Source organism: Sabethes cyaneus, chromosome 3 (genome assembly GCF_943734655.1).
Source record: "Sabethes cyaneus chromosome 3, idSabCyanKW18_F2, whole genome shotgun sequence".
NCBI classification, from domain to species: Eukaryota; Metazoa; Arthropoda; class Insecta; order Diptera; family Culicidae; genus Sabethes; species Sabethes cyaneus.
In genome coordinates, this window is record NC_071355.1 from 82,875,607 (window position 1) to 82,932,961 (window position 57,355).

General features: G+C 40.3%; 4 protein-coding genes across 4 annotated transcripts; 1 reads left to right on the forward strand and 3 right to left on the reverse strand.

The window, feature by feature from the left end:
• Positions 1 to 15,541: 15,541 nt before the first annotated feature.
• On the reverse strand, positions 15,542 to 17,697 carry LOC128742939 (MAU2 chromatid cohesion factor homolog). The gene is made up of 4 exons (XM_053839438.1): positions 17,233 to 17,697; positions 16,651 to 17,176; positions 16,127 to 16,589; positions 15,542 to 16,045 (listed from the first exon to the last, which is right to left on the reverse strand). The coding sequence occupies exons 1-4, from the start codon at positions 17,635 to 17,637 to the stop codon at positions 15,589 to 15,591; spliced, it is 1,851 nt and encodes a 616-aa protein (XP_053695413.1). The 5' UTR covers positions 17,638 to 17,697; the 3' UTR covers positions 15,542 to 15,588.
• Positions 17,698 to 18,321: 624 nt separating this feature from the next.
• On the forward strand, positions 18,322 to 21,524 carry LOC128742196 (zinc finger protein with KRAB and SCAN domains 8-like). Its single transcript, XM_053838465.1, has 4 exons — positions 18,322 to 19,543; positions 19,618 to 20,094; positions 20,147 to 20,381; positions 20,668 to 21,524. Exons 1-4 carry the CDS (start codon positions 18,371 to 18,373, stop codon positions 20,835 to 20,837), a joined length of 2,055 nt encoding a protein of 684 aa, XP_053694440.1. The 5' UTR covers positions 18,322 to 18,370; the 3' UTR covers positions 20,838 to 21,524.
• An 888-nt stretch (positions 21,525 to 22,412) lies between these two features.
• Positions 22,413 to 33,038, reverse strand: LOC128744550 (regulator of nonsense transcripts 1 homolog). Its single transcript, XM_053841631.1, has 5 exons — positions 32,940 to 33,038; positions 32,524 to 32,829; positions 26,613 to 27,010; positions 24,286 to 26,549; positions 22,413 to 24,197 (listed from the first exon to the last, which is right to left on the reverse strand). Exons 2-5 carry the CDS (start codon positions 32,716 to 32,718, stop codon positions 23,665 to 23,667), a joined length of 3,390 nt encoding a protein of 1,129 aa, XP_053697606.1. The 5' UTR covers positions 32,719 to 32,829; positions 32,940 to 33,038; the 3' UTR covers positions 22,413 to 23,664.
• Positions 33,039 to 41,768: 8,730 nt separating this feature from the next.
• On the reverse strand, positions 41,769 to 45,822 carry LOC128739797 (uncharacterized). The gene is made up of 4 exons (XM_053835299.1): positions 45,526 to 45,822; positions 42,533 to 42,883; positions 42,278 to 42,431; positions 41,769 to 42,214 (listed from the first exon to the last, which is right to left on the reverse strand). The coding sequence occupies exons 1-4, from the start codon at positions 45,820 to 45,822 to the stop codon at positions 41,769 to 41,771; spliced, it is 1,248 nt and encodes a 415-aa protein (XP_053691274.1).
• Positions 45,823 to 57,355: the final 11,533 nt, after the last annotated feature.

Here is a 57,355-nt window from a genome sequence, read left to right on the forward strand (position 1 = left end):
AACTATCAAGTCGGCGAAATTCCAAAGAGAAGCAAACAATAATCATAACATAACGATAACAATTGCTTTAAATGTAAACTTTTGTTCGCGAACAAATGCATGCTTTTATTTTTATGATACTGAACAATTAGCTTAACTAAAAAACTAGAAAATCACGTTAAGCAACACTAAGGATGATTAATCTTTGTATTTTGTATTGACTATATGCAATAATATTTATCTTCGTGTAATGATTTTATTTTATATCAATTAACACAATTAGACAAATTTGATATCAAATAAAATCATGTCGAAAACAACGGAAAAGTTCTGCGTCTGCCTGCACGTTGTATAGATACAAGAAAACCACAATGGAATACAAACTCGTGTCCTACAACGCGGGGCCAAGCATCGTGATATTTACTATTTCACGCTGCTCTGCACGTTGCAAAAGCCAACTGGAGCATGTCCCAATCCACGAGTTGTGTTCCGTGTGTTTTCACGATAGTTGTACTGTTCATTTTTACGTATCTTTCTGTGTAATCCTGACTAATCTTTATTATGCAGTATAACACTGTTAGCTACATGCATTTTTCTGTGCAAATATTGCTGTACAAGCACGTCCCGAAAACCAAAGGAAACGGTAAATCGATGCGTCTGTTGTGCTATTGATAACGCTTATCACCATGTGACAGCCGACAGAACAGACACCTTCTATTGCGGTACACGTGGTTCGAAATGATCCATCAATAAGCATTGTACGCCATTTATCATATTATTCACCTAATGGTTGCATCGTAACGTGAACACAGGTTCCTGCCAACCTCATTTTCTATGACCATTTTCAATATGCTTTCATCGCGACCAGGCTAATAACCTATGTGATAGCGTACCCAGAGGAAAGAGTAGACTTTAGATGAAAATATAGCATCAGAGAGACGCCAAAGCAGAGCGTCAGAGCGGCAGGATATTGGGCTCGTTGTCGGTATTGTTCATTCCAATTCCAACGAAGAGTCGAATACTCGTGTCGGTGGCGAGTAAAATAAGTGTAATTTGACTTTTGTCTTGCTCCTCTAACATCTTAGAGCCCGGGAGGCTCGTGCTGCATTAAGAAGTAGTCTCCATTGTCGGTCCTTGGCTACTCGTCGTCAACTTGTTGAGCGTTTCGAAACTCACAAGTCAGTTTCAACCTGGTCGTGTCATCTTGCATGTTGGAGTCTTCTATTCTGGTCTCATACGGGATCTTTGAATTGAGATTCACTGCACGGCAATCGTCCGACATTTTTGCGACGTTACCGGGTCAATGTAGCCTTTTGCCAAGTTGCGGTGGAAATCCCTTCAAGTAGTGCTTGCAGCTTGTGGTTCATTGCACGCTTAAGGTTTGCCAAAAATAGGCTCTGATTTCTCTGGAGCATCTCCCTACCATATATTTAGTATCCTCTTAACCTCTCTTTTTGGTCTGTTGTTTATTGCCACCGCCGTCCCAAGGTTACTAGTCGATACTTCGCCAAATTCTGCCTCGTACCAATGCTTAGTTTTTATAGTTTGTGCACGCTCAGCATATAGGGTACGGGAGGGTATTTCCAGCCTGTTTCTAAATTCAGTATATTTTCCTTTTCTTTCGCTGAATGAATACTCTGCCGTTATACAACTTTAAAATGTTACAATATCCTCAAAAATGTAACTAATCAGCTGTTCTTCCACTAGAACTGGGCCTAGGCCGAAAAATAGAAGCAATCGGCTCACGCGATCCTCCATTCTGCCCACCACTACAAAACTCGACTCGGACGCTCCACCGCTCTGGTGAAACTTGACCTTGCTGCCACGAATCCTTCACAACTTCTCGGCTTTACGACAGATCTTCTACAGTGCCCCGATGTTTCGGGGTTCGAACTATTCGAGCTGCATCTCCATGCCGAATGTACCGAGTCGAATTTTCTTGATTTTTCTAGTAACTTTGTTTCGGTAGGGGGTACTTTACTAAGGCCTTGCTACCGAGTCTTGTTATGGGGCTGTCATCTTAGCTTTTGTGCCGTGATAACATGTTTCTTAATTCCCCCGCTCCGACTTAGACGCTGTCGTGAGCTTAGGAGCGGCTCAGGAGTGCAGGTGCCGATTTCCCTGTCGTCAAACGACCATAGTTTTCACCGGGATTACCCGATCCCCACGAAGATTGCCTGTATCCTGGCTGGCACCACGAAAAGGTAGGAATAGGAGTTGTTGGATAGGCAGCTGAGGACTACTGTAGGGTACATTTTATAGTACGCAACATCCAGCCGTTTACCAACCTACTTCCATGCTGATGAAGGAAAGAGCCGCAAAACATCGTAGAGAAAGCGAAATCCAGATAACAGAAGATCGTAAAAGAAAGCACACATTAAGTCCTATGCATATCAATTTTACATTGGAATTGCATAATGATTAGAGTATGTCAAAGCGAAAAGTGCAATAAGTTGTTTTGCAGTCGTGCTTGTCGCCATATACAACTTATGGCTGTGAATTATAAGGCAGTATAGATAATTGTAATATTTAGTTATACCTCAATCGTATATTGAGGAGTATTAAGTTGCGTGTTCCAAAAACTGTTGTATAGAATGCAAGATAGAATTACAATGGATCCTTGTAGGTAGCTTTTGCTCATGCTTACCGCTAGATGGACACTAAAACCCCACGTGGCATATTTAGAGTAAACTTTAAGGCTGATACAGATTACACGTCATAATTTCTTGCCGTTCCGTTGCTGTTGACGGTTGATAACGGTTAATCTGAACCGGTCTTTTTGGGTGGACCAATCAGATTGCAAGGCAGTTTGACAGTCGGCCATAGACGTTCGTCGAGTGTGTTTGACAGAACATGTCTATGCTGGAGCCATCTGTGAAATTTTTTAGCCTATTCCAATGATCCATTGCTTGTCAAATAATAATAATAATAATAAATTAGAATGATGCTCCGCAATGACTCTTTTGACTAACGACGTTGCATCATTCAACACCGGATGAATGGCTGTATGAAAGTTTTAAACGACCTTACCTTCCAAACTCACAATAGCTGCGTATGTAGCGGAGAAAGTTTAAAGTTACTAATAGCTTGATTGACATATAGGATCCGACAACGGAACTATCATCAACTTATGCGCGTGGAACAAAAAGACAAGGGATGTTTTTGTGGGTGTACGACACCGCACCGAAATCTGGATTGTGTGCCACTTTACACTGCTGAGATATGGGGCGTATCTACAGAGAACACGCGGAAACTTCAGAACCGCGCTAAAGATACATAGGGTATATTGCTACATCATCGTAATTGCCTATTCCCGTCCTATCCGACACAAATTATTAAAAATATCAGCCACAGAAGACAATGTCGACTAATTGTTTTAATTTCCGTCATTCATAAATGAAAATAACTCACGCAAGGTATTGCCGTTATTCTGCAGCCAGGAAAACTTGCCTGACCTGCAGAAATTTTGTAGAATAACATTTGTCCTACACAAATCAATGCGCGTCAGCTTTGTAAACATTGTTGTGATTTTTACTTCAGACGATGAAAAATTGTAATAGACGGATTTTAAAACGGTACGTCGAATTTTAGAAATAAAGTCAGTTGCGTAATTTCAATAACATGCTTTAATAGTCGCTTTTCAGTGATTTCAAAGTTCACGGATCGGAAGGTAAGTGTGTTTTAGTCAAATCAGCACAAGATCTTTTGGAGTATTCATTAAATCCATCCAACAAATGATAAAATTAGAATGGCTTTATTTATTACGACGGGAATTAGAGTAAACCCCTAAGTCGGGACTTTACCTCGAGTATGCCGGACGATACGTACCTACTGCATAACTCTGCATGTACCCCAATACTAGCACCAGGGACAGAAGGGCGCAGGAAACGTCGTAAGGGACTTTATTTTGGATTTTTTTTTTTGGTATAATATTTACGATTAAGTTTATGATAGAAAGAAAAAAAACGGTTTACGATTAACAGTAGGTATATTTTGCTACAGTCTACAGTTTTGGCACTACATTCGGGCGGAATTTGCTTTTTTGTTCAACAGAGTATCGCCGTCTGCTGTTCCCTAGTGATAGGACTGTTGCCGGGCTTGAGGTATGACCCTATTTTAACTCTAACAGTCTCTCCCGGTCGCATAAACAATAGTGGGTTATAGTTAACGGGTATTCTAGGTGATGGACGAATTTATATATCTCGAGTCATTGATGACGTCGAATAATAACTGCAGCGTATTCGGGAGACGTGCTTACTACGGAACCCACATGATCTTAAAGTCTGGTAAGCTTCACCCCCGTACCAAATGTAATAAGACCGGTAGTCCTCTACGTGTCCGAAATGTGGACAATGCTCGACGGAGACTTGAAAGCACTGGCCGTTTTTGAACGTCGTGTGCTTAGGACCATCTTAGGAAAGGTGAGTGAAGGAGAATGATAAACTATGAGTTGGTGCAGCTCTTTCGCGAACGCAGAATATTGCTAAAGCTCGAAGGGTACAATGGACAAGACATGTTGTGAGAATGGGCTGGTACCAGATGCAGAGGTGCGCAGCGAACTCGTAGGTTCGATCAAGCTAGATCTAGAAAGTATGGGACATTCCAGAAATTGGAGACAGACAGCCATGAACCGAGTTTGTTGGCGGAACATTGTTATGCAGGGGAAATCCCAAAGGACATCGCACCAGAATAAGTAAGTAAGTAAGTCCCTCCCAATCGAGGTTCGAACATACAACGACTAGCTTGTTAGACCAACGCTGTAGCTCGAAACCAGCTGGAAAGCCATATAAATACGCAACAAATGCGAAATTATAGAAGTTAAATTCATCTCTTACGCTTGTAATTGTGATGAAATCTCTTATTTATTGCATTCCGTTCAAGGTTAATCATTTGATTCGTCTATTATAAATAAATTATATAAAGTGCTTTTCAGTGTTTCTTTTTTCAAGGCTTCTTGACGGAGTCAGTGTGAAGAGTGTATACATTTAGCCACATTGAATAGATTTAATTAAATATTAATAAACTAAAAAATTAAATAATTTATCTTTTCCGATAATTTTGACAGATGATTCACAGCTCGCAACGATATACACATATGGTCATCATTACTCAACTCATCGCTAAATGCTTTTGCTCGCTTTGATCAATCCTCACCGCCATGCGCTGGAATTTGTACGCAATGTGCTAATATTCCTTCCTCACGAAGAGCACACGTGCCATGGAAATTCACGTCCATGTACCGCAAAAAGGCCAGTTCGGATGAATCTTTCTAATAAATGGCTATTTAATTTTCATGAACCGTCATTATCAATTATTTATCAGCACCGACCGGTGTTTACTGTCGACTGGCATAACATACATTCGGAATTCTCAAATCTGGCCTGTTTGTTTAAGAGAACCGGTAATGTAATTTACAAAATATTTTAATATATTAATAAACAAATTGGGATAAATTGTAACCAGTATAACAAAAAGATACAAACGTACACAAGAGATCAACATTGTCTATTGACCAAATTTGGTAAGCAAATTTGCCTCAAGATAAATAGCAAAAAGTAAAGAACAAAATTCTGTGGAATTCCCAAAAGCCGTGACTATAAACTAGATCGCTTACGCGTGGTTTTTTTTAAATAACTAACTTTGTTTACCGAATAGTCGCATGTGTCTGTCCGCTAATAAATTTAATCGATTGCTTCAGCAGTAGTAGCTGACCCAATTATAATGCTCTCGATTGTAACGAAAAAATAAAAATCTATCGCGAAAAGCTGCGCGTGGCCTTAGCAATCTAAGTTCAATAGTAGAAAATTGGATTTGAAGTTTTTCGACCGATTTTCCTTTCTTTATTTTATTCCTTTATCCATTGTAGCATTTATTAAACGTTCTTTCTTATTAAATGACTCTCTTACACAGAAAGTTAATGTTGTTTGCATCAATATTCACAATTTGCTAGAAATATTAACGCGTTTTGAGCGTTCCACCTAGCAACGTATCAGTCACTGTTCCGCTGCTGGTGTCGCTTAGGAGACCCCGCTCAACAGGTTCCGTTTTTTCCGTCCCCGACGATATTCGTAAAATTACAAAGTGGCCCTGTTTTGCTATGCACGAGACGGCGGCACGTGTACGCTATATAGCGAACGATGGACGCTTACATAATTGGAATTTACCGAACCTCTATTTCTGTGGATAGAGATAGAAGTTGATACAGCGACAGACGGTGGCCCACTTTTGCACCGTACTATAAAGAATATCGCACGCTTCAACTACAGGGTGCTGGTGAATTAATTCCTTTTGTTGGATCAAAAATATATCTCGAGGTACTAGCAAGATGTGAGCATGATAGGATCATAGCACTACTGTCGTAATTGTAACGTACACGAAATCCAAATGCCAAATAAGAGCAGAAGATCATGTTCCGGAAACAAAATATGACACTAGTATTTTGCTCGCTTTACTTTAGATCAAATTTCATATAAGTTCAATAAAAATTGCGCTGTACTACTAACTGACTGGTACCAGTCATATTAAACATTTTTCATTCATTTTTACCCCATCTGCCCATCTCACAATTTCCGCCTGGTCGGGTTAAACCGTCACCCTGTAGGTTATCATTTGGCACATCCAACATAGTACTACACGTGTTATGTTCGGTGAAACGTGAGCATCAGTAAGTGGGTGGAGTTTCAGTGCTCATTTGCCCTCAATTCTACCGTGTAGAACGGGTTCACTTGGTTTCCGTGTATTTTTTTATGCATTTCTCATATATCTACTCAATACATAATTTAATTAAATGTCAAAAAACTTAAAAGTATTGTAGGAATGGGTATGATGAAACAAATAACCTTTGCAATATACTATATAACTAACACACAATGACACAATCATCTCGAAAGAAAATTTTTTGCTCTTGTGATTACTGCTCTTAAACCGAGCAGAATTTGAAAAAGTGATATATGGGACATTTGTAGACTTAGGTAATATCTGCAATATTGCAGAAGAAAGTAATGTTTAATCTTTTGTCTTTACGGCGATATAAGGCTGCTCCCAACGGAATTGTAGCCGTATAAAGCCGTAAATACAAAAGATAAAACAAAGCTGGTAAACGGCAGGATAGTGGTCGTTAGCCTCTTATCCAGCAACTTCGATCCCGACCTCCTCGTGGTACCAGCCGGAATACGAGCAACCTTAGTGGAGATCGGGTAACCAACCCACGATGTAAACTAAGGTCGTATACTAACCGGGAAGGAGGTATAGTGAGTCTCGGCACTGTAGAATAGCAGCCCCATCACGAGACTCGGTAGTGTTGCCCCAGTACGTCTACACACCTAAATTAAATTCCAACTAACAACATTCAAGCATATTCGGAGCGAAATATTCGGCATCGACCTAGGCGACGGAACAAGGACGACGAATGGAGACTCGGTACTTGGAACTGCAGATCGCTAAATTTCGCAGGATGCGAGCGGGTGCTGATTGAACAGCTTGAACCCCGCAAACTCGGCATCGTAGCTCTGCAGAGCGGCGGCGCTACCAACGAACTGGGAACGGGCTTTGTAGCGTTGGGCGCACCCCGGTGGCAACTTTGACGTTTGCGAACAAAATAGGTGAAACCAACATAGCTGGATCACTGGATCACTTTTATACGTATCGGATCACTAGTGTGCGTGTAAAAGAACGATTCACACGATAATTCTGCAGCGGCAGACGTAATTTTCGCTACATTATCATTCATTTCTTGTCCTAAAGGCGACGTTAGTTGAAAGTAAATTATTTTTATCGATGAATTGTTATTGAGATTCATGTGAAATTCTTCACTTCTACGTGATTATGTTTTGTTGGCTTGATCGCATCACTTTACTGCCGTGTGAACGCTGCGTATTAAAAGTAAAACGCCTGTAGCGCCACCTCATTTTGTGGCGGTTTCAGGAAACATAATAGATGCCCGGGGGTTGGTTGGGCGGGATTCAGGATCGCGTGATAGGTTGGAAGGCGATCAACGAGAGAATGTGTGTATTGAGGATAAAGGGCCGTTTCTTCAATTATAGCATCGTTAACGTGCACTGCCCGCACGAAGGTAGACCCGACGATGAGAAAGGAGCGTTCTACGCGAGGCTGCAGATGACGTACGACACCTGCTCGTCACGGGACATCAAGATCGTCATCAAGGATATGAACGCCCAGGTCGGTAGGGTAGGACCTCATAGCCTGCACATCGACACAAACGATAACGACCAACGCTGTACAAACTTCGCAGCTTCCCGAGGCCTGGTGATCCGAAGCACCTTTTTCCCGCGCAAGGATATCCACAAAGCCACCTGGAGATCACCTGACCAACGTACAATGATCCAAATTGACCACGTTCTCATAGAGGGCCGGATCTTCTCTAACATCACGAACGTACGCTCCCGATGGGGTGCGAATATTGATTCTGACCATTACCTAGTAGCAGTACATGTGCGCTCAAAGCTGTCCACCGTACACTGGACAGCCGCCCTCCTCGGCTGAACATCAGGCAGCTAGATAACCCGCAAGGTGCCGAGAACTATATGCGAGTACTGAATGAGGCACTGCCTTCTTCCGAGGAGTTAGGTGCTTCAAACCACGGAGACGGTTGGGGCAGAGTACGCTCGGCCATCGGAGAGGAGACCGCGGCACTAGGTATTGAGCCTCGGAGTACACAAAATGATTGGTTTGATGGGGAATGCCAACAAGCGGTGGAGGGGAAAAACTGCTTGGGAAACTGCTTGGAGGACAGAGAGCGTGAACTATTCCGAGCTAATGACACGCGCAAGTTTTACGAGAAGTGAACCAAACTCGGAAGGGCACCGAAACCTGACATGTGTAGGGACGAGGGAGAGAATCTAATTACAAACGAGCGCGAGGTGGTCGACAGGTGGAAGCAGTTCTTCGATGAACACCTCAATGGCGAAGTCACAGAAGGAGGCGGAACGGAAATTAACCTAGGAGCGCTAATGAAAGATAGTAATGACCTAGCACCTGATCTCCAAGAAGTCAAACGAGAAATCGGGCTGCTGAAGACCAATAAAGCCGCTGGGAAGGACCGCCTACCGGCAGAGCTTTATAAACATGGCGGAGAAACGCTAGCAAAGGCTCTATACTGGGTTATTTCGAGGATTTGGGAGGAGGAAAAGCTACCGGAGGAATGGATGGAAGGAGTGGTTTGTCCCATCTACAAAAAGGGTGATCGGCTAGACTGCTGCAACTATCGTGGTATTACGCTGGTAAACGCCGCCTACAAGGTACTCTCCCAGGTCCTGTTACGCCGGCTGTCACCGATAGCACAAGGTTTCGTAGGGAATTATCAGGTGGGTTTCATGGGGGCTCGCGCAACTACAGACCAAATTTTTACTATCCGACAGATCTTGCAGAAATGTCGGGAATACAACGTGCCCACGCATCACATCTTTATTTATTTCAAAGCAGCATACGATACAGTCGATCGAGACAAGCTATGGCAGATAATGCACGAATACGGTTTTCCGGACAAACTGACGCGACTGATCAGAGCTACATTGGATCGAGTGATGTGTTTCGTACGCATCTCTGGGACACTCTCGAGTCCCTTCTAGACGCGGCGAAGATTGAGACAAGGTGATGGTTTATCCTGCATGCTGTTCAACATCGCTCTTGAGGGGGTGATCCGACGAGCGGGCATCGAAACGAGAGGCACGATTTTTACAAAGAGTAGCCAACTTCTAGGCTTTGCAGATGACTTCGATCACAGAGAACAGACAATTATGTTTATATAAAATATTTCGCAAATGGTGTGTAAGTTTTTAAGCAAGACACTAGCGACATCTCTCTTAGTGTGCGCCAGTTGCCCAATACCCGCATTGCCAAATTTATTATATATTCTTGTCATAATCTACATATTCGAAATACTGGCAACTCTAATGTTAGTTACTGTAGCAACCTAGCAGCGGTTGTAGCAACGGATCGATTTTGTTTATGTTATTTGTTGAATACGGCTAAACATTGAAAACAGCGAATTGAACAGCGCAATTAAATATTTTCTGTTATTTTGGCCGTATTGTGAGTTTTTCAACATTGCATCGTTCCATTTCATCGTTACACGTAGCATGACCCCGTCGCGGTGGTACTAAAGTGAACTTTTCATCTTTAAACACCGACCTGCACTACATCAACGATATCCGCCGGTGCGCCGGTTTGGCTGCGATTCATTGCTCTCGAAGGTGGTGGCTGATAAAATCGCGGCTTATTCTCAGCCTGTTTGCCAAAATTGCCAATAGCTGGTGACCGATACAGAAACACAGTTTCTCCGAAGGATTAAACAGGAATTCTACAATAGTTACTATTGTTGCTAAATGTTTACCTTTATTTCAAGTTCGACAGCTTGGGTAAACAATAGGTTAGTTGCTGTAGCAACTGTTAAATACAAGTTAAATGCTTTGGTGAAAATATGACGATAGCTTTGATGTGTATTGACACATATTAACAACCAAAGCTCTTTCTATTAGTGATGTGAGCGCCACGTAGCGGAGGCATTACCACATACATTCAAAATGGTGGCTGAGCTTTTACACACGTTGCGAGGCCAAGATGAATGTCTGTTCTCTGTGCTTCGATATCATTGCCAGGAACTTTGCGACGGCGGAGGCAATCTACGCCAGACTGAAAGCGGAGTCTAGGAGAATTGGGCTAAAAATAATTGTGTCGAAGACCAAATACATGAAAGGAAGAGGCTCAAAGAAAACAAACGCGCGCCTCCCACGGACGGTAACCGTTGACGGCGACTAACTAGAAGTGGTAGAGAAGTTCGTGTATTTGGGATCGCTGGTGACCGCGGACAACAACACTAGTAAGGAGATCCAGCGGCGCATCCAAGCGGGAAATCGGGCCTACTTTGCCCTTCGTAAAACGCTACGATCAGGAAGCATACGCCGCCGCACGAAGCTAACAATGTACAAAACCCTTATTAGACCAGTAGTTTTTTATGGACTTGAAGCCGTGACGCTGCTTACGGAGGACATACGCACCCTTGCCGTGTTCGAGCGGAAAGTGCTGCGGACGATATTTGGCGGAGTACAAACTGAAAGCGGAGAGTGGCGGAGGCGTATGAATCACGAGCTACAGGCACTGCTTGGGGAGATTCCCATCGTACATCTAGCGAAAGTTAGCAGGCTACGGTGGGCCGGACACGTCGTAAGGATGCCGGACGACAGTGCGACGAAAATAGTCCTCTTCAACAACCCCACCGGCACCAGGAACAGGGGGACCCAACGTGCACGATGGCTCGACCAGGTCGAAAGCGATTTGCGACTTCTGAGACGACTAGGAAATTGAAAACTAGGAAACTCGTCGCCCAAGACCGAGTTGAATGGAGACGAGTACTTGAAACAGCACGATCCACCCCGGCTCTATGCTGCTGAAGAAGAAGAAGAAGAAAACATTACTTTCTTCAGCAATATTGTAGACCATTGCTTGTTCTACAAATGCCCCATACATCACTTTTTCAAATTTTGCTTGTCTGAGATGTGTAATCAAAAGAGCAAAATCGAAACGAAAAGTGGTTTTGGGTGTTTAAATTGGTACTTTACAATTAGTTGCATACAACTGTTTACACACTTTCAATTGTAATGTTGTCAGGTGAAATAACTCATAAAACGACTATCAAAAAAAAAAGATTAATGAGCAGAAACGTTAGCAAATTGATGATATTTTAACTGTCATAATTTTAACTCGTTGTTCGTATGTTAGTTAAAAGGCATTTATATTTCAAATTAACCTGTCAAAATAAATTGTGCTATATATGAACTACTAGCTAATTGCCCGATCTCACTCGGGGCTCCTTTATCACTCAATCACTTGTACATCTGTTTTTGTAACGAAAACTCTCAAAATGCAAGAAGCAAAACACTTTTTTTAATTTGAATATGTCTATTCCCTTTGTCAGTTCCTCTCACGTTGTCCCCCAACCACCATTTATTTACCATATATTCCTCCTCGGTGGAACCCCCTCTTTTCTCAAAGTGAGTTGCAAAACTGCCATCGGTTTAAATGCAAGAGAAACGCAAGCCCTTTTACTTATTTGGATATTTCCCCCTTTTGTTAGGGATTTCCCCCTTTTGTCAACTTCCCAGTGCTGATTCCCTAATTTCAATGAGCATGTACATGTGTGCCAAGTTTGATGAACAATTGTCCAGGCATGTCGGAGTTTTAGACTGCCCCCCTGTTATGACCCCCCTCCTTTTAACAACCCCTGAATTTTGATTCCCTTATGCCATGTTCATGTTCCTTGTGTGCTAAGTATGATGAAGAATTGTCTAGGTGTTTCGTAGGTATGACCTCCCCCATTGTTACGGACCCTCCGCCCTCCCTTTTCTTGTCAACCCTTCAGTGCTGATTGCCAAGGAACATGTATGCCAAGTTTGGTGAAGAACCGTTTAGGCAATTCGGAGTTATGGCCTCCCTCCCTGCACAGTGGGGAATCGCTGGCCATCAGTCAAAAAATAAAAGTTCATTTTGACCCGCCATTATATTTTTCTTATATTTCTATACTACTTGAACTGTTAAAATCCAAAGTTTTAGGTCAATACGACAAAATTTGAATTTTCTATGGCTTTTGAAAGTATGTTATCTCAGTATGTTTTACCGTTTTTTTAAACTAACGCAATATTTCAAAATTTGGTGAAAGTCTAACGTTAGCTCGGATTTTAACGGTGTCTAAGGAAAAGTTCTTCGAAAAATAGTACTGAATAAATCCCATTTAGGGTATGTTGCTGCTTCGTCGTAATTGCCTATTCCCGTCCTATCCAACACAAATTATTAAAAATAAGGCTTGTTCGCGACAAAATTTGGACACCCCTGAACACACATAGCTTCGGAAATACATTAACAATGAGTATTACAAGCGGGAGTCGTGACTACTATAATTCCAAGCATTTGTGATCTCTGAGCCTCCGTACAAGTCCTTGGGATATGAAAAGATAACTACTCGAAGATAACTGGGTGGTTGCATGAGATGTGAATATTGCGCGAATAGAATCTGCGAGCACTCATAGGTTTTGAACAGCTGGTGTCTTTGGCGGTGTTCAGGAGAATTGTGTATAAAGACGAAGGATTAGCCTAGCCCATCTCGGCAAGAAACCCGCTGTATTCAGGAGATGAGGTTCTAGCAACAGCAGGAAAAGATATTCCACACAACTTTGTTGAAGACAGGAAAACTCTACAAAAAATTACTTCTCAGAAACTGCAGGACTGCAGGACCCTCTCTTCTCCATAGCCTGGAGAGAAAGCTATCATTAATTCTTATCTATACATACTACCTATAGGTATAGGTATAGGCTATAGTATACTATTCTTGCTCATTTGTGTCACGGTAACTAATTGCTTGACTAATTGGTTCTTCAGGCTCGTGTTACACAGAAACAGTGTAGCCCCGCCCGGTGTCACCAATACACTCTCACATATGATCTGACAGTACCCCATTTTAGTTATACAGTACCACCCCGCTAATCCGACAAATTTATAGCCGGATTAGCGAATTTTGACTCGATAATCCGACAGTCAAACTGACGTCAGCGTGAGTTTGAAATGTGGTTTTGGTTACATCCATACGTAAACAACTCCGGAAATTTTTGAAAATATTTGTCGTAAGTACGCAATAACTATGTTTTATACTCGGTAATGCTCAGTTTCGTCAACAAAATACTTTGAAATTCTTAGTTAGTGTCGAAATAAGTGCAAGCACATCAGTCTATTGAGAATAGCAATGGAAATATTATAGCCATAGCAAATGTGAACGTAGTTAGAAGCAGCACCATGTACCATTTCCATTTAGTTAGAAAGAGTGCCATTCTGACGCCAAACGAAGGTAGTGTTAGATTGAAAGAAGTCAAGTTCAATGCTTTTTAATTCGGAATTTTCCGGATTAGCGAGATCCGGACTATTGAGTCGTCGGATTATTGGGTGTCGTATTAACGGGGGGATACTGTAGAAAAATGGCGATGTGCCGGGGGGTCGCATTTTATGTAACATTATGTTGAGTAAAATGATTTTTAATTATACAGAATATGGAAAGTATAGAGGAAAAAAATCTTTTATATTTTGTCCATCCTCAAAAAACGGTATGACTAACAAAAAGTAGCCACATAGCAACATGTTTGAAATAGAATTCAAACCTATCACCGTACTATGATTCGAAATTGTTATTTATCCAATTCTTCAAATTGATGACAAAAGGCCATGCTTTGCGTTATCTGTTAGCTTAAAACCTTCTTTTCAGATTGGCTGGTGCAAACAGCTAACGGTGTTGATTTAATACAGCTCTGCCAACGTACCGGTTCGAGTCGCTTTATTTTTTATGAGACATAAATATTTATTCTAGAGAAAATTGGTGTAAAAAATATTATTATTGTTAATTCTTTACTAGGGAATTACTGATGTACATTCTCCCTTTGACTAAAATAATTAAACATTATTAATTACAATAACTCTAACAATCGATTTGACTTTTTTTTTTCATTCATCAAAATAAAATTTTGCGAAGTTGAATAAAATTGAAAAAAAAACTCAACTTTTCAAACTTAATAGTTGCCGTTTGATTGAAAATTTCAATCCATCGATGGAATATTTTGAACCAACTGCCTCCGTCGGTTTCGTATGCAAAAAAAGACCACACGTGCTGCGCGGTCACTGACGACACTAACGTTTCAGTAAATAGATAGAGCGCACGCGTTTCGTTATTTCTTGTGCCAATAAATCCTGTCCGATCGTGTTGACGGTCTCGGAAGTATCATCATTAGCGGAATTTTCACCCAGTTTGGTGGGGGAGAACGGAGATTTTTGCTAGAGAATTTTTTTACCGAGCTCGATACGGGTTCCTCATTATAAACTTCCTTTCGAAAATTTGACATTTTTCTATTAAATGTAAATTTTCAGCTAATAGTAGCTTTCCCCCTAGGCTCAATGCATTGTTACGTCAATGATAAAATTTTAAGTAGGACCAAGTCCAACTGGATTGGAAACACTTAAATGTTGCTGCCAGTTTGCAAAAGAAGATGCTTATAATTAGCGCCACGTTTTCAAATATAATTTATCGTAAACACGTAAACTCAATTAGCGAGATTCATCCATCCTCCTGCAACCCGAATATCGAGCCGGAGATTTCCGTAAAATAATACCGGTTCAAGCTAGTTGGATTCATGGAACAGAAATGCAGAATCACTGTTTTTACGGCAATGATACTAGAAACTACAAATTGTATGATAATGATTAAAATTGATTAAATATGTCAAGGCGTACCTATTGTATACCGCCTACAGTAAAAGAACTTTGTAACCAAAAGATAATTATAACTTCGATTTGAGCTACTGCAAATTGTAAATAACAGTTGAATACAAAAGAATAGAAATAGGTGCATACATTTTCCAAGAAATCTCTTTGAATCTTATTAGCACAATATAAATTATTTTTTAAAAACCATACCATACATATTTCACATTGATTAAACCAATTTGGACAACTTTCGGATGAAACAGTCAATTCGCTGACACCGCGATGAAGAGTATATATGTTGCGCATAATTGGAATCAATCGAACCTTAAATTCATCAAGCACACATTTCGAACTTTACTGATAGATTATTTGCTGCCCTGGTTGTCCAGCGACACGAACCACTGTCGCTGTTGATTGGATGGGGGCCATTTCCGGGATATCTTGCGTCAGCATTGGCAACGGTGGGTCACCCTGCAGCCAGTTGATAAGTGTATGTTCCGGAAATTTAGTACACTTGAGCTGATCGGCAATCAAATTTTGCGAAAAATTTAAATGATTATTATAGGCTTCATTTTCCAAAGCCTGTTCCTTGAGCATTCGGTGTAGGTCTTTAAGTATGGCACTTCCCCAAAGTTGCACGTGGATGTCAGGGATTTTCGATGCCAGCTGCATAGCTGGTGTAACCATGTTCATACTTTCTTTAGAGTTACCGATGCTGAGAAAAACGTGACTTAAGAGAACTAGCGAGCAGGAAGTCAGTCGATTCAAATCTTCAGCGTTTGCCATCTTCAAAGTCTCGCGGAGAAAACGTCTGTAATCGAACAGATTTATTATATTGACGGTCAATACACAGAAAATAACGTTACGAAAGAAGAATCATGGATTCACTTACTTTGCCTCGTGGAAGCTGCTCTTATGAAACGCATTCAACCCCTGCACATAGTAGAAACTTCCCATTAGCGCTTGACTGTTAGAGCATTGAGAATTCTCCTGCTGAACTGTTTCCAGAATTTGTCTTAAATCTTGTTCTCGTTTCATACGCAAATAGACAATTGCCAAATTCAAGTTGGCAAAAAGTTTCAAATCTCTTTCGTTAGAATCCGCAATACAACTAAGAAACTGTCGTTCCGCATGGTCAAACAAACTGGCTGACATCGCATACAGTCCAAGCAAACAATGCAATTGAGCCGAATGCTTTTTGAGCAAAAACTTATTATGTGACGAAAGGCAAACGTCTTTAGCTAAAGCAATTTCTTTAATCGCCAACGATTTGTTGCCCATCACAAGCCGGCACATAATGATATGTTCAAGCAGAATAATTTGAAACACTGCAAGAATAGGTTTATTTTCCTGAGCTGAAAACAAACGCAAAGCATTCATAATGATTCATGAACTTTTTTAAAACACGTGACTTACACTTCAACTTTTCAATCTGGGTCAATGCCTTCTCAGTGTACTTCTGCGCCTTGTCCATATAACCGGCCATCATCGAGTGGGAAACTGTCACCAAGTAAACCAGGACATAGAGCTGCTCCTTCGGTAGCCACATAAACATTTCAGTACTATTCTGACCGAAGATTTGTTCATCGGTTGGCCAATTTGGTGCCATTATAGTTTGAATACTCTGCTGCAGCTGTTTCAAACTTGTCTTTACGGTTTTCACCTGCCCTAATTGCAAGTAGTGACAAACCTGCAACACGAAGAAGAATACCTTCAGGTATTCTTTCAGATGAATGTTCTGAATCGAATTATCTATGATTGTCCCTGCTTGGTTCAATATAACCAGAACATCACTGTTTTTCCGTTCGATCATCATTATCATCGCTCGACTAAGCAGAAACAGTGACTTCAAATAAGTAGCATTGGATTCATCGGTAGATTCTACCCCAACGGCCAGCAACTCCGAAGCTAAAGCATATTCTTTGTCGGTGGCGTGTGTTTGCTAGGATAAAGGGAAATCTAACGATCATGTCAAGAAATTGCATTTGCACAACTTACCGCCAACTGGAATAACAGCTTGCAGTGCCAATAAACGTTATGCTGAGACAGTTCAATCGCTTTACGCAAAACCGGCTTTGCCAACGCACTCTGCTCCTGCTGCTGGTAGAGTTGAGCCAACAAACTCGCTGTATCGAATTTCACGTCGTCAAAATTATTAATATTTTCCGAAAGCATCCAGGCCTGCTCCAGGTGATTCCGGGCCAGTTCAATATTTTTTGTATACGCCATAAGAATCTGCCCCAGCTGTAAATGAGTTCGAGCTTCCACTTTCAGGGGCGGCTTGAAGGTAAATAGGGCCTGCAGACACTGAATACACTTCTTGATATTTGGGGGCGTAGCCGTTCGAAAATATTCCGCTAGTCCAAGCAAAGATATGTAGCAGGCATCTTGGGAAGATGTCATGGTTACGAATTTGTAGAACCAGCTCTCGTTTACACAATTATTTGGAAGAAAATTACGAAAATATCACTTTGCGTCGCTTGTTTACGAAAGTTTCCCCGATGTTGACGTTGCTTACACGGTCGGTAACTTTTACCCAAAATATAGTAAAATTTTACAGTTGCGGAGTAAGTTATACACTCCATCAGAAAAATACCCAACAAAACGTGAAAAATCACGAAAAAATAAGCAAAGCACGAAGCAATGTCTATTGTTTTTTTAACTTGGGTTAGTTCCAACCCAACTGTAGTGAATAAACCCTGACCTTGACCCGTAATGAGAAAAATATTGCGATATTGACAGTGTCTGTCAGTAACAGAACTCTGCGACACCAACCACTGAATAAAAAACATTTTCGACGGATTTTTTTCACTTTAACATCTTTAGAATCCTCTCACGGTAAAGCTAAAGGAATCATGTGAAGAGAGAATGTTTCAACCGTTACGTATTCTTTGTCTGCTGCTTCTTATTCAGGAGTTAGTTCTTGAGTCTCTACAAGGTTCTTTTGCAGAGTGTATACTGTCAGTGTCACTTATACTTTCACTTCAAATTATCGATTTTCTGTTTTGCTCGCGGTGCGGATGGAATTTTGCATATAGATTAATTTCAGTGATTTTTAAATTTGCGCAAGAATGGATGTATCTATCTGGCCTTAGTGTTTGCAATATACCATCAAGCCAAAATCAAACGCTACATAATGGATAGTGACTTTGTGTCGATTCCGGGTGATCCTACCAATACGCAGTTTTCAACTGCAACCAACTCCGCTGATCCCGTTGGACCTCAAACAGCGTCATCTGAAAATAGTATTGGAATAGACCATACGTCGTCCAACAATACTGGCAATAGCGGTCCTAGAATCGTCTATCTAGATAGAGTCTGCAGGACTTGTTTAGTAGAAAAGGATAAGGATCAGCTCAAAGATTTATTCGAATGTGAACTGGCCGTGACTGTAATGGGATGCATCAATATTCCAATTGAAGAATCGGATGGACTACCGAGCCATATCTGCTTAGACTGTTTGCACGAAGTAGAACGAATTTGCAACTTTCGGCAACAGTGTGAACGGTCAGATATTGCAATCCGAAATTTAATAGACAAATCCGTTGTGATTAAACAAGACAGTCAAACAAAATATGAAATTCTTAATGTTGTTTTAACTGACGGCAATGGACACATGGAGACATCAGCCGTGGTAGTTCCCATCGAAGAACTGCGGTTTCAGTTGATGAAAGGGGGACGTTCGATAACAGCTGCTTCGGCGGGACTACCTGAGACCATCAGTATTCCATTAACAATGGAAGAACCGCAACAATCTATCGAGCAAAATATTCAAACGGGTCTGGAAGCTAGTTTTTCTGTTGCAGAAAACCCACTGGAACAGGACTTAGTTTGTTCCGGAAGTAAAACCTTCGAAGTGGATCCAAGTGAGTTATTAAATGAGCCTGTACCGAAGTTTTCGCCAAAATCCTCCCAACAAGAAGAATCGGTGGTTTTAGAAAATCTCAGAAAGGAATTATCCGAGTTCATTGGAAGCGTTCCTAAGGACCAAGATTTAGATGATAACGAAGACGATGAGATGATTCATGTGGATTATTTAAAAGACGCTCTAACAGAGGAATATATTCAGAATATGGAAAAACAGTTGGCTCCATCTGTCCCCCGATCAGATGATCACGAACAAAATCGACTCGAGCAAGAAAACCTAGATATGATAAATGACGAAGATCATGATAAAAACCATAAGTTGGAGCCGGCTGCAAAAACTAATCTAAACAATAAAGAAACAGCAGGATTACACTGCAAAGTCTGTGATCAAAAGTTTGAAAATAACCTGGAGCACAAAAAGCATTTAAAAACACATTCGCAGGTTGGTGCTAAAGTCAACTTTTGCTATTTATGTTTTAATCTATTGTTGTAAATTTGTATTATTTTGTTTCTCAGAAACAATTCAATTGTACCCAGTGCCCTCGTGCGTTCGCCGATCAATCAAAGTTGGAAAGCCATGCGTCGCGACATTCCGGAGAAAAGACCCACGCCTGCAACAAATGCGAGGCACGATTCCATGAAAAATCCATGCTCCGAGTTCACATGCGTCGGCACTCGACTGAACGACGCTACAACTGCGAAACGTGTGGAAAACGTTTTATGACGAAAAGCTTGCTGAACACCCACAATAAGATTCATCTGGGCGAGAAGTCACATGTCTGTACAGAGTGCGGTAAAGGGTTTACACTATCGTGGCAATTGAAGGCACATACTCGCATACACACCAACGAAAAGCCTTTCGAATGTCCATACTGTCAGAAGCGATTCAACCAAAATGGAAATCTCATGATTCACATACGGTTGCACACGGGCGAGCGGCCTTTCCGGTGTGACCTTTGTGAAAAAGCCTATCCAAGCCAGGGAGAACTGAGCGTAAGTGTATTTGAAGTTTTAAAATCATTATTTTTAATTTATTTTATTTTAGGGTCATATGCGACAGCACACAGGCGAGAAAAAGGTAAAAAATATGGTATGTACTGTCTGCGGGAAGGCCTTTGCCGGTAAAGGTGACCTGAAAATCCATATGCGTACTCATACGAAAGAAAAACCGTACTCATGTCAGCAGTGTGGCAAAAGTTTCATGCTGCATGTGCATTTGACGGTTCACATGCGGTCACATACGGGGGAAAAGCCCTTCGCATGCACCATGTGCGAGAAAGGTAATTTTACGCGCAAATGTTGTTTTTCTTATATTTTACTTGCCAGGAATACGCAGATATCCGTCGAAACAACAATATGGAGGGTATTACAATCGAAGAGCTTCTATCTAACAATGACGAAAAAGAAAAAACAGTGCTTAATTTTTTGAAAGACACAAAACTTTACAACCAAATGTAATATAATTCTTTTAGTTTTAAGTTAGACACGAATGCCACAACAGTGGTAAAGTGTCTTAAATAAAATATAATAATAAATTATATTTTACTCTCATCCAATTCATTGTAGCCTTTGCAACTAACTTCCAACTGAAAAATCATACTTATGTTCACACCGGAGAGAAAAACTACGTCTGTGATGTATGCAACCGACGGTTTACTAGTTCGGCCAATAGGAACACACACCGGAAGACGCATGACCGAAAAATTTCCAGACAAAAATACATGTTCGTTGGTTGAAGCAGATAATTGGAAGCGTATTTGTTTTATTTTAAATCAGCTTGTTTACTTTTAATCTATGTCAAAAGAGGGTGATATGATTGTACAATCTAATTTGATTTTATTTAGCTTCAGAGATGTTACTTTTATTGTTATGTTATTTTATTACATTGTACCTACTTTACTCGTCAAATTTATCCATTTAATGCATGTATTCGAATCTTTTACAAAAAAAAAACACGTCTAATAATCGTGCTGCTGCTAATCATTAAATAATCTATTCCTGGCATGTAGTTTCATGAAACTAACTCAAGTGAATCGTACTATCTGAACAAATTACGTTCGGAAAAATTAACGTGCTGCGAATATATATGATTTAGATTTAACTAGATAGGTAAAGGCTATCAAACAGTGCTTATGAAACTATATTCAATATCTACTAGATATATAACGATTACCTACAAAGTATTTTTTAACATATAACACTTATCAGTAGCTTAAATGCTTAGAAATGCTTAGAAACGAGTGTGAAAAATCTTATGATTCTAATTTATATCTAGGTCGAGTCACAAATCTTCCGATCATTACGAGGAATGCTCGAACCACAAATTTACTAATATATGTACCTAGGTCGTAGCAATATCTTGCAAAAACTTTACAAATGTATTTGTTGATACGTGTTAGCTGTAATTCGTAACAAGACATCTTTGTCGGATTAAATAAAAATTGTGATTGGAAACAGTACATATTTTTTTTGTTTATGCCACAGTAATTTTCCGAGCAGATCCGCAAAATTGTTGAGATTTGCCAGAACATTGAAGATTCGTCTTTTTGACAGCGTTGGTTGACCGGTGATGGAAATCGAGCCCTGTATGTTGATCGTATTTCGCTTTAACCATTTCTAAAACCCCAGCGAAATGAGTCCCACAGTCCTCTCGGTCTCCGGGGTACGATTGGAGGACCGGTAAATATTTGGTCGGTTGTAGGCCGACCTTCTATGAAGCCGGTATGATAGTTGTTTACTTACTACGGAAAAAATCAGAGATTTGCACTGCCTAAGGTTACCCGCCATGGCTTTCATCCAACCTTTCATGACGATGAGTAACTCTGTTACTCTTAAAGAACTGTTCAGGTTGGTTAAGGTGTTCAGCGCTGCATCCACCTTTCGAACACCGCTCAGTCATCTGTCAAAATACCAATATCTTATCTCTACACATTTCGACTCTCAGCACAAGGCCTTTGGAAAACGAAACTTTGAACTTCTGAAAGAATTTGCGATACAGCTGCCTTCTTCTCCTGGAACAGTCCGATTTTCGGCAACACTGCGTTCTTTTCATCCAACAGATGTTAATACTCCAGATCAAGTCTTTCCCAACCAAAATACGTTTTTGTTGCCTGGATCTTTACCAAGAGTTCTGATCCGAATTACTTCTGATGTCTTTTGTTGCTTTAGTTTTTACTATAGTAAACCAATAAAGCAATGACACTCGACTCGACCTATCAGAGCCCATAATCTGATTGGACATAGAAACGTTTTCTGACGACAAACGACAGTGTAGGTTTCGGATTAATGCAAACACGAAATATGCCAAAAGAACTGGTTTTTATTTCATTTTATTTATTTTTTTTTTGTTGGAAAAGGTACCTCCTGTTAAGCCTACGTTCGCCATCTTTCCGGTTTTACCAACCAAGTGTGATGCCGGTTTTGTACAGAATCTTGTCTATGCTGCCAAGGAAGAGAAAATTTCATGGTGATTTCCATGATACGCAAATACCACGGTTACTTTTCTTATCCAGAGGTTCCATGTTACTCGCAACCGTTTAGCGATCATAGACAGACGTCTGAATGCAACGATAGACAATGTAGTCTTGAGCATGGTACGGTCCTTTCCCACTCATATATAATTTAGTCTACCTTTCTAATTTCAAGTGTTTCTGGGTACTGCATAAAGAAATAACGTTTACCAAACTATTTGTAAGTAGTCATATAAAAAATAAAAACGATTTCGTTTTGATCAATTCTGCGCGCTAACCAGGTATAGTACTCATGCCATTACGCGCGTTACTCGCGAGACTTGCTGTATCCAAAATAAAAACAAAATGAATTGCATGAAAACGAGGAAGAGAAAATGAACAAATAAGTTTTTCAATATAAAATGAAAATAAATTTTCGGAGAACAATGCTCTAAACCGCTCACATTGCAGGAATATCTCTCCCATTGCTGCTAGTAGTTCAGCTATAAAACGTTCCTTCATCGATTGGGCTATTTAACGGCTCACTGCTGCTATCATGCCTATTCGGACAACAATTTTGCCAGTGACGCTGTCACAGAAGGACCCATGCGAAGCCGACGATTGGTTGTTTGGGAGATTTGCGTCCAATTGCAGTAGAGATGTTCAGTTAATGGTTAGTTAGCTATAGTTGTGTTGATCGCACAATTTCTTGCTGTTGCGGCTGCTGCTATGATTTCCAGGGAAAAAATCCTAGTGGCAGCTTGTTTGTTGGTCGCGTTAGAGTCGCTCTTATTCCAAATTCCATCCCGCCTTATTTCCCGTTTTCCGACAAGACGACTTTGACGACGATGACGGCGCGGGGTCAAGCACCAGTAGATTCGCACTAGGGACGGTTTCCTACCTCCCAAAATCCTAATGCACCGCGTTCCATTTGCATGAGGGTTTCAGCTTTTCCTTTTTCGTCCACTTTAACTCTCGTTCAAACTGCGAATTGGTAATTTGGCGAAGATGCGATATTACTGTTGACTGCTGTTTCTGCTGCTGCTGCTTTGATCTGCTTCAAAGATATACCCCCGGGCTACACGCCATCCTGTTCATCCTGTATTCCTTTTTATCAATATGGCTGTGAGAACTGATTCGGAGGCAGCTCAAACACCAGACGATCGGCAGCATTTTCGATAGACTGGCTCGGTCCGAAGGTGGAATCTTGCGATAGAAGCCCGTCCACCTGCGAGCGGTATTCAGCCAAGTAATCTTGGGAGAAATCTGGTTGCTGCGAAAGACTGAAGCCCGGTTGAGACATATTTTGCGACATTCCCTGGGTAAGCGAACCAGACCCAATGGGTCCAGGTGTGTGCTGATTCTGGCTTGATGGCGGCCCAATGGGACGTTGTTTTGGCTTTGTTCCGATTGGACCGGTTCCGGGTTTGATACGACGTGCTTGTTTGGCCGCTTGCATCGCTTGTTGTTGCTGGTAGAAGCGTGGCGGAACGTTGGACATATTCATAAACATGCCGACTGGTACTGGCATGTTGTTGATCGCTGCTTGAGCACGCTCTGGTGAGATATAACTGATTGGATCATGTGTACGGGTAAACATGTCCAGTGGAGGATTCCTAGGACCGTTCATCATGCTGCCAATTGGACCTGTGAAAGCAAACAGATAACGTTGATTTCAAACAATTTAATTTTTGTTAAATAGAATAAAACGTGGTTACGGGAACAATTAACGTACCTGGATTTGCGAAAGAATTTCCGCCAAAGTTAGCGTTGTGGTGGTTTCTCTCGAAGTAGCCGGCCTCCTTGGCATCGTACATAATAGTATTCATGAAATGTGAACCAGGGTTCAATGTGTTGACAATCTTTTTCGGTTTGGTAAATTGAATCATCGATTCCTTAAGGTTATTCAAAGATCCTTCAACCAGTACTTTTTTATCTTTGTAAAAGTTCAATAGATGATTCCATAACTGCTGCTTGGAAAGGACCTTTGGATTGCCGACTATAATGATTCCGTATTTGGCCCGCGTCAAAGCTACATTCAACCTGCGTGGATCATTGAGAAAACCGATTCCCTGGTGTTCATTGGAGCGAACGCATGACATAATAATAATATCCTTTTCTCTGCCTTGGAACGCGTCGACGCTGGCAATTTCGATTTCCTGATATAGCTTGGAATGAAGTGACCCTTGATATTGCATGTACTGAACCAAATAGGCACGCTGACCCTCGTACGGAGTGATGATTCCGATCTGCTCCGGTTTTACACCAGCTTTCAAAAATCTGGTAGTAATCTTCTCTACGTTAGATGCTTCCGTTCGATTTAAGTAGGACGTTCCGGATCCAGCAATTTCTTCCTGTCCCTGCGTTACCAGGAAAAACATCGGAGTGTCCGGCGATGGCCATGGAAAATCAACTTTGAGCTTGCGTTCTTCAGCACAAACACCGTTTTGAAGGCTACCTTCGTAGAAGAAATTCGATGGAAATTGGGACAGTTCGGGGTGCATACGATACTGAACCTCCAGTCGGAATGGACGTATCCCAAGCACTACCAAGCGCTCGAACAAACTCTGCGATAATCCTGCTTTGGCTGCTTTTTTACACATAACAACCGGTCCCAGTTGACAGTGGTCACCCACCAGAATGAGCTGTTTTGCACCGAGAACCACAGGAACCATGCATTCAGGTTCGGTCGATTGCATTGATTCATCGATTAGAATCGAGCTAAATTTTATACGCTGAAGGCGTGGATCACCAGCGCCAACGCAAGTACAACAAATAACATCAGCAGCTTCTAGCAACTCGCGCTCAGCCTGTTTCTTTAGCATTCTGTAACGTTTTTCATCAGAAGAGCTCAGCTCTCCGGTTTCATCTTTCAATTGTTGGAGTTTCTTTAGATCAGTGTTTTGCTCCATGTTGCGAATTTGATTGTGTAATGCAAGAAAACTTACCGGAGAATCGATTGCTTCACGGGACTTTGCGCAAACACGAACCACTTTCAGATTGGTGCGGTGGATTTTTTCCGTTAATTGGTCTACGGCGGTATTACTTGGAGCACATACAAGTATTGGACCTCCATTTAAACGAACCAGCTGGTAAACAATGGTGGCGGATGTAACAGTTTTTCCTGTTCCTGGAGGGCCCTGGATCAAGCTAAGCGGACGTTGTAGGGCATGTTTTACGGCATATACTTGGGAACGATTCAAATCCGGCAGATTGGGCGCACTAAAATGTTTCGGCAAATTATTGATGCGAAAAGTAACGTCATCGGAACCGTCCTGACGACCATGGCCTAGCAATCGTGAATAGATGTAATTCGATACGCTGTTGTCATCCACGGCAAACTTTCGCAGAGCCATCTGCATACGATCGAAGGAAGTTCCCTTCCATATGAAATCAACTGCAAAGTGCAAAGTGCATTCGATCGGAGCCTGGTGGTTATGTTTCAGTTCTAGACCAACGTCCTCGCCATAATTGTCCGGAACCTTGATAACATGCCCAATGCAACTCCACGGCTTATGCAATTCACCAGTGTAGCGCAATCGCAGTTCATCTCCGTGCATCAACTTCATATCTCCGTCGTTCTTGGCAAGAGTGAAATAGGCGATCGTTTTTTTGTTCAAACCAGTGTCCCAGCGTATTTCAATGTTCTCTTGTGTTTGGCTTTCCTTCAGACGTTTGTCATAGTCCGCTTCCAATTTTACCAGCGGACCAAAAATGTTCTGATACTGGTAACCATCGACGTAACGGAACAGAACGGGTGAAGGTTCCTTATCAATGCCAGGTTTCTCTAGGTCCTGAAAAGTGGCATCAACATTCTCTTTCCACAATTCTTCCAACTTGTTGATCTGCGCTGCGGAGACCTGACGTGCTCGCATTTGTTCTTGTTCGGTGGGGACTTTAACTAGCCAAAACAGAAAGCACCGATCGGCGATCAGTGGTTTCCACTGCTCCTGATCCCAGTTCATGTCCTTGATCGAGTTCTGGGCCGCACACGGTTGTCTGTCAATAAAAATTAATAAAATAAAAATCCAATCATATCGGAACACGCAAAGATACACGCACCTGCACAGTAGCACAACAACCGAGTCCGCTTTCGCCGGGATGAAGCCAAGAACAAATACGTTCCGGACACCGCACGAGTAACACTCCAATACGGTTTCGCCAAGCGGGCCATCGCCGTGCAATGTCACTTCCCGATGCTTTGCGCGTACCAAATGGTTGACGATGTGCGACCCGGAGGTACTTCCACGGCCGTTGCAAAACCATTTCTTGCAAATGTTGCACATCACCACCGTGCTGGGTTCGTGAATGCCACAGTAGCGGCAGGCGTGTGTCGGCAAGTCCTGACTCGCAACGACAGCATCGTCTTCGTCCTCCTCGAACTGGAGCTCGCTGATGCCCGAAGTGATGCCGGCGATTTTCGATGCATCCGACCCGAGACGGCGGCCGAATCCGTTGAGCTGTCGCAAAGTATATATATAAAATATCAGAAACCAGTGTGTAACATTATTTCCAGCTGAAATCTGCCAGAAGACATTTTTTATGACTCTACGACTTGACTGAAGTTTTTAACATGTTTAAATTGGTCGAAAAACACGAAATTGATCCAAGGCCCGGAGGGCCAAGTCGCACATACCAATCGATAGCGTTCGACGAACTGAGCAATGCCTGTGTGTGTATGGTGCAGGACCCTTATTTGTTTATTTGTATAAAAAATATCAACGGGCCTACTGGCCCTACTGATACACTTAAACTAGAATCTACGTGCTAGTGCCAGGAAACGAGTTTTCAGTACCTCGCGGCTGACGTTTAAGTCGAAGCAATGTGTGAATCGATTGAAATGGCGTTGCAGACCGATGATTGTGCTAAATGTGCTATAGTTGGTTCGCCGATGCGGTACACGCAGAAATGGACCGTTGCGTAGAACACGACTTTGGGCGTATATGTTGAGGTTCGCGAGTAGACATGGGCAATCCACTCTCGAGGTCAGCATGTCGGCGACTGCCATTGCTCTGATCACGTCGCGACGGGTGTTCAACGGGTCAAGATCGATGAGTCTGCAGCGTTGTTCATAGCAGGGCAGCTGAAAGGGGTCGTTCTACCCTTCTTTTCTATCGCCTGTTTCTCGGAGATGGCTGAACCAATTCATGCGCTTTTGCTTGTTTGAAAGGTATTATGTGGTATTATTCCCTAGTAACTATCTGCGGCTGGAAACATATCTGTCCCATGTTACAAAATACGAAAATGAGGAAATCGCATTCAAAGTTAAAAAATTGATTTTTCTAAAATTATTTAGTTTTGGTGTTAGTATTTGTCCCTCTTTGAGAAAATGTTGGAAAACTCATCATAGACCAAACCTCGTGTTTTTAGTCTTGACCGTGAAATGTAGTAGTTAAAAAGTAATGTAATTACTAAATTACTAAAGTTGTAATTACTAAAGTTAACAAGTAAATGTAGTAGTTAAAATGTAGTTAACAAGCAGTCGTTGTGACTCCTAGCTTTTATCCAATGCTAGAAGGTGTATGGGTCGAACCAAGCTATAATCTGAGATTATAACCGAATTCCGTAAAGATTTTATACGTAAATCGTACATGTACATATTTATAATGCTAAATAGCTACGTATGTGTTTTCAGAAAAACATAGTTACGTTGCTAAAATTAGTTTCAACCCCTTTTTATCGCTCATATTAATCTAGCAGACGCTAATGTAGGGCCGACTGTCTCATCTTTCTATAAGTAACTGAAATACATGACATTGTTGCCTACAAAGCAAAGCAAAGCAAAGCCTAGGTTCTACATTCCGTCATCGAAACTTGACCTTCTGTTTATGTACCTTCTGTTAGAATACAGGACTATTGCAGGGCCAGTTGCTACGATCCTATTGATTCCAACAGCCTCTCCCAGCCGAGATTCGAACATACGACGACTGGCTTATTAGGCCAGCATCATACCTCGAGGCCAACTGGGAGGCGCCTACATGTTACCTACATGCAGGATAAATCTTATCTATACCTATAAAAATGGATTTCTGTCTGTCTGTCTGTCCCTATGTTCCTTATAGAATCGAAAATTACTGAACCGATCGGGGTGAAAATGTGCATGTAGAGGTTTTTGGTGCTAGGAAAGGTTCTCTCGATGGCAAAAGACCCCTCCCCCACTAAGAGGGGGGGGGGCTCCCATACAAATGAAACACAAATTTCTGCATAACTCGAGAACTAATCAAGCAAATGGAACAAAATTTAACATGTGGTTGTTTTTGGAGACAAGAATTTTTGCTATGGTGAATTCAGACCCCTCCCCACTTTGGGAGAGGGGGCTCCTATACAAATGAGATACAAATTTTCTCATAACTCGAAAACTAATTAATCAAATGGAACCATATTTGGCATGTGGGTGTTTTTGTAGGCATGAATTTTTTCTATGTGGTCGTGTAACCAGCACAACTACAGTACTTATTTTAAAATTGAATTGTCTTCTGAAATATGTTTCTATGCAAAGGTATTTAAAACATACTCCAAAAAGTGATCAATTTCACACGAATTTACGGTACCAAATGAGAGCTCTTGCTATCATAAAAATTTTCAGGAAGTTTTATTGAAAACAAGCAAGTAGTTTAAAAGTTATGCTGAAATGCGCGGTATGACAAGGTAATAAATATCGCCTGTTTCTCAGAGATGGCTTAACCGATTTATGCGCTATTGATCTCATTTGAATGGTAATCTAGCCTCATAGATTACTATTGAATTGTTTTTTAGATTGGATGTTTAATTTGGAAGTTATGAGCAATCGTGTACAACACATTACATTTTACAGTAATTTATAATGATTTTAATCAAGATAATTTTTCTAGTTACAATTATTTGGGCATCAAATAGAAGGTTTTAGCACTGCGAATATATCGGCAAAATTTCTAAGGAATTCATTTTACCGGTCAAAAGATACTTCAAAAATTTATAGCTATAAAAATGAATTTCTGAACCGATTGGCATGAAAATTTATATGCAGGGGTTTTTGGGAATGGAAAAAGTTATTATGATGGTTCGAGAACCCTCCCCTCTCTGGAAGGGAGGGCTCCCATACAAATGAAACACAAATTTCTGCATAACTCGAGAACTAATCAAGCAAATGAAACCAAATTTGGCACGTGGGAGTTTTTGGAGGTAAGAAATGTTTAATGGTAGTATGAGACCTCCCCCCTCTAGAAGGGTGGCTCTTATACAAATGAAACACAAATTTCAACCAATCATGAGAATTACCCAGGCCATGTCTAACCGATGGTTTAGCACAATTGTAAAAAACAAATGTTCTGTGAAAATCCGGTCATCAGCTAACCATTTCATCAAAGCACTTTTCAAAAAAAGTGCAAAACTTAACTTATGCTTTGAGTACATACGAAATTTATAATTTAAGTCACTTAACTCAATTTGTCACAGTACGAAGCTGATCCGGCAGCTAGTGATTGATAAAATTTATTCAAGAAATCTTTACAATTTCTCAGAAACTACGCAACGTATTAGAACAATTTTTTTTTTGTTTTGTTGGTAGTAGCTTGCCAAAGACTTTTATAACTTTTCAGGTTTGTAAACGAAACACAGCCTGAGGAAACCGAAAAAGAAGAAAAGATGGCTGAAAAAATACAATTTTGTCTTCTTTTTCTTTTTTCTCTGGCTCTGTTTCGTTTACAAACCTTAAAAGTTATAAAAGTCTTTACCAAGCTACTACCAACAAAACAAACAAAAGTTTGTTCCAATACGTTGTGTAGTTTCTGAGAAAAAGGTACATAAAGTTTGAAACTCGTGGTTTTCCAGGAGCGGCGTTTTATTCCGCAGAAGTTGTTCCACGCCGCACTGGAATGCTTATGTGTATGATCGTTTTTCGGCCACTTCCCGTGGTCGGATCATTACAAATTTAGTATCAAAATAAGCAGAAAAGACTGCAAAATCAAAATCTGAAATAAAAATAATGATCAAAATTTTTGGTCGTTTATGTCCCCATAAGGATTATGATTTTCTGTCACTTACTTTGACTCGATTTACTCAAATCAATAACATCTTACCTAATTGTTACTAACAACTTCCATAAGTATCTCAGCAAACTCGTAAAAAAAGTATCTCTCAAAATTTAAAGGTGCTCCAATTTTGTTTGAATTTTGTAAACTTCTCTGGTCATTTTCAGAAAATTTTAGCTCCGCAAATTTTCATTAGGCGTTTGGGTTGCCTGTTTAAAAATCGTTATTTTGACAAACTTTTTTTAATCAAAACTTTTAAATTACTGAACTGATTTTCTTGATTTTGATACCAAACAAAAGGTATTATTATTCATTATCTTTATTATTCGTCAGTAAAATTTATATGAACCAACTATCACAGCGTTGACTAACAGTTGAATTATGCTTCAAAGACCTATCAGTTCTTTCAAACAATAAAAGTAAGATGGTATAACAAAGGTTCCTTTCACCATCAGGTGGATTAAATCGGTTTTTTTCTGGTGAAGGCGATTAAGTTTTTTGCAGATTCATTGTCCAGATTACGACGCAGGACTTATACAGTGGTAACCCGATTTTGTCACGTTTTTTACCCGATTTTGTCACGCTTTTGATTTGTCAAAATGAACTGCTTTTCTGCTTAGATTCCATATGTTATTACTTTTATGATATATAGTGTAGTAGCGTAGCAGTAATTGGACTCTTAGAGAGAAAAAGGAGAGATGGGCTGCATTTTAATACTAGTACTACGGGAGGAAGTGTGCTGGAAAATGCATTATAAAAATATATGCAGCATGTAACAGAGGCTACCCTCGACGTGCGACATTGATCTGACAAGCTAGTTATCGCATATTCGCAACTCGGCTGAGAAAGACTGTTCGTAGTATGAGCCCCGCAGTTGTCCTGTGCTAATAGTTGGCTACGTAATCTGCCGAAAGAAAAATCGGAGACAAAGTTGTGCATGGAACATTTGTAGAACTAGTTATCGTCTTCAATTTCGCTGAGTACAGTTTTGCTGTATCTGTTGTAGTTACGATGCTACAATGCTAGTACGTCATTAGTAACTAAATGAACATTTATGTAGTAATTTAGCTAAGTTTATGTGCGATGCCTGCTACTTGCCCTCGAGGTACGATGCTGGTCTAGTATGCCAGTCGTCGTATGTTCGAATCTTGGCTGGAAGAGGCTGTTCGAGATAAGATAATAAGATCGTTGCACTGGCCCCGCAATTGTCCTGTACTCTAACAACTGACTGCGAAGTCTATTGTATAAACAGAAGGTCAAGTTTCGATAACGAAATGTAGCACCCAGACTTTGCTTTGCTTTATATGTAGAATTATTCTAACCAAACCCATTCTGGATTATCGGAATAAATGTGATAAAAGTGTTGAATTGATGCCATTGTTACCATACTGTTGACGTCTTGAGAATCAACAGGGAAAAATGAATAGGTACCTACATAGTGCTAAAGCCTTAATTTGAACACATATTAAATCTACGGTTCTCATCTCAGTAAAATATTTTTGCTGTATCACCTATGTTGGACAGACGAACGGGACACGCCGTTTTGAAAATATAACAGACTCGTATGAGCACGGATGCTGTATAACTGCTGGTCTCTATTTTCTGTTTTCATTATTCTAAAAATTTTACTATGGTTTTGTAAGCTACTTTGCTGCAGATGAAAACATTCGAGCTATGGAAAATGTCAAAATCTTTTACGTATTTTTGAACCTTTTTTTCCTGTATGGACTCATCACAGCCGGGTGTTTGCTGTATAACATGCACTGCATTTTTTTGCTATAATCGCTATGGAATAAACGATATGCTTATTAAACTTTATACGTGCTTGAATTTTTGAACCTTACAATCAGTAATCACTTTCTGATATTGTTCAAGGTGATAGATATAACGCAGAAGCTAAACTTACTTTTCTCTTCCTAATAAGAGTAAAGAAACGCAAAATGAAACGTGTCTGTTTTACCCACCTGACTACCGGAGCCACTAGCACCTCCCAGATGATCCAGTTGGGATGCTAACGTTTGACTCTGCGACGGGATGGTGAAGTCCCGGAAGTCGAAATCCGTTCCCTGGGTATCCGCACCAATAAGATCGTTTTCCTCGGTGTCCAGGAAAGTCAACGTTTGGGATCCAACCGCACCATCGTAGGTGTCTACACTCATTTCCACCGTGTGGCGCTTGATTCCTGCGATATTTACCTTGATATTTCACTTATGCTTGTATTAGCCACTACTGACGTAGAGGCAATTTCAACACTCACGTCAATTCTATCCCTGGAAGAGAAGAAAAGTTGTTACAGTTCTTTATTGACCGCAATACAACGTTATTCCGATTTACTTCTTTATATCGTGTTAAATGAAGTAAAATTCTATAGGAAACTTACCAGAAATGGGGGGATTTTCGCAAAAATTATAGATTTTATTTTTTTCGCAGCAGCACATTGGAAACGAAAACGCGATGTACGGTTCAGGCAATTTTCTTTTGTCACCACCAGAGCTGCTAGTTTTTTTATAAATATACATAGATTTATATACATTAACCTTCGATAGGTTGGATAGTAATGAAATAATTCCCAATCAATTCATATTTTTGAACAGAAAATTAATACAATCCGAAAATTAATAAACCACAAAAATACGTGTGTAAATGAACCAAATGAACAAAATAAATCTGCATGTAATATCTGATACAAACGATACAAAGCTTGATTTTTGTAATGCTTTCCATTTATTTATATTATTGGCAACTCTTCTTACTACAACCCGCTGTCCGCTCATTTTCTTTTTCTTTCGCTCTAGCATGCAAGGATTGCACCAGGATAAGAGAGAAAGGAGATCGGTCGACTCCAGGTCGACTCAGAATCGACCTTATAGGAAAACAAAAGCTTCATTCGACAAGTAGTTGGCGCCGCGGTGAAAATGATGATATTTTTATTTCCAGTTGTCAAACACATAGAAAACTAAAATCACCCGAAGCGAATTTGAATTTTTTCTTAAAATACGCGCTTTGGAATCAATTAAATGTTATGATTGGGTTAGAAAATAATGTATATACTTACTATAATTTTTATTTGCGTGGATTTTATTTAAAACTATCAAAATTTGCTTACATAATAAATACTAAACAATAAGGACATTGATTCAGCATGCCTTGGATAAAATATTGTTATAATTTTGCTTAAAACCATAAAATTACTTTAAACAATCAAGTAGAACACTCTCATGAATATATCTGGATCTAAATTTTTCGGTCCCGCATCTATAAACATAACCATACACACATAAACTACATCCGGATTCATTTGCAACCACCAGTGCGCTAACTAGTAAATAAGATTTCTAACCCGCTGCAGAAAATTTAACGTTCGCAATATTCATTTCACTGAGATTTAAATAAAAAATGTTTTGATTTGTATATAGGTGAACAAAAGCTTCATTCGACAAGTAGTTGGCGCCGCGGTAAAAATGATGATATTTTTATTTCGAGCTGTCAAAACACATAGAAAACTAAAATCATAAGAAGCGAATTTGTATTTTTTTTAAAAATGCGCGCTTTGGAATCAATCAAATGTTATGGTTGGGTTAGAAAATAACATATATACTTACTATAATTTTTATTTGCCTGCATTTTATTTAAAACCATTTATAATTTTATTACATAATAAAGACTAAACAATAAGGACATTGATTCAACATGCCTTGTATGAAATATTGTTATAATTTTGCTTAAAATCATTGAAATTACCTTAAACAATATATAGAACACTTTCATGAATATATCTGGATCTAAATTTTTCGGTCCGGAACCTATAAACATAACCACACACACCTAAACTAAATCCGGATCTCAATTTACTTGTCCTAAGTACACATTTCATTTGCAACCACCAGTGCGCTAGCTGGTAAATAAGATTTCTAACCCGCTGCAGAAAATTCAATGTTCGCAATATTCATTTTGCTGAGATTTAAATGAAAAATGTTTTGATTTGTATATCCGTCCAGCGAAAATTTGTAACTGATCATCATTTTCCTAGTTCGTACAGCCAAATGTAGGAGTCGCATGGGCTTCATTAGTTTTGCGTTTATTCGCCTATCCGTCCAGCGAAAAATTGTAACTGATCATCATTTTCCTAGTTCGGACAGCCAAATGTAGGAGTCGCATGGGCTTCATTAGTTTTGCGTTTATTCACCTTAGTGTGACTATATACAGAGTGGCGACAATGTCAAAATTGGAAGGATAATTATCTGTCAGTGTCATTCCAATCGAGCAGACGACCTATCCAACGCGTATGCAGGAAAGAGAAAGAAAAACCTTGGAAAACCGCATTGCATACATTTGGGATGACTTGTCGCCACTCTGTATATAGTCACTCTAATTCACCTATAAAGTCGAACATCGAATAAAATAAACGCAAAACTCAAGGCAAAACTAATGAAATGAAGCCCATGCGACTCCTATATTTGGCTTTACGAACTAGGAAAATGATGATCAATTCAATCCACCTTTTCGCGCGCTTAATGGCGGCTAGTGGGTACAGTTTTCGGTAATGTTTATTTGCTTTTGGGAACTCCGCTAACGTATGCTTGAAAGTTCTACAACAACAATTAAGGCTGGAAATATCAACTCGACGTGAGTAAAGTTGTCAAAGGCATGCTAACGTTCTCCGAAAGTTGTACCCACTAGCCGCCATTACGCACGCGAAAAGGTCGATAGGCGAATTCGAGCAAAACTAAGAGCAACCTTTCGCTACCTGGTTGTGATTATTGGAACTACAAAAAAAGTGCAATTCCCAAAATGCTTGCTGGCACCTACACACTCAAAAAAATCAGCACGTCAAGTTTACGTGAAAACATAGGTAATTCTCATCCATCACACTTTTCATGTAACATTCACGTGAATTGTTGGTAACTCGCACTCATACTAACCAGTCTACGTGCGATCCCGGTAAATTTTATCAATTTTCCCATTAACTAGTACATGAAGTTCACGTAAGCTGCTGTACAGAAGTTTACGTGATTTTTCACGTGGATGTGACGTGTCGATTTTTTTGAGTGCATGGAACTCGACTTGAAATGTAATATATTATTGAAATACCAACAGTGGGAATGATGAAAATGGATAATAAAGGTAAGAAAAAGCATTACCTTTCATTTGATATATATTGTTTCTGTTTCGAGAGATTATTGGAGCTTCGCAAGTGTATTTATAGTAGAATCCGCGGACTAACACGCTTTCGGACGAACAGCGTCACACGTAGTACCTTGCAAGTCGTAAGGGCCTGCATAGTGTCGTCGTCCTGAAAGTAAAAAGACGTTAGATTAAAACTTCTCGGTCGGTGGTTTCTACAGTAGGTGGAGGAAGAGGCACATCTTGTGTGTCTAAAAATAGACCAACCCATGTCGCGCTATGGTTAATAAGGGGGGTATTATGTGCAGACCAACCAATTCGGCATTGCTAAGTTTTGCCACTACAGCTACAGGCTAGCATTTAACCTTGCAACCACTTTTCAGAATCGTAAACTAGAATCTTTTTCTAGTTGCCCGTATTGTGTTGTCCGGTTAACCAACGGTATCCGACGATTCCAATGCTGATCATCCACATATCCAAATATCAAACCAAGCAACACAAGCTACATATAATCCCTACATAGCAATAACTTTATCGGGCTCTCTTGTATTTAGATTATCCGCTGCGTTTCGTCTTCGACTCATCAGTATGCGACAGTTCTACTTGGACCGTCCATAGACGCAATGTCTAACACTACTTGTGTACCAAGTAAACGAATGGTTTCCTTGAAGCAATTTCGTTCTGATGAGATCCAATAAGATTGAAACATGGGTTCGACTCCCTCTTGTATTTGGTTTTCCAACTGACAATTCAATTATTTTTACCGCGACTGCGGCCAATTTGATCAACATTGTTGACAATTTTCTTCACATTTCATAATAGTTTTCCGATGCTCCAATGAACGTCTCGTCCATCACCTCCCTTCCTGTTTCCTATAAACAGTACTTTGATGAAAGTCTCGTTATATGAAGACTTTTCTATTTTCACTATCAATTAGTGACTCGAGTGTCTCGCCCCATCGAGCTATTGGTAACCAAAACTGCTAGCCAATACTACTCCGATGGGCGTCTCACTCGGCCACAGCCGGAACCAACGGTTCGCGAATTGACGTCTCGTAACACCGGACTATGTACAAGTATCGGTGATACTGCGGTGTACGTCTTGTCAAATCTCATTGCAGTAAACACGTTAACTGCAACTGCACAGAATCAGTGCAACGTGTCGATACCATTTTTTTCACAAACACAGCAGGCGTTGCGTGAATAACGCAATTAAGCGGGGTACGCTGCTGAAAAGTAGTGGGTAAAAATATAGGACAAGAAATGCTCAAGAAATCGATTTCTTTTACGATTTCTTAAGCAGTACGCACCTCATAAGAAATATTATTTCACGTCCAGATAGCGCAGTTTTACACGCAAGTGAATTAAAACTTTTCCGTACGGAATAATATCCGGCACAATTTTTACCACAAGAAAAAATGACAGGTGGTTGCTTTGTATTGGAGTTGTCAAAATTTCTTCGGTAAATAGCAAGATTTTTTCTTGAGTTGTTTTCTTTTTAGCAGCGTACCCCGCTTTAACCTCAGCGAAAGAAAATTAATTTGAAGAAATTGAAATGTGTTTGATAATACTCCTTGCATATTTTTACTTGTTTTCTTCATATGTATCTTGAAACAAGATGCACAGAAACCCAACAGGATCGCCATTGTGTGGCCTCGCCAGGTAGTGCAGGGAGTACATCAATCACACATCTTACCTCGTTGACGGTCCAGCAGGAAAAGAGGTCGATTCTATGAAGGAATTTCCTAGCATGCTTTAATCCGTAGGATTATCAACGCATGCTGTGATCCGCGGATTGTCGTGTCGGAGTTGCTGTTAACCGATAACCGCGTGTATACAGTATGCACCCCTTTGTTGGCGCATATATTGTTCGCAGGTATTTTCCACCTGCCCACAGACTTCTTTTGTCCAGCGCCTCTGTGGTTCAAAGGTACACGGGTACCAGTGAGCGACACGCCCTGGCAGGTGTTGTGGGTTCAAATCCGGTTATAATCTCTGATTACAGCTTGGTTCGACCCATGCACCTTCCAGCATTGGACAAAAGATAGGAGTCACAACGACAACTTGTTAAGCATAGCTACCTATTACCCCCCCTTCCATTCCACCCTTCCCCCCTTCATTCCCGAAAAATCCTTCTTCATTACTTTCCCTTACCGTCCCTTCATCAATTGCAGAATCACCGTTTCAAAAAAATATCTAACGGAGACGCCAAACGAAGGTAGTGTTCGATTGAAAGAAGTCAAGTTCAATACTTTTTAATTCGGAATTTTCCGGAGTAGCGAGATCCGGACTATTAAGTCGTTGGATTATTGGGTGTCGGATTAGCGGGGGATACTGTACAAAAGTTTGAATCCGTTCAGTTATGTTCGTTCCATTTCAGCTGATCTGCAAAATTAAACAATGTTTACATTTTTACACTCGAACAACAAACAATCATGGATGTTTCCATAGTAACTCCGTCAGGGCGAACTCGACGCTCCTGCAATGAATGTCAAAAGATTGTGCCCACTTGTGCTCAATATCCGCCATTATCACTCGTGGAAAGCTGGATATATATTATTTTCTAACCCAACCATAACATTTGATTTATTCCAAAGCGCGTATTTTAAAAGAAATTCAAATTCGCTTCTGATGATTTTAGTTTTTTATGTGTTTTGACAGCTTGAAATAAAAATATCATCATTTTTACTGTGGCGCCAACTACACTGAACCAAATTGCCCGTACACAAATGTATGATTATTGCTTCAATCGAGCCCCATACGGATTTTCTGTTCTTTAGAGGAGGAATATCATTCTTCATTACAATAGCCAAAACGAAAGGAAAATGTATACTATTCGTTCGTAAACCGGATGATTTTCATTCATAAATGAAATACTAGCAATGAACATATCATATGGTTGACAGTAGGAAAATTATGGATTCATCAAGCAATTTGCGAATTAATTGTCATGCATTGTTCAAAAGCTATCAATATGCAACATGAATGAAAATAATTATTAACAGATAAGGTTCATTTACACCTATGGAATTGTGATCATAAAGAAAGCAGAATATTTTGTTTCACTTTACAGTACTGTAATCATACTGCTATTTTTATTTGTTTCATTTTTTTCGAATATTTTTATTTTTTTACATGTTATTCACCTAAGTAATACAATTTTCTGCGGAACATTATTGTTTTTTTTATGTTTTCTAGTGTGAAAGGAGGGCCATCGAAAACACTCATCATTAATACATAGACGTTATCTAACTTATCCCCTATTATAAAGGCCTGATAATGTTCGCTGTAACACTTAATTTGCCACCTCGTAACTATGGCATAATCTTCCGTATTGTATTTCATAAACTCAATTATTTGGTATAGTTCTACGATGGATTCTTGTGTTACTGACACAAAGGTGCCAGATCGATATTTGATGTTATTGTAAATTATGGATTCACTTGTTTTAATAATTTTCTCTCTGTCAATATTGTCGTTACATACATTATCTATATAAGGTTTTTCACCCAAAGCTATTTCATTGTATATACCGGAGGTAATAGATTGAAAAAATTTTGAATTTACAACGTCGTGAGTAAAATATAAACTTGCTTTAATGCACATTGTTAAGCAAATATTTTTTCTGGAAGAGCTGACATCAAAATATTCTTTGAAATCCCTATGACGGGCTTCTAATCGAAAACAAGACATTTTTTTTAGAGGGCCACTATTTTTAATTATTCTTGGATAGTGCGTTAAAAAGTGATGTTTAGGCTTTAGCTGCTGATCAAATAACGCGATGTATAATCTATGATGCTCACTAACGAGATCGCTCAAATTAACTAAGTCTTTACTTGTGAAAACCGGCAGATTAATAACATCTATCATCTGAATAAGTACTCTAGCGTACTTCCAAACAGGATCGTCTGGCGGAACGAAGGGACCAACTATAAAAGTAAAATAGTTACTAAAAACAGCCATTTCGTTCGCCGTCATTCGCATACTAACTGATTTGCTTTTCTTAGATTTTATATAAATCTCGTCTAGGTCAGGCATTCTTGACATGGCTTGTTCAAAATGGTAATTGTTCAACGACTTCCGCTGCTTATTTATATCACTTAGCGTACAGTAGCGTTTTGTGTAAAGGCAGTAATTGATTATTTCAACAAATCCATATAAGCATACTCCCGAACTATAAAGATCGTGCATACAATCAGCATAAAAATTCTTGATTGCGTGGAAAGATGGCAAGCGATTAAACACGGATCTCCCTGTTAAACCTGACTCCGACTGCTTTAATGATACATCTTCTTCATAGTTTTCTACAGTTCTTATATATTCCTCGTATTCTGTTAAATCGTACTGTAAGAACTCCTTCGCCCTTCTGCAGTATCTACAATAAAATTTAGCTGAAAATGACCTAGCAAATTTGAGAGTTTGATGGATACCAAGATTGTCACCCTGAATAAGCATCAACGAAACATGTACTTTGTAATCTTGGTGTTTGGTTCTAATATTTAGGCCACTTTCCTCAATCTTCTTGAACTCTTCTACTACATGAGTCATAAACACATCTATGCCATGTTCCGCTATATCTACTTTTTTGATTGCACCGGCAATAAAAATGTTACATAATTTTCCAAGATGGTGCTCTGGCAGTGTTGGAAAAAAGTAGTATAACCCACAGATCGAATGTCTTTTGTTATGCGAACTCAACGGATCGTTTATCTCGAACTCGTCCGTGTACAAGAATAGTGGAATAATTAATTTTCCAGGATGTTGTTGTAGCGTATTTTGATACAAAGTTCCGTTCACAAAGTTACAATGTTTATCCTTCATTTGCATAAGATGGTTCATATTTTTCATTATTTCCGGCAGCACATCTTCAGTTTCAAGAAATTTTCTTATTTGAAATTTTAAGTTCATCAAAACTAAATGTGTAGATTTAATTTGCATGGTACTCTCTGTTTCGCTTATCGTGTTGTTTTTAACAATAAATATTTTTGGCTGACTGAAAAGGTCTGATTCCGTCAGATACTTAAAAAACTTATGCTCTGTATCAATGAAATTAAACATTGATGACATTTTTTGTAGATAAATGTCTGTAATATAATGAGTTTGCGGGTCGCATGTTTCTAACGGTATTGCTGAACGGATCAAATTTTCAAGATAACTGTATAAGTTCTTGACGCTAGTCTGCACATCAAGAACGTCCTTGCGCGTTATGTTACGCCGCTTGTGAAGGTTGAGTACGAAGTTCAACGCCATATTGTCCAAGTTTTGTAATGATTGAATGATTCCACAGCTATCGGAAAGACTTGATGAACTCTGCGAATGTATTGCTGCGGCGGAGTCCTAGAATCAATAGAAATTTATTAGTACATTAAGATCATTTGGAGTCAACTAAAAAAAACTTTAGAAAAAAATCGTTAAAAACCTATTTACATTTTGTGAGAAACATATAGAAATAGGTGATAAAATTAAGTTAGTGGACTGTGTATTCACAGTAATGGTGGAAATTCGAAACATTTCATTATTTTGGGATACCGACATGAGATCTTCCTTAATATCAATACTTATTACTTATCCATATTCAGTATTGATAGTGAGAAACATCTCACGTACGGATTTAAAAATAATGAAATGCTTCGAATTTCCACCTGCTACATCTACCCTATATGTAACATATAATTAAATTAAAAGGACCTGAAAGCATTCTATAAAGGTATTAAATAAAAAACAATAGAAAGAAAATGATTGGCGTACAAATATTTCTAGCATTCACCAATCGTACTTCCAACTCAATTCAACGATCGATTAAAATATTTTTGGGTTAATAATACCTACCAGCGGTTCTTCATTTGTGTGGATAACTACTGAATTATCTTGATTCTCATCGCATAGCGGCTCCACAGTGCTTAATGGAAGATGAGTGGTTATATGTCTTGAAAATCGGTATTTTGTTGTCAATTTCTGTGTGCAGTTTTCATATGTGCAAACCAATCGGAGTGGTTTCTCCAAATTGTGCGTTTTTAAGTGTTCCATGTACGGGGAAGCTTGTGTGAATACGTATTTACAGTCTTGTACGAAACAGCAAATTTTGTTTACAGACATATCGCCTTCAGCTCTTCAATTTCTTTATATTGAGCTGGCGCTCTGATGTCATAAACTGTTTCTATGATGACGTACCACACAAGCTTCGTTATTTTTGAAAATGGTATTTTGAAAACATTGCACATTTTAATCATGACGTCTATAGCTCGCGATGCAGAATCAAGTTTATACGTTATATCCTCGTATAATACATAGAACTCTTTTCTCGTAGAGGTGTAATCATTTCCAATTGCGACAATTTTGGGATGCGGTAAAATATTTTGAGCAGCGTAAGTTTCAAAAAGCGTTTTAATATTTTCACGAGCAGAATTCACGCTGTCAGCAAACATCAATACGTCTTCCTGTGCCGTTAAAATAGCTGGTCTCGTTGTCTTAGAAGTTTTGGTTGGCTTCACGCAACAGTTCAGCAGGATCAAAAAGCAACATATGAGAGTATCTAAAATTGAAAAATATCGACTTAAACAACTCTGGCAATCAAACATGCTCAAAATGGATAAACCTTCAGATTGATTTGGACGGTTCATGAACTCTAGAACCACAAGAGAATTTTGGCTACGAACCTTCAGTATGAAAAATGTTTTTAGCTTTGCGATTACATTTTGCCAGTTACTTTTTCCTTCTTTGAATCCCAAAGAAAGATAGTCTTGGTCAATCTGTAGAACAAAATTATATGAGGAAAAATAGACAAGACAGGAAATAGTGGAGATCAGAGAAATAGCGTTTCAGGTTGCAAGCAAATATCGCAGCTACTTACTAGTTGATATCCAAGCTCTTCTTTATAATGAGGGTATCTTGTGAGTATCTCACCACAATTTAGGATTCTTATATTGGAGACACGGGAGTCACTAGTTTCCCTCCACATTTTGAGCACAATATCCCAGGGATAAATGTTAAGTTGCAACCATCTCGTTGCGTGTTCAGCATTTCGATCATTGTTATTGTCCTTAGATGTAAAAGCATTTTCTTTGTCGCTCAATTTCTGTTGATGCTCCGCTTCCCGTGTCTGCCTTCTATTGACTTTCGTTTTCAGCCGTTTATATGCTTGATGTATACTTCCGCCTGGATTCCGCCGTTCAGGTGGTGCTGCCGGAATGTAATATGTAATCTGAAAGTACAATCACAATCGATAATAATAGTTAGAGCTATGTCTGAGATTTTTTTGTCAAATTTTGCTAGAAATAGCACCAATAAATTATTTATCCAAATGGGTAAGTTTTATAGTACGGCAGACGAGCTGGGAAAGCAAACGAATTCGAAGACAGTATCAGGCGGGTTTTGCCTCCCAGTTGGCTTCGAGGTAAGACGCTGCCCTAATAAGCCAGTCGTCCTATGTTCGAATCTCGACTAGGACAGGCTGTTAAGAGTCAATAGGATCGTATCAGTACTTGTGGCTTGAGCAGCACGTTCTCCTCATGGAAAGGGAGCTTTGTGCCTTTAGGATAGGATCGTAGCAACTGGCCCTGCAATTGTCCTGCACTCTAACAGCTGGCTGCGAAGTCTGTCGTATAAAAAACAGAAGGTCAAGTTTCGATAACGGAATATTGCACCTAGGCTTTGCTTTTTATCAGACGGATTTTATGGGGACCCGTCCCAAAACGGATCAAATTTTCACTCTCCGACAAATTTTCCAGAAATGCCCGTAATAAATATAATAATTTTGCTTAGTGCATAATTTTTGTTTGCTGCTCTTTCACACTTTTATGTGCATTATCCCAAGGGCCACTTATGTATAGCTAAAAACAAACTGCATCAGTCGAGAATGAAGTAATTTGCGGTATCGTCACTAACGAGAATGACATTAGCTGCGGATCGTTTATGTAGGAGTGAGAGGGGAGCAAGGGGTGGAGGAGATCCGGGAGTTTGAAATTTGATGTTGTTGATATTATTCCTACTGCAAACAGCCTCAGCTAATGTCAAAAAATCTTTATATGTGTGCGTGGTGGAATACTTCATATTCCTTCATATACACACCAGTTATTGTATACATTAAAACAGTAAATAAAAAACATTGCTGACGTTTAATCAATTGTGTCTGACAATTATTATAATTTCGGCAGTAAACGTGCTCACGCATCATATTTTTGTGGATTTCAGGGCGCCATACGATACAGTCAAACGTGAACAGTTATGGCAGATAATGCACCAAAACAGGTTTCCGGGAAAATTGCCACGGCTGATTCGGCGAGCGGGTATTGAAACGAGAGGAATAATCTTCATTTACAACTTCCCGACATTATTAGAAGAAACCTTGGGACGCCGGAGGCAATCTACGCCAAACTAACGGAAGCCAGGAGAATTGGGCAACAAATCAATACTCCATAGGGGAGACATAAGGTCCTCTAGAGAATATATCGTTCGCCTCCAACAGACAATGAATATTGACGGCAATGAGTTCCTATATTTGGAATTTCTGGTCATCCCCGACAATCTTACGAGTAAGGAGATTCATCTGTTCCCTCCGCAAGACGCGTCGATCAAGTAGCATAAGCCGCCGCACAAAGCTGAATTTTATATAAAACGTTAATCAGACCGATAGTCCTCTACAGACTGTAGAGACTGTAACTTTGCTTACGGAAGACAGCCTGTAGGTCCACTTGCCGTATTTGAACAAAAGGCGTGGCAGACTATTTTAGCGGGGTACAAACGGGAAGCGGAGAGTGACGCAGGCACATACCGTGGACCCCCGTTCGTTTGACTGTTTTTAATCTGAACACTTTTTAATTTGAACCCCGCTGGTTTGTACGACGTGCAAATTAAAAATGGTTCAAATGTCATTTTCAACATAACATCATTTGCTTATGCAGACAATGCACATACCCACGATTTGTTTGTACTAATCTAGGATGTTTAATCTGTTTCACATTCGTTTTCTCAACGATTATGATCCGATCGGAAAATGAAATATTCGCTGCTTGCAACTGCCAACTAAATCATGCCTGCCTAACATGCTATAGATTGAAGTCGACTTGCGGGTGTCGAGACGCTCAACGACACTGCAGCTATTTCTAGCTGCATGTAACAAAAATATATAAAATATAATATAATAAAAATAAGCATGTAACAAAAATAGTGAGCCCTTTTCAATTGTATTATTGCACTTATTGAACATTTTATATCAACCCTTATAGTGTACTATAAAACAATTTATATAGGGTAACCAACGTATTTTGGACCCCCTCAGCAGCTGTACATAATTTGGACACTTACAGCAAAATCAAATGCAAGTGTCCAAATTATGTACAGCTGCTGATGGGGTCCAAAATAGGTTGGTTACCCTACAGTGTGTTCTTTGTTGAGTGGACTGTATGGTTCGGGAACGAGACAATCGTTACGGAGAACAATATTCAACTCTTCTGGTTCTTAAAAGGACCTTTTGAGTGTAACGATGCTCCGCGGATGCGATGCACTATGCAAGTAAAACGACGAATTGCAGCCGCGAATCGGGTTTTCTACAGATAACGTAGCCGACCGATGTTCCATAATTTGCGAATTCGCACAAAACTGGCGCTCTACATAACAATAAACCTCCCGGTGGCCCTTTACGGACATGAATCATAACCGCTGAAGGAAGCTGATCGACGAGTGCTTAGTGGTGGCAAAACGGAAAATAACGGATCAATAACGGATCGTCGCCACTAAAGTGACGTAAGTAGGGTACAAAATACCCGCTCGTGCCTCATAATGCCAAAAGACGTAATTGTACGTTAAAAATAAATATTCTTCAGAGGGTTTAATTATAAAACTTACCATATCTGTCCTTTCACTAGGAAATAGTAGTTCAATACACTTGGAATACATTTTTAGAAAATATTTGGTGAGACGTCCATCGTTTCCATTCCGCTTTATATGATGTTCAGCAATAATTCCCGCGAGCTCTTTCTTGCTATCTTTCGACAATCTGCCTCGTGCAGCATTCTTCACAATGGCTTTTCCAACGTCTGTACGTAGTAACAATTTTCTTAGGTCATTCGGTGTGAAAAAACTATCGTCTGTGCTCAGATTGTTTGCTTTCAGTATCCCAATGGTTTCTTGTTGGCTGTCCATTGAATCATGAAACATCGGTTCTGGAGATCTCGACTGCTCCAGGCTGCTTGCAAGAGAATTCTAACAAGTATAAAATTAAAATCATAAGCCCATTAGGGTAAGCGTGCCAGTAGTGACTTATTTAGCAGTAAAATTTAAAAGTTTTGGTCAAAATCAGTGATATCAGAATAAATATACATGCACATGCACACAATACGATTCAAACATTCTTAATGTTACTAAAAATGGCGATTGCTACAGTGGAGGCCTCGTGTACCTATAATGGTGGTAACACATTAAACATTCAATTACAGCAAAGATTCGCTAATTGGTGATTCGTTAATTGGGCGGTTCGTTAATTGGGCGTTCGCTGGTTGGGCGGAAATGTCAAAATTCACTGTCAAAATGAATCATTTGAGGGGTCCAGAAATGCGATTCAAAATCATATTTATTGTTGCTCATGAGATAATCCGCTGGATTCAACGTCACGGATTACGTAAATGCATTGGGCAATGTAAATGCAAACGAGTGGTACTTCGATTCTGGCGCAACATGTCATATGTCCCGAGCGCAGTATGGATTCGTGAGTCAAGAACAGATGTCACATCCGGTGAGCACGGCCAACAACGGCAGTATGACGTCAGTTACGAAAGGCTTGGCTAACCTTGTACTCAATGAAGATCCGGTCGAAGTTCAAGAGGTTTTGGTAATTCCAGAGCTGTCCACCAATTTGCTTTCGGTAAGCAAAATTTGTCAGAAGGATCTTACGATGGTATTCACATCAGATGGTTGCGAAGTGCGTGAATAGACTGGAAAAGTTATTGCATCAGGAAATCAGGTGAATGGTCTGTATATGTTAAATCGAGAACACGAGGACTCGCTGTTAACAACAAGTTTTGAAGTCTGGCATAGACGGCTTGGACATCCCAATTCTCAGTTTACGAAAACTGACAAGAATGGCAGATGGTATCGAGCTGACCAATTGTGAAATTCCGGAATGCATTACTTGCGTAGAAGGCAAGTATGTCCGGAACTCGTTTCCTTCCAGTAATTCCCGAGCTGAAGGGTTGCTAGATTTGGTGCACTCGGATTTAGTCGGTCCGGTGGAAATTCCTTCCCTAGGTGGAAGCCGATTTGTAATGACTTTTATTGATGATGCAAGCAGGAAAGTGTTTTTGTATTTTTTGAAAACGAAAAACGAGGCATTTGATGCATATATCAAGTTTAAGTCTATAGCCGAACGTCAGACAGGACGAAAGCTGAAAATTTTAAGAACCGATAACGGGACCGAATATGTGAACTCAGTATTTCGAGACAGTTTCGAGAAGGATGGAGTACGCCATCAAAGGACATGTCCGTACACTCCAGAGCAAAATGGAGTAGCAGAGCGGATGAACCGTACGCTAATTGAGAACGCTATTTGCATGTTGAACAATTCGCGACTTCCGAAGCAATTTTGGGCCGAGGCAGTTTCAACAGCGGCGATTCTAGTAAACAGAATTCCTACTAGATCCTCGGAGATAATTCCAGAAGAAGCTTGGTCGAATAAACGAGTGAATTTACGTCATTTGAGGATTTTAGGATCGCTGGCACTGGTTCATGTGCCGAAGCAAAAACGTAAAAAGTTTGATGTTAAATCCCAGAAAGCAATTTTTGTGGGATATGCTGATGATACCAAGGGTGATCGAGTTTATGATCCGATTAAGCGTGATATCCGTATCAGTCGTGACGTGGTGGTGATGCAGGAAGGAGAGCCGCAAAATTTACTTGACATTACGGAAGCTGCAGGACAAGTCCAGTTCATGGAGCTGTATACAATCGAACAACCACCAGTTCATTGTGATGAAGCTGAGGGTGAAGCAGATAGCGCACCAGTTTTATCGGGAAGTGACTCTAATGATATTGAATACGAAGATGCAGATAACGAGCCTGCGCTCCCGTCGCAATCTAACAGACCAGCTGAACAGCAGCAAGGGTTGAGGCACAGCGACCGGGAGCGCCGATGTCCAGGCAAGTATTCTGATTATGTAACTTATAGTTCGTTTACTGGCGAAGCTGTTTCTCCACAGTTGTGGAGACGTGACGAAGCTCTCAGTAGACCTGATCGCGAGCAGTGGATGGCAGCCATGCGAGAAGAAATCGACGCCTTAGAGGAGAACAATACGTGGGAGTTAACCAGTCTTCCAAAAGATCCATTCGAAACAAATGGGTTTTTAAAACAAAGCGAGGTCCGAATAGTGAGATCGAGCGATATAAGGCGCGCTTGGTCGTGAAAGGTTGTTCTCAGCGGCCGGGAATTGATTACGACGAAGTCTATTCTCCGGTGGTGCGGTATTCCACGATTCGTTATCTTTTGGCGCTTGCTGTGAAGTATAATTTGGATATCGACCAAATGGACGCAGTGACTGCGTTCCTCCAAGGAAAATTGAAAAACGAAATTATATATGAAGATAGAATTAACAAAAGGACGAATGTCGCAAGCGTAAACAAACCGAGTGAGGGTTGATTTTCCTATGCTGGTCCAGCAAAAAATAACTCACTCGTTTTGTTTACGTTTGCGACATTCGCCCTTTTGTTAATTCTATCTAGATATGTGGATTTGCAGGAAACTCAAAGCAGGTCTGTCGTTTGCAAAAAGCTTTGTATGGGCTAAAACTGTCTAGCCGTGTGTGGAATTTCGAACTAGATGGAGCCTTGAAAGAGTTTGGATTGGAGCGTTCACAAGTGGATCCTTGTTTATACTTTAAGCTGGACGGACAGAAGATGTTTTTCGTTACAATCTATGTGGACGATTTTTTTTGATATTTTCTAATGATTCTATGCTGAGGGACAAATTGAAAATTTTTCTCAGCAATCGCTTTCGGATGAAAGAATCACAAGAGACCGTGAACAGGGGAAGCTGTTTGTGGATCAAAAGCAATACATCGAAAGCACTCTACGAAGGTTCAACATGGTGAACTGTAATCCGGTGTCCACACCAGCAGATGCAAGCGTACAATGAACTAAATCGATGTCACCCGCTACAGCAAACGAGATGCTTGAAATGAAGCAGGTACCCTATCAGGAAGCAGTGGGTTGTCTTACTTATCTGGCGCAAGCAACGCGGCCGGATATCAGCTACGCGGTGAACCAAGTCAGTCAGTTTAGCAGTAATCCAGGGCGAGGACATTGGAACGCTGTTAAGCGCATTATGCGGTACTTGCGCGGTACGGCTGAAAATCGGATAACATATTCTAAGGCGTGCTGTGCAGAGTTGTCTGGTCGGATGCTGACTGGGGAGGAGACCCAGATTCCAGAAGATCGACCACGGGATATGTTTTCACACTCATGGGAGGAGCTGTATCATGGAATGTGAAGAGGCAATCTAAAGTTGCGCTTTCCTCGTGCGAAGCAGAGTACATGGCACTCTCTCGTACCATCCAAGAAGCGCTTTGGTGGAGTTACCTTCAAACGCAGATTTTCGGTGCACAAGCTATTGAGACCCCTCCCCTCTTTATAAGGGGAATTATAACTCCTCTTCTCTTTAAAAGGGGGGGGCTTCCATACAAATTTCCTCATAACTCGAGAACTAATCAAGCAAATGGAACCAAATTTGACATGTAAGTGGTTTTGGACGCAAGATTTTTTTCTACGGTGAATTGAGACCCCTCTCTTCTTTAGAAAGCGAGTTATGGCCCATCTCCCCTTTAAGAGGGAGGGCTTCCATACAAATGAAATGCAAATTTCCTCTTATCTCGAGAACTAATCAATCAAATAGAACCAAATTTGGCATGTGGGAGTTTTAGATGGCAGAATTTTTTTCTATGGTGAATTACGGCCCCTTCCCCTTTTAAGAGGGGAGCTCCCATACAAATGAAATTCAAATTTCCTTATAACTTGAGAACTAATCAAGCAAATGGAACCAAATTTGGCATGTGGGAGATTTTGGTGTCTTGAATTTATTTTACGATAGTTAGAGACCTCTCACCCCTGTGGTAGGGGGATATGGACTCTCATACAAATAAAACAGAAATTTTTGCGAAACTCAAAAGCTAATCGAACTCGAGAAATTCGAGACTTTTCCATAAAACATTAGTCAACACAAGACCACAAAAACTATCTATAGGTACACTAGATCATTCAGGACGAGACGATCGCGAGTGTTGCCGGTGACCCGCCGTCGGAAGCGCTGCACAGTGATTTGATTGCTCTGGGATCGTGAACTTTTTTAATAACTCTTTTCATAGTGTTTTTTTCAATATGGCGTTTTCGGAAAAATTTCTGTATATCAATAGACGCAACAACTGGTGGTTAGTATTAGTTCGGAACTCAAACACAGGTGGCGCTGCAAAATTTAACTTTCTAATTTGATGATATAGAGCTTTAGTATGTTCTAGAAAGTTTTAGATAGTCTTATTATGAAGCTTTGTGCTAAACACATCATTCCTCTAAGTATCACAGTTTTTGAGATATTAAGCGTCTTTCATGACGGACCCCCACAAATCGGGTTTTTCTCTGTAGCTTCAAAACTATGTGGTTTAGGGAAAAATAGTGTTCTGCAAACATTTGCATCTGTTAAAAACACACACTTTTGCAGAAGAAAATGAACACGTATCTTCTATACAGAGCGAGTTACTGAACGATTTAGGTAAAAATTAGCCATACTTCGTACTGCTATACAATAAAAACTTGGAAAAACTGGCGACCGGGATATAATTAAAGTGAAAGTACATTCAAAACTGATCTTAAAACATGCGAAGTCATTTGTCTCTTTAAGTATCTTCATCATTTAATTTGCATTTAAAAACACCATCTAGTCGTCTAAGTGACAATGCGCCTATGTGAAAAACTAGTAATCTAGTAAACTAGTAAAATCAAAGTAAGCTATGTAATGAAAAAAATCGTTTCACTACGTCTGGTTGATTTTTCTAATTCATAATCGTGAGCTTTTGTATCATTGGAAAGCAATAATAAGGTAATTGTTACAGTTTCATAACAGATCCAAGAACCAGAAGCATGTCCTTCAATAATGCAGGTTAGTGTAATGCGACGAACATGGCGCTTCAGTTCATTTAAGGGGACATGAACGACCAAAATTTGATAGTAAATTTGTTATGATCCGACTACGGGAAGTGGCCGAAAAACGATCATACATATAAGCATTCCAGTGCGGCGTGGAACAACTTCGACGGAATAAAACGCCGCTCCTGAAAAACCATGATTTTTAAACTTTATATACCTTTTTCTCAGAAACTACACAAAGTATTGGAACAAACTTTTTTTGTTTTGTTGGTAGTAGCTTGGCAAAGACTTTTATAACTTTTCAGTTTCGTAAACAAAACACAGCTTGAGAAAAACGAAAACGAAGAAAAATAGGTGCCTGAAAAAATAAAATTTTGTCTTCTTTTTCTTGGATCTTATTCTTATTCTTATTCTTATTAATATCATCACAGCCACAATAAAGGATTCCTGGAAATAATTTTAATTATTTCTAATCATAGAAATACATCAAATTATTTTCTTGTCAGTATTAACATTTGCAAAATATCAAAAATATATCGCAAATGTTTAATCGGCCAGGCCAACTGTGAAATATTGCCGCAAAGACGATTATACGAATTGAATCTTGTGTGAATAAGTTGTTCATACATAGATGCATTTCTAAATCAATAGGGGATGAAGAAACGGGGACGTCTCGTACCAACCGTCTCTGAGTAATTTTAACTTTGTTTTCGTTGGGAGTATCTATGCTAATAATGGTAAAGTGATACTCCGGACCCTCGGGGATGAACTTATGGCATTTACTCCAAAAGCCCGGCTGCTGTTGGCCAAGGTTATAGCGCCTTATTTCGCTCTCTAAAATAGATCAAATACACCAACCACCAAACTACCAAAGACATGGCATATATCAATTAATTTGTTAAACAACAAAATGAAGCAATAATAAAGTAAATAAATTTACGTGCATGTAGTTGCATAAAACAACCTTAAAATAATGTAGTTATAAAACGATCTCACCAGTACTTCTGTTCCGTTAGAACGGCAGATTCAAGTCGAATGATTAACCTGGACCTAAAGTTCACCATGCTATTAGCTAAGTTTGATGGTCCCGTCTTTCGAATCGGCGTAGAAAGTGGTGCTGATAACTTGTTTGATGTTCAGGAACCACCGTTGGAAATATTTTGAATAAGGTTGAAACGGGTTGCGCTTGTGCGGTGATTTTTTTCGGAAGAATTTCAGCTAGGCGATCCACCCATTACCGTGATGAGACTGTGGGTTGCCAAATATCAGGAGAACGCTGCCATTCTAGGGGCTCCGAACCACCGGAACTTTATGCAACAGGTCTTGGTTATGGTATTTTTCAACAGTACCATTCGTAATATTTCGAAGACGTCTCCACTTGTGAGCATTTCAAATTAAAATTAAAACACTTGATCTCTCAATGGCTATCCGAAACAAAACACTTGAAAATAATAGTTTCCACTTCTTGTCTTCTTTTTCTTGGATCTGTTATGAAACTGTAACAATTACCTTATTATTGATTTCCAATGATACAAAAGCTCATGATTATGAATTAGAAAAACCAACCACACGTAGTGAAACGAATTTTTTCATTACATAGCTTACTATGATGTAGTTTTTCACATATGCGCATTGTCACTTAGACGACTAGATGATGTTTTTAAATGCAAATTAAATGATGAAGATACTTAAAGAGACAAATGACTTAGCATGTTTTAAGATCAGTTTTGAATGTACTTTCACTTTAATTATATCTCGGTCGCCAGTTTTTCCAAGTTTTAATTGTATAGCAGTACGAAATATGGCTAATTTTTACCTAAATCGTTCAGTAACTCTCTCTTTATAGAAGACTAGCTGACCCGACAAACTTCGTATTGCCACAAATTAACCTGTGTTGTACATAAATCATGAATCTCGGATGATCTTTGTCACAATCTCGAGTTTTGCAAGAGTAGGCGGCGCTTCCGACGGCGGGTCACCGGCAACACTCGCGACCGTCTCGTCCTGAATGATCTAGTGTTACTATAGATAGTTTTTGTGGTCTTGTATTGACTAATGTTTTATGGAAGAGTCTCGAATTTCTCGAGTTCGATTAGTTTTTGAGTTTCGCAAAAATTTCTGTTTTATTTGTATGAGAGTCCATATCCCCCTACCACAGGGGTGAGAGGTCTCTAACTATCGTAAAATAAATTCAAGACTCCAAAATCTCCCACATGCCAAATTTGGTTCCATTTGCTTGATTAGTTCCCAAGTTATAAGGAAATTTGAATTTCATTTGTATGGGAGCTCCCATCTTAAAAGGGGAAGGGGTCGTAATTCACCATAGAAAAAATTTCTGCCATCTAAAATTCCCACATGCCAAATTTGGTTCCATTTGATTGATTAGTTCTCGAGATAAGAGGAAATTTGCATTTCATTTGTATGGAAGCCCACCCTCTTAAAGGGGAGATGGGCCATAACTCGCTTTCTAAAGAAGAGAGGGGTCTCAATTCATCATAGAAAAAAATCTTGCATCCAAAACCACTTACATGTCAAATTTGGTTTCATTTGCTTGATTAGTTCTCGAGTTATGAGGAAATTTGTTTTTCATTTGTATAGGAGCCCCCCCCCCTCTTAAAGTGGGGAAATCCATAGAAAATATACCATAGAAAATATTCTTGCCTACAAAAACACCCACATGATAAATTTGGTTCCATTTGCTTGATTAGTTCTCGAATTATGAGGAAATTTGTATTTCATTTGTGTAGAAGCACCCCCTCTTAAAGTTGGGAGGGGTCCTAATTCACCATAGAAAATATTTTTGCCTCCAGAAACCTCTACATGCCAAATTTGGTTCTATTTGCTTGATTAGTTCTCGAGTTATGAGGAAATTTGAATTTCATTTGTATAGGAGCCCCCCCTCCTAAAGTGGGTAGGGGTCCCAATTTATCATAGAAAAAATTTTTGTCTCCAAAAACACCCACGTGCCAAATTTGGTTCCATTTGCTTGATTAGTTCTCGAGTTATGAGAAAATTTGTATTTCGTTTATATAGGAGCCCCCCCTCTTAAAGTTGGGAGGGGTCCTAATTTACCATAGAAAATATTCTTGCCCTTGAAAACTTTCACATGCCAAATTTGGTTCCATTTGCTTGATTAGCTCTCGAGTTATGAGGAAAATTGTATTTCATTTGTATAGGAGCCCCCCCTCCTAAAGTAAGGAGGGGTCCCAGTTCATCATAGAAAAAAATTTTGTCTCCAAAAACACCCACGTGCCAAAATTGGTTCCATTTGCTTGATTAGTTCTCGAGTTATGAGGAAAATTGTGTTTCATTTGTATAGGAGCCCCCCATCTTAAAGTGGGGAGGGGTCCTTATTCACCATAGAAAATATTCATGCCCTCGAAAACTTTCACATGCCAAATTTTGTTCCATTTGCTTGATTAGTTCTTCAGTTATGAGGAAATTTGTATTTCATGTGTATAGGATCCCCCCCTCCCAAAACGGGGAGGGGTTCCAATTCTTCATAGAAAAAAATTTTGTCTCCAAAAACACCCACGTGCCAAATTTGGTTCCATTTGCTTGATTAGTTCTCGAGTTATGAGGAAATTTGTATTTCATTTGTATAGGAGCCCCCCATCTTAAAGTGGGGAGGGGTCCTTATTCACCATAGAAAATATTCTTGCCCTCGAAAACTTTCACATGCCAAATTTTGTTCCATTTGCTTGATTAGTTCTTCAGTTATGAGGAAATTTGTATTTCATGTGTATGTGATCCCCCCCTCCTAAAACGGGGAGGGGTCCCAATTCATCATAGAAAAAAATTTTGTCTCCAAAAACACCCACATGCCAAATTTGGTTCCATTTGCTTAATTACTTCTCGAGTTATGAGGAAAATTGTGTTTCTTTGGTACAGGAGCCCCCCCTCTTAAAGTGGGGAGGGGTCCTAATTTACTATAGAAAATATTCTTGCCCTCGAAAACCTTCACATGCCAAATTTGGTTCCATTTGCTTGATTAGTTCTCGAGTTATGAGGAAATTTGTATGGAAGCCCCCCCTTTTAAAGAGGAGAGGAGTTATAATTCCCCTTATAAAGAGGGGAGGGGTCTCAATTTACCATAGAATAAATTCTTGTCACCGAAAACACCCACATGCCAAACTTTGTTCTATTTGCTTGATTAGTTGTCGAGTTATGCAGAAATTTGTGTTTCATTTGTATGGGAGCCCCACCCTCTTAGTGGGGGGAGGGGTTTCTAACCATCACTAAAACCTTTCCTGGCCCCAAAAAACCTCTACATGCATATATTCATGCCGATTGGTTCAGTAGTTTTCGATTCTATAAGGAACATACGGACAGACAGACAGACAGACAGACAGACAGACAGACAGACAGACAGACAGACAGACAGACAGACAGACAGACAGACAGACAGACAGACAGACAGACAGACAGACAGACAGACAGACAGACAGACAGACAGACAGACAGACAGACAGACAGACAGACAGACAGACAGACAGACAGACAGACAGACAGACAGACAGACAGACAGACAGACAGACAGACAGACAGACAGACAGACAGACAGACAGACAGACAGACAGACAGACAGACAGACAGACAGACAGACAGACAGACAGACAGACAGACAGACAGACAGACAGACAGACAGACAGACAGACAGACAGACAGACAGACAGACAGACAGACAGACAGACAGACAGACAGACAGACAGACAGACAGACAGACAGACAGACAGACAGACAGACAGACAGACAGACAGACAGACAGACAGACAGACAGACAGACAGACAGACAGACAGACAGACAGACAGACAGACAGACAGACAGACAGACAGACAGACAGACAGACAGACAGACAGACAGACAGACAGACAGACAGACAGACAGACAGACAGACAGACAGACAGACAGACAGACAGACAGACAGACAGACAGACAGACAGACAGACAGACAGACAGACAGACAGACAGACAGACAGACAGACAGACAGACAGACAGACAGACAGACAGACAGACAGACAGACAGACAGACAGACAGACAGACAGACAGACAGACAGACAGACAGACAGACAGACAGACAGACAGACAGACAGACAGACAGACAGACAGACAGACAGACAGACAGACAGACAGACAGACAGACAGACAGACAGACAGACAGACAGACAGACAGACAGACAGACAGACAGACAGACAGACAGACAGACAGACAGACAGACAGACAGACAGACAGACAGACAGACAGACAGACAGACAGACAGACAGACAGACAGACAGACAGACAGACAGACAGACAGACAGACAGACAGACAGACAGACAGACAGACAGACAGACAGACAGACAGACAGACAGACAGACAGACAGACAGACAGACAGACAGACAGACAGACAGACAGACAGACAGACAGACAGACAGACAGACAGACAGACAGACAGACAGACAGACAGACAGACAGACAGACAGACAGACAGACAGACAGACAGACAGACAGACAGACAGACAGACAGACAGACAGACAGACAGACAGACAGACAGACAGACAGACAGACAGACAGACAGACAGACAGACAGACAGACAGACAGACAGACAGACAGACAGACAGACAGACAGACAGACAGACAGACAGACAGACAGACAGACAGACAGACAGACAGACAGACAGACAGACAGACAGACAGACAGACAGACAGACAGACAGACAGACAGACAGACAGACAGACAGACAGACAGACAGACAGACAGACAGACAGACAGACAGACAGACAGACAGACAGACAGACAGACAGACAGACAGACAGACAGACAGACAGACAGACAGACAGACAGACAGACAGACAGACAGACAGACAGACAGACAGACAGACAGACAGACAGACAGACAGACAGACAGACAGACAGACAGACAGACAGACAGACAGACAGACAGACAGACAGACAGACAGACAGACAGACAGACAGACAGACAGACAGACAGACAGACAGACAGACAGACAGACAGACAGACAGACAGACAGACAGACAGACAGACAGACAGACAGACAGACAGACAGACAGACAGACAGACAGACAGACAGACAGACAGACAGACAGACAGACAGACAGACAGACAGACAGACAGACAGACAGACAGACAGACAGACAGACAGACAGACAGACAGACAGACAGACAGACAGACAGACAGACAGACAGACAGACAGACAGACAGACAGACAGACAGACAGACAGACAGACAGACAGACAGACAGACAGACAGACAGACAGACAGACAGACAGACAGACAGACAGACAGACAGACAGACAGACAGACAGACAGACAGACAGACAGACAGACAGACAGACAGACAGACAGACAGACAGACAGACAGACAGACAGACAGACAGACAGACAGACAGACAGACAGACAGACAGACAGACAGACAGACAGACAGACAGACAGACAGACAGACAGACAGACAGACAGACAGACAGACAGACAGACAGACAGACAGACAGACAGACAGACAGACAGACAGACAGACAGACAGACAGACAGACAGACAGACAGA

Bases quoted from the DNA above. Each gene is read 5' to 3' on its own strand.
- LOC128744550 (XM_053841631.1), bottom strand. From the start codon at position 32,718: ATGAGTGTAGACACCTACGATGGTGCGGTTGGATCCCAAACGTTGACT. The intron at 27,011-32,523 runs GTGGGTAAAACA...ACTTTGCGACAG, and splicing joins CTAGTGGCTCCGGTAGTCAG to CTCAACGGATTCGGCCGCCG. The intron at 26,550-26,612 runs GTGCGTGTATCT...TTTTATTGACAG, and splicing joins GTTGTTGTGCTACTGTGCAG to ACAACCGTGTGCGGCCCAGA.
- LOC128742939 (XM_053839438.1), bottom strand. From the start codon at position 17,637: ATGACATCTTCCCAAGATGCCTGCTACATATCTTTGCTTGGACTAGCG. The intron at 17,177-17,232 runs GTAAGTTGTGCA...CCTTTATCCTAG, and splicing joins AGCTGTTATTCCAGTTGGCG to CAAACACACGCCACCGACAA. The intron at 16,590-16,650 runs GTAAGTCACGTG...GTTTGTTTTCAG, and splicing joins CCAGATTGAAAAGTTGAAGT to CTCAGGAAAATAAACCTATT.
- LOC128742196 (XM_053838465.1), top strand. From the start codon at position 18,371: ATGGATAGTGACTTTGTGTCGATTCCGGGTGATCCTACCAATACGCAG. The intron at 20,095-20,146 runs GTAAGTGTATTT...ATTTTATTTTAG, and splicing joins CAAGCCAGGGAGAACTGAGC to GGTCATATGCGACAGCACAC. The intron at 20,382-20,667 runs GTAATTTTACGC...AATTCATTGTAG, and splicing joins ATGCACCATGTGCGAGAAAG to CCTTTGCAACTAACTTCCAA.
- LOC128739797 (XM_053835299.1), bottom strand. From the start codon at position 45,822: ATGGACAGCCAACAAGAAACCATTGGGATACTGAAAGCAAACAATCTG. The intron at 42,432-42,532 runs GTAAGTAGCTGC...TTTGTTCTACAG, and splicing joins AAGAGCTTGGATATCAACTA to ATTGACCAAGACTATCTTTC. The intron at 42,215-42,277 runs GTTTATCCATTT...TTTCAATTTTAG, and splicing joins CCGTCCAAATCAATCTGAAG to ATACTCTCATATGTTGCTTT.